Consider the following 72,089-nt stretch of genomic DNA (forward strand, 5'->3'; position numbering starts at 1 on the left):
AATCATGAGCAGATATACCGGTATCAGATAAAATAGATTTAAATGCAAAGATGTTTGGAGAGTCAAGGAAAGAAACTATATATTAATAAAAGGGATAATCCACCCAGAAGAAATAACAATCATAAATGTCTATGCACCCAATCATGGTGCCCCAAAGTACATGAGGCAAACACTGGAAAAACTGAAGGGAGCAATAGATGTGTCTACATGAATCATGGAATCTTCCTCACACCACTCTCCTCAATAGCTGGAACAACTAGAAAAAGGATCAACAAGTAGATAGAAAATCTAAATAATATGATAAATAAATTAGACCTGACAGACATATATAGATCCCTGTACCCCAGAAAACAAGGATATATGTTCTTGTCAAGTGCATATGGAGCAGTCTGCAGAAACCATCACACACTGGGACACAAAACAGGTATTAATAAATTTTAAAAGTCTTTAATTATTCAAAGAATATTCTCCAATCACAATGGAATGAAATCAATAATCACTAAAGAACCAGAACTTTCACAAGCATATGGAGGTTGAACAACACATTCTGAAACAATCAGTGGGTCAAAGAAGACATGAATATGTGGTATACAGTAAAGGTGGTGCTGAGAGGGAACATTAGAGTTTAACCACTTATTGTAAAATGAAACATACAGCTAAAACCAAAGGCCAACTGGCCAACTGAACAAACTACAGAAAGTGCAGGAAACTAGTCCTAAAGCAAGTAGAAGAAAAGAAATAGCCCGCCATGCAGAATATCTGGGTTCAATTTCCTGTCCATGCACTTCCCCGCTGAAGAAAACAAACAAGCAAAACCAGACAAAAGCCAGTCAAAAATTCAACAAATGGCACTACAGTACCGGGATACTCATATGGAAAAATAATGAAATGTGGCATACAGCATACAAAAAAGAAATAAAGATTAAAGAGGAAATACATGAATTAGAGAAGCAAAACACAATACAGAGAATCAATAAAAGCAAAAATTCGTTCTTTGAAAGATCATGAAGGCTGACTAACCATTAGGTACACAGACAAAGTAAACAAGAGAAGTTGCAAATTAAAAAAATCAGAACTAAGAGGTGGATCACTACTATATATCCCAAAGAAATAAAATATATCATAAGAGGATTCTATGTACAATTGTATGCCAACAACCTAGACAAAGTAGATGAAATGGAAAATTTCTTGGAAACACAAAAACATCCTATACTGACACAAGAAGAAATAGTAGACCTCAACAAATGAATACCAAGTAAAGAGATTCAATCAGTGATCAAAAAATCTCCTTACAAAGCAAAGCACAGAGCCAGATGGTTTAACAAGGAAACTTTATCAAACATTCTAAGAAGAATTAGAACAATTTCTGCTCAAAATGTTGCAAAAATTTGAAGAAAAGAGAACACTACTTAAGTCATTTTGCAAAGCTAATATCACTCTAATATCAAAACCTAATAAAGATATTACAAGAAAGGAAAATTCTTGGCAAGCCTCCCTAATGAACATAGTGGCAAGAATTCTCAACAAAATACTTTCAAATGTTATCTGATGGCACAATAAAATAATTATACACATAACCAAGTGGGTTTTTTATTCCAGGCTTGCAGGGGTGATTCCACACAAGAAAATCAGTGTAATTTACTGAATTAACAAATCAAAAGGGAAAAATTAAATGATCATCTTGATTCATGCTAGAAATGCAATCAACAAGATTCAGAATTGTTTCTTGATAAAAACATTTCGAGAAGTAAGAATCAGAGAAAATTTCCTCAATATGATAAAAGGCATATGTGAAAAACCCACAGCCAGCATCCTACTCAATTGGGAGAGACTAAACGCCTTCCCCTGGAGATCAGGAATGAGAAAAGCTTGCCCACTGTCACCAGTGTTATTTAACATTGTGTGTAATGTTGCAGTGAGACCTATTAGGCAAGAAAAAGAACTAATACATCCAAATCAGAAAGGAAGAAGAGAGACAGTAATTACTTGCAGATGACAGGATACTATATTTGGAATACCCCAAGACATCTATAACAAAGTACTTGAGCTAATAAACAAATTCAGCAATGTGGTGGGATAGGTCAATGTGCAAAAATTAGTAGTGTTTCTGTACCCTAGAATGAGATAACCAAGGAGACAATTAAGAAACACTCTCCATACACAATATAAATTACAAGAATCATATAGGAATAAACAGCTTGTACTAAGAAAATTACGAAAAATTCCTTAAAGAAATCAAAGAAGACCTAAACAAATGGAAAGACATCCCATATTCATGGATAGGAAAGCTAAATGACATTAAGATGTCAATTCTACCCAAATTGATCTTTGGATTCAATGCAGTACCAATCAAAATTCCAAAAACCTACTCTTCAGAGTTGGAAAAGTTAGTTATCAAATTTATTTGGTAGGGAAAGTGTTCATGAGTAGCCAAAAGTATCCTGAAAAAGAAGAATGAATTGGAAGGTGTTACACTTCCTGATGTTAAAGCTTATTATTAAGCCACAGTGGTCAAAACAGCATGGTACTGACATATTAATCAATGAAATTAAATTTACAGTTTAGAAATAGATCCACAGATCTATGGAAATTTGATTTTGACAAGGCCCCCAAATCCATTGAACTAGAACAGAATAGTTTCTTCAATAAATTGTTCTGGGGAGAACAGGATATCCATTTCAAAAAGAATGAAAGAAGATCCCTATCTCTCACACTATACAAAAATTAACTCAAACTGGGTCAAATTCTAAATGTAAGATCCAGTGCCATAAAACTTCTAGAAGAAAATGTAGGGAAACTTCTTTAATATTTTGTGATATGAGGTAGCTTTGTAGCTACAAAGACAAGCTACAAAGAGAAAGAGTAGAATGGATACATGGGAAATCCTCAGGATTTGATACATCTGTGTTTTAAAGGATTTTCTCAAAAGGGTGAAAAGGCAGCCAACTCAGTGGAAGAGAATATTTGATAACCATATATCAGATAAGGGTTTAATATCCAATATAAATATTGGATTCCTACAACTCAACAATAAAATGACAAACCCACTTTAAAAATGGGCAAAATATATGAATAGCTATTTCTTCAAAGAGGACATACAAATGCCTAAAAAGTCACATGAAAAGACATCCATTTTCATTAGTAATTAAGGAAATGTGAGTGGAAATCAAAATGAGATAGCATCTCAAACCTATAAAAATGACCACTATTAAACAAATAAGAAATACATGTGTTGGAGAGGATGTGGAGAAATCAGAACACTTATTCACTGCTGGTAGGAGTGTAAAATGTTACAGCCACTGTGAGGCACTTAAGCAGTTCTTCAGAAAACTAAATATTGAGTTACCATATCAACCACAAATTCTCCTACTTGGTATATACCCAGAAGATCTGAAAGCAGGGACATGAACAGACATTTGCACACTGATGTTCACAGTTGCATTGTTCACAATTGCCAAAAGATGAAAATAACACAAAAGCCCATCAAAAGATGGATGGATAAACAAAATGCTGTATATAGATATGATGGAATATTATGCAATAGTTAGAGAAAATGAAACCCTGAAGGATGTGATTACATAAACAAACCTTGATGTTATGCTGGGTGAAATAAGTCAGACACAATAGGACAGATACTGTATGATTTTGCTAGTATGAACTTACTAGAAACTGTAAACTCAAAGTCTTAAAAAATAAAATATAGAATACCTAGAAAAATAAAAGGGAGTGGTAAGCTAATATATTCATAATGTATCAGAAGTTTGAACTTAAAGTGTTTGGAACTAGATATGGGGTGAGGGTAACCCCTTAGTGGGATTATAAGGAATAGTGCTGCATTTTAGGTGATTTTGTTTGAAAGGGGTTGTTTAGAGTCATGTATGTCACTGATTATTGCTGCAGATGTAAATAAGTACTGGCATGAGCTGGTACAAATGTACGACACTTGTACCAATTGTTAATAATAGAGTGGCATGTGGGGGAACAGTGCCTATGGCTGTGGGCTGCCATGAACAGTAATAGCTTGAAGTTTTTCCACTGTGGCTGGCATACCACACCAATACTGGGGGTCAGTAAAAGGGAATATGGGAGATATGGAGTGTCTGGGGTTTTCTTATTGTGTGTCTGATAATTTTCTTTTTGGAGTAATAAAATGGTCTAAAAGTAAGTGTGATGGTAACTGTACAACTAAGTGGTGATATTGTGAGAGATATTCTGCATAATTTGGATGGAGTATATGATAATTGAATATATCTTGATAAAACCTGAATAAATAATAATGGGGAGATAAGGGGTATGGGAGGATGTGGGTTTCCTTTTTTATTCTTATTTCTTCATTCGAATAATGAAAATTTTCTAAAACTGATCATGGAGTTGTATGCACAACTATGTGATGATACTGTGAACCAATGATTGCAAACTTTGGATGGTTTGTATGGTGTGTGAATATATTTCATAAAACTTCATTAAAAATTACATTTTAATAAAAAATTAATGATAAAAATGAAAAATCCAATTAGAAAATGAACAAAAGACATAAACAGATGTTTCACCTAAGAAGATATACAAATGGCAAATAAATATATGAAACTATGTTCCACATTATTAGCCATCAGAGAAAAACAAATTTAAACCACAGTGGAATATCATAACATCTTTTAAAGTGGCTACAATTTAAATTAAATTATTACAAACAGCAAGGATCAAAGCAGTGGCGCAGAGAAGGAAAAACTGGAACATTCATATGTTGTTGTTGGGAATGTAAAACGCCATAACCACTCTAAAAAATGAGTACAGCAGTTTCTTGTGAAACTAAACACAAAGTTACCACACAGCCCAACAGTATCACTCCTAGGCATTTACCCTGGAGAAACGAAGACTTGTTTCCAACAAAACTTATATGTGGATGTTCATAGCAGCTTTTTCCACAACAGTAAAAAAAAAAAACAAACAAAACTGGAAATATACTAGATACCCTTCAGCAGGTGAATGGTTAAACAAACTGTGATACTTATAACTTGGTGTGTTATTCAGAATAAAAAGTAGCACAATGCAAACACACAAAACTGTTTACATGAATTTCAAGGGAATTGTGCTGAAAACAAAAGGTGATCCCAGAAGGTTATATATTTTGTGATAAAGTCATATATCATTTTAAAATTACAAAATTTTAAAAATTACAAAATTTTAAAAATGGAGAAATTCCTTAGCTGCCAGGCATTAGTGACAGGTACTTAGAAGGTGGTCATTGTTGTCATAAAAGAGCAATACAAAGAGTCTTTTTAGTGATTCAGCCATTCATATCTTAGTTGAAATGGTGAGTACACAAATCTGTGCACATGGCAAAACTGTGTAGAACTCAAATTGTTCATTCTAAATTATTTATAAATTAAATAGAATAGTATAAAAATTCCAATGAGCTTTTCTGTTGAACTAGATAAATGATCCTAAATTTCACGTGGATATAAAAACACATAAGATTAGCTAGGAAAACACAAAATAGGATGAGTTTTGAGAGAGGACTTTCTCTAATAAACGTTGAAAATACTACTAAGACCATATTGAACCTGTGAGGTATTGGTGCATCATTGAGAGGAGAAATGAATGGTAATAAAGGGAAGGGAAGGAAAAGGAAGAGAAGGGAAAACAGAACATAAATCTAGAAATAAATCCCATTACAATTAAAAATCAGGTATATGATAAAGGTGGTAATGTAAATCACTAGTACAAAATATTATTTAAATAAATGGCATTTGTTTTAGTTAGGGTTCTCTAGAGAAACAGAATCAACAGGGAACACTTGCAAATATAAAATTTATAAGTGTCTCACGTGGCCGCAGGAATGCAGATCCAAAATCCGCAGGGCAGGCTGTGAAGCCGATGATTCCAATGGAGGGTCTGGACAAACTCCACAAGAGAGGCTTGCTAGCTGAAGCAGGAATAGAGCCTGTATCTTCTGAATCCTCCTTAAAAGGCTTCCCATGATTAGATTAAGAATCACTCATTGCAGAAGACACTCCCCTTTGGCTGATTACAAATGGAATCAGCTGTGGATGCAGCTGACATGATCATGATCTAATTCTATGAAACGCCATCATTGCACTTGTCCAACCAGACAAATAGGTACCACAACTTGGCCAAGTTGACACATGAACCATGACAGTCCACCCCTTGTCAACTTGGCAGCTATATGTATCACCTTAAACCATACCCAATTTCTAAATAAAAACAATAAAACACGCATTTTTTCTTTTACCTAACAATACTCAACTGTCCTGCATTTAACTGGAAACACATTAAATCTCTCCAGGATAGGGCACAAATCCTTGGGAAATATCCATTCTTAAACTAACTTAAATAGTTTAACATGAACAAAACAGCATCACAGTCCTTGTTTCTGTAACTGATCACGTGGTCGTAGTTCATATTTATCACTACCTTCTTCCACTACCCATTCCATGTTCCCTTTACCCTCAGCAAGCACTTCAGCTGGCTGTGGATCTTTGCCTGATGTGGTGACCCAAACCTTCATTCCTGAAGTTTCAGAGCCATTGGTAGTACTGCCTGGATTCGGTTGTTGCAGTTTTCCATTGATTTTAATCACAGGGCATGGTAGTACTAAAAGACGCCCTAGGGGATCTCCTGTATTCCAAGAAAATTCTTCTTTACCTCCATTATGTAGTTGTAGTCCTACTTCCCCTGATAGTCAGGGCCAATCACCCCAGACAATAATGTAATCCCCTTCTTGGCTTGTTGATCCAGGGGCATAAGTAGCCCAAAGTGACCAGGTGGCAGTCTTAACTTCCAGTTCAGTGGAATCATTGTTGTTTCTCCTGGAGGAAGCACTCCCTATTTTGGAACTAAAACCTGTAGACCAGCAGAGCTCATGGTCGCAGGGACAGGAAGCAAAAATTTTCCTAGTGGATCACTAGGGGTAATAGTGAGTGGCACCACTCCCATTTCCACCCGTTGGTTCCTGGACCCATGAATCCTGGCTATGGGAGAAACAGCACCATACAGCGGACGCTGATTCAGAGCAAATACAGCTTCTTAGAGAACATTACTCCAGCCTTTCAAGGTATTACCACCTAGTTGGCACCGTAATTGAGTTTTCAAAAGGCCATTCCACCGTTCTATCAATCCAGCTGCTTCTGGATGATGGGGAACATGGTAAGACCAGAGAATTCCATGAGCATGTGCCCATCCCCACACTTCATTTGCTGTGAAGTGTGTTCCTTGATCTGAAGCAATGCTATGTGGAATACCATGACTATGGGTAAGGCATTCTGTAAGCCCACGGATGGTAGTTTTGACAGAAGCATTGCATGCAGGGAAAGCAAACCCATACCCAGAGGATGTGTCTATTCCAGTTAGAACAAATCACTGCCCCTTCCATGAAGGGAGTGGTCCAATATAATCAACCTGCCACCATGTAGCTGGCTGGTCACCTCGGGGAATGGTGCCATATTGGGGGCTGAGTGTGAGTCTCTGCTGCTGGCAGATTGGGCACTCAGCAGTGGATGTAGCCAGGTCAGCCTTGGTGAGTGGAAGTCCATGTTGCTGAGCCCATGCATAACCTCCATCCCTACCACCATGACCACTTTGTTCATGAGCCCATTGGGCAATGACAGGAGTTGCTGGGGAAAGAGGCTGACTGGTATCCACAGAATGGGTCATCTTATCCACTTGATTATTAAAGCATTCCTCTGCTGAAGTCACCCTCTGGTGTGCATTCACATGGGACACAAATATCTTCACGTTTTTAGCCCACTCAGACAGGTCTGCCCACATATTTCTTCCCCACACCTCTTTGTCACCAATTTTCCAATTATGGTCTTTCCAAGTCCCTGACCATCCAGCCAAACCATTAGCAACAGCCCATGAGTCAGTATACAAATGCACCTCTGGACAGTTTCCTTCCAAGCAAAATGAACAACCAGGTGCACTGCTCGAAGTTCTGCCCACTGGGAGGATTTCCCCTCACTACTGTCCTTCAAGGACACCCTAGAAATGGGTTATAATGCTGCAGCTGTTCACTTTCGAGTGGTACCTGCATATCATGCTGAACCATCTGTAAACCAGGCCCGAGTTTTCTCTTCCTCAGTCAATTCACTGTAAGGAACTCCCCAAGAGGCCATAGCTCTGGTCTGGGAAAGAGAAGGTAATGGGCAGGAGTGGTGACCATGGGCATTTGGGCCACTTCTTCATGTAACTTACTTGTGCCTTCAGGATCTGCTCTGGCTCTATTTCGTATATGCCATTTCCATTTTACAATACAGTGCTGCTACACATGCCCAACTTTATGTCTTGGTGTGTCAGGCAACACCCAGCTCATGATAGGCAACTCAGGTCTCATAGTAACTTGGTGGCCCAAGGTTAAGCGTTCAGTCTCTACAAAGGCCCAGTGGCAGGCCAAAAGCTGTTTCTCAAAAGGAGAGTAGTTATCTGCAGCAGATGGTAAGGCTCTGCTCCAAAATCCTAAGGGTCTGCATTGTGATTCTCCTATAGGAGCCTGCCAAAGGCTCCAGGCAGCATTTCTATTTGCTACTGACACTTCCAGAACCATTGGATCTGCTGGATCATATGGCCCAAGTGGCAGAGCAGCTTGTACAGCAGCCTGGACCTGTCACAGAGCCTCTTCTTGTTTAGGTCCCCACTTGAAACTAGTAGATTTCTGGTCACTCAATAAATGGGCCAGAGCAGCACACCCAAATGAGGAATATGTTGTTGCCATAATCCCAAAAGATCAACTAGGCATTGTGCCTTTTTTTTGGTTGTGGGAGGGGCCAGATGCAGCAACTTATCCTTCACCTTAGAAGGGATATCTCGACATGCCCCACACCACTGGACACCTAGAAATTTCACTGAGGTGGAAGGCCCCTGTATTTTTGTTGGATTTATCTCCCATCCTCTGACATGCAAATGCCTTACCAGTAAATCTAGAGTAGTTGCTACTTCTTGCTCACTAGATCCAATCAACATGATATCATCAATATAATGGACCAGTGTGATGTCTTGTGGGAGGGAGAAACGATCAAGGTCTCTGCAGACAAGATTTTGACATAGGGCTAAAGAGTTGATATACCCCTGAGGTAGGACAGTGAAAGTGTATTGCTGACCTTGCCAGCTGAAAACGAACTGTTTCTTGTGGCCCTTACTAATTGCTATTGAGAAAAAAGCATTTTCCAGATCAATAGCTGCATACCAGGTACCAGGGGATGTATTGATTTGCTCAAGCAATGATACCACATCTGGAACAGCAGCTGCAATTGGAGTTACCACCTGGTTGAGTTTATGATAATCCACTGTCATCCTCCAAGACCCATCTGTTTTCTGCACAGGCCAAATAGGAGAGTTGAATGGGGATGTGGTGGGAATCACCACCCCTGCATCCTTCAAGACCTTAAGAGCGGCAGTAATCTCTACAATCCCTCCAGGAATACGGTATTGCTTTTCATTTACTATTTTGCTTGGTAGGGGCAGTTCTAGTGGCTTCCACTTGGCCTTTCCCACCATAATAGCCCTCACTGCACGAGTTAGAGAGCCAACGTGGGGATTCTGCCAGTTGCTTAGTTTATCTATAACAATTATACATTCTGGAACTGGGGAAATAACTACAGGATGGGTCCGGGGGCCCACCGGACTCGCTGTGAGATGGACCTGAGCTAAAACTCCATTGATCACCTGACCTCCATAAGCCCCCACTCTGACTGGTGCACCAGAGTGATGTTTTGGGTTCCCTGGGATTAATGTCACTTCTGAACCAGTGTCTAATAATCCCTGAAATATGCGATCATTTCCTTTTCCCCAATCCACAGTTACCCTGGTAAAAGGCCATCAGTCTCCTTGGGGAAGGCTTGGAGGAAGATTAACAGTATAAATTTGTGGCAGTGTAACAGGATTCTCCCCTAAAGGGGCCTGGCCTCCCCTTCATTCAAGGAGCTCTGGGGCTGTAAATGGTTTCAAGTCTGGAAATTGATTAAGGAGCTGTGACTCCGTGTTTTTGTAATTCAGGTTAGACTTCTGTTCACTTGACCTAGAATTCTTTAGTTTATACAGCTCAAACAAGAGTTTAGTAGACTGCCCTTCTATTCATGATTTACTAGCCAATGCCTCAAATCTCCCCATGTCATATAATTTTGATGTCTGCTTTGAGTTTACTCTCTATTATGATAGCCACATCTAACCTGTCTTTGGCAATTAAGTGCTGCCACCTGGCTTCTGCCAACTCAGGAGCCCATCATCCTCATTGTGTTTAAGGATTCCAGCTCTGTGACAGCAGTTCCTATGGTAATATCTGACCTACAGAGAAGTGCAACCACAGAGCTCTTTAGGGATGATGGTGCTAGTCTCACAAATTCATTTCTCACTGTTCTGGTAAAAGATGCATCCTCTGGACATTCCTGGATTGTAAGAGCAGGTTTTGAATGAAAAATCCACTCTAACATTCCAATCTCTCTAAGCCCCTGGATCCCCTCATCTACATTATACCAGGGCAGTTCTGACATTTCAACCTCAGGTAATGTTGGCCACCTTTTGAACCATGTTTCAACCAACCATCCAAACACACTGTTAATACCTTTTCTAACCCCTCGAGCTATAACATTGAATGCAGAATCTCTGCTTATGGATAAATTCAGCCTGATCCAGCCTTATATTCCTCCAACCATTATCCCACACCCTTAAAATCCATTGCCACACATATTCCCCTGATTTCTGTCTATGTAAATAAGAAAACTCACACAGTTCTTTTGAAGAATAATGTACCCCTTCATGTGTGATACTTTGTACCTCACCTTTAGGGGCCTGTTGGGACTTTAATCTAGTTACATATCTGGAAGAAATGAGGGGTGGTGGGGGTCATGAAAAGAATTAGAAATATCTTCTAAGCCATTTGCTCCAGGGTCTTCATTTGCAGTTTCATCTGTGAAACAGGATTAATCACTCTAGGGCTAATCCCTTCAGGAGGAGGCTGGGTGGCCAACTCCTCAAGGCAGGCTGGAGGTGGGGTGGTTATTTTCTCAGGGCAAACTATTATAGCGTTATCTAGAGAAGACTCAGCATGATCTAGGGTTTCAACCTCATCCCTGACATCATTATCAATCCATATGTCACCATCCCATTTTTCAGGGTCCGACTCCTTTGCAATCAATGCCCTCATTTTAACAGCAGACACCATGCAAGATTGAGATTTCAGTTTACATTGTAAAGTTGCTACTCTAACAATAAGATTCTGAGTCTGATTTTCAGAGATCTCAACTCTACAGCTACAGGAAATAAGATTTTCCTTCAGGATACTCATAGAAACATCTACATCTGTCATATGGTACTTAAGCTTCTCATTTGAAGCCCTAAGCCCATCCCTTTCTCTCCTTAATGTAGCCAGTGTATCTAACAACAACCAACCAACATCTCTATACCCCTTATTTCTACAAAACTCTGTAAAGATGTCAAAAACATTATCTCACAGAGCCTGGCTTCATACAAACAAAGCATTAGTAGAATTGAATGGTGATATATTGACTATCTCTTTTGCCAACACACTCCATGGATTAGGAGTGTCATTCTGATTATGGGAATCCTTAATCCTAAGGACTCTTAATCCTAAGAGTCCTTAGTGTCTTTGAGTCCAGTCAGAGTAGAAAACCATTCATAAAAACCCATTTTTAAGATTCTGTTTCTTAAGACCCCACTCCTGGTACCAAAATGTTTTAGTTAGTGTTCTCTAGAGAAACAGAATCAACAGAGAACACTTGCAAATATAAAATTTATAAAAGTGTCTCATGTGACCGCGGGAATGCAGTTCAAAAATCCGCAGGGCAGGCTGTGAAGCCAATGATTCCAATGCAGGGTCTGGAAGAACTCCACAGGAGAGGCTCACCAGCTGAAGTAGGAATAGACCCTGTATCTTCTGAATCCTCCTTTAAAGGGTTCCCATGATTAGATTAAGCATCACTCATTGCAGAAGACACTCCCTTTTCGCTGATTACAAATGGAATCAGCTGTGGATGCAGCTGACGTGATCATGATCTAATTCTATGAAATTCCATCGTTGCAACAGATAAGCCAGCACTTGCCCAACCAGACAAACAGGTACCACAACTTGGCCAAGTTGACACATGAACCTGAGCATGCCACCATCTGAGTGATCTGCTAGATGACAAAGATTCTATGTCTTATCAGACCAATATACTTATTTATATATATATGCTGACCATCTCCTTCCTTATGGTTTTAGGCAATGCCTCCTCACTTTAAAAAAAAAAGCCTTTTTAAAATCATGTTAACTCCTGTATTTATTTTCAAACTTTTATGACACTTTGATTAAATAAATAACCAAAAAAGTAAAATTAAAAAGAAACATCTTTACAGTAATAACTTTGAATGTTAACAGACTAAACATAATAATTAAAAGATTTAGAGTTCTGACAAATAAAATCTGACAAATAAAAATCCTAATCAAGGAACACCAAAGTACATGAGGCAAAAATTGGCAAAACTAAAGGGAGCAATAGATATTTCAACAATAACAGTAGGAGACTTCAATGCACCACTCTCTTCTATAAATAGAGCAGCCAGACAGGAACAACAAGGAAACAGAAAATTTAAACAATTTTATAAGTGAATTAGACCTAACAAACATATATAGGTCATTACATCCCAAAACACCAGGTTATACATTCTTCTCCAGTGCTCATGGAACATTCTCCAGTATGGATCATATGCTGGGGCACAAAACAGGTCTTTATAAATTTAATAAGGTTGAAGTTATTCAAAGTATTTTCTCTGATCAAAATGGAATGAAGCTGGAAATCAACAACTACAAAAGAAACAGAACTTTTCCACAAATATATGGAGATTAAATAACACACTCTTAAATAAGCAGTCAGTTAAAGAAGAAATTCCAAGAGAAATTGGTAACCATCTGGAGATGAGTGAAAATGTGAATATGACATATCAGAAATTATGGGATGTGTCAAAAGGAGTGCTGAGAGGGAAATTTATTGCCCTAAATGCCTACACTATAAAAGAAGAATGAGCAAAATTTGAGGGCTTAGCTGCTCACTTGGAGGAACTAGAGGAAGAACAACAAACTGACCCAAAAGCAAATAGAAGAAAAGAAATAACAAAGATTAAAGCAGAGTTAAATGAATGAGAGAACAAAAGAACAATAGAAAGAACCAATGAAACCAAAAGTTGTTTTTTTAAGAAAATCAATGAAATCGATGGTGCACTAGCAAGTCTGTCAAAAAAAAAGAGGATGCAAATAAAATCAGAAATGAAGGGGGTCATTACCATGGACTCTGAAGAAATAAAAAAATCATAAGAGGATACTGTGAAAAACTATATGTCAACAAACTAGATTTTTTAGCTTAGATGAAACGAACGAATTTCCAGAACTCGTGAACAAGCTATACTGACCCAAGAAGAAATAGAAGTCTCAACAAATCAATCACAAGTAAAGAGATTCAACCAGTCATCAAAAGCCTTCCTATAAAGAAAAGCCCAGGGTTAGATGGCTTCACAGGGGAGTTTTATCAAACATTCCAAAAAGAGCTAAAATCAATTCTGCTCAAACTTTTCAAAAAAATTGAGGAAAAAGGAACACTACCTAACTCATTTTGTGAAGCTAACATCACTCTAATACCAAAACCAGGTAAAGATGCTCTAAGAAAGGAAAACTATAGGCCAACCTCCTTAATGAACTTAGATGGAAAAATTCTCAACAAAATGCTAGCAAATTAAGTCCAATGACAAATTAAAAGTATTATCACCATGACCAAGTGGGGTTTATACCAGAAATGGAAGGATGTGTCAACACAGGAAAATCAATTAATGTACTACAGTACATTAACAAATCAAAAGGGAAAAATCACATAATTATCTCAATTGATGCTGAAAAAGCATTCAACAAAATGCAACATCCTTTCTTGATTGAAAAAAAACACTTCAAAAGGTAGGAATCAAAGGTAAGTTCCTCAATATGATAAAGGATATATATAAAAAACCCAAAGGCAGCATCATACTCAATGTTTGCCCCTAAAATTGGGAATGGGACAAGGAAAAGTTTTGTCATCACTATTATTCAACTCTGTACTAGAAGTTTTAGCTAGAGTAATCAGGCAGGAAAAAGAAATGAAAAGCATCCAAATTGGAAAAGAAGAAGTAAAATTGTCATTATATGCAGATGACATGATACCATACTTGGAAAATCCTTACGAATTTACAACAAAGTGACTTGAGCTAATAAGCTAATAAGCAAATTCAGCAAGTTGGCAGAATGTAAAATCAATGTGCAAAAATCAGTAATATTTCTATACACATATGTCATAGTTATGTACATGTGTCAACGTGGCCAGGTGATGATGGTCAGTTGTTCTCTTGCTGTGGACTTAAATCATTCGCATGTGAAATTCATCTATGGATGAGATTACATTGCAGTCAAGGGAAGTGGCTTCAGCAATGAATAACATTTAATTTCATTAGCTGGAGGATTAAAAGAGAGAGATCAGAAGGGAGCTCAGCATCTCAGCATACCTCATCCCAGCACTCATAGCTCAACCAGGATGTTTCCATGGGAAAAGCTGTTGGAATCAGAAATCAGAAGAGAAGGCCAGCAATCATCACCATGTACCTTCACAGATGTCAGAGAAACTCAGATGAAAACTAGCTGCCTTTCCTCCAAAGAACTATAAAGTTGTAAATAGATAAATAAATCCACAATTATAAATTTGTAGCTAAACAAATATCCTTGCTAAAAGCCAATCCATCTCTGATGTGTTGCATTCTGGCAAGTTTAACAAACTAAGATGTATCTCTTGTGTGTTATATTCTGGGAGTTGCAGCAAACTAAAACAACAAGCAGTGACCTAACTGAGCAGTCAATTAAGGAAAAATTTTCATTCAAAATAGCAACTAAAAGAATCAAGTATCTAGGAATGAACTTAACTAGGGATATAAAGGACTTGTACACAGAAAAAAAATTCATAAAAGAAATTTTAAAAATCTAAATAAGTGGAAAGGCATTCCCTGCCCATGGATAGGAAAGTTAAATGTTGTTAAGATGTCCATTCTACCCAAATTGATCTACAAAGTCAATGCAGTACCAATGAAAACTACAATAACCTACTTTGAAAACTTGGAAAAGTTTGTTACCAAACCCGTTTGGATAAGGAGACCCTGAAGAGCTAAAAACTATCCTAAAAAAAAAAAAAGAACAAAGTGGAGAACTAAGGTTTCCTGATTTTAAAGCTTAATATAAAGCCACAGTGGTCAAATAAACATGGTATAGGCATAAAGATAGAATTATTTACAATGGAATCAATTCAAGAGTGTAGAAATAGACCAACAAATCTATAGTCAACTGATCTTCTATAAGGCCCCCAAATCTACTGAACTGGGATGAAATAGCATTTTCAAAAAATGCACATAGGAAACTTGGTTTTCAATAGCCAAAAATGATGCTCTATATGCTCTATACAAAAACTAACTCAAAGTGGATCAAACACCTAAATAAAAGAACTCCTAGAAGAAACTGTAGGGAAACATCTTCAAGACCTAGTAATAGGAGGTAGCTTTCTAAAGTTTACACTCAAAGCACAAGCAATGAAAGAAAAAATAAATGGGGACTCCTCAAAATCAAATGCTTTTGTGCCTCAAAATGCTTCATCAAAAAGGTGAAGAGCTCTGGGATGTGTCCTGTAACTACTTGATAAAAAGTGCTTTGAAAACTATTGCTTTTTTCTTTCTTTGCTCTGTATGTATGTTATAGTATACAATAAAAATTTTTAAAAGTGGTGAAGAGGCAGCCAACTCAAAGTAGAAAGTATCTGGAAATCACATATCAGATAGTTTGCTATCCTGTACACATAAATAAATCACACAGCTCAACAACAAAAGAACAAACAACCCAATTATAAAATGGACTAAAGATACAAATAGGTATTTTTCTGAAGAGCAAATACATATGGTTAAAAAGCATATGAAGAGATGCTCTTTTTCATTAGCTATAAGGGAAATCAGATAAAGACCACAGTGATATACCATTTCACATCTATAAGAATTACTGCTATTAAACAAATAGGAAACTACAAATGTTGGAAAGGCAGTGGAGAAATTGTAACAGTTATCCATTGCTGGTGGGAATGTAATGCTGTACAGCTGTTATAGAAAACAGTCTGGCAGTTCCCCAGAAAACCAAATTTTAAATTGCTCTATGACCTAGTAATACCACTACTCAGTGTACATGGAAGAGCTGAAAGCAGTGACACAAACAGACATTTGAACTGACTCTCATAGCAGCATTATTCACTATCGTGAGAAGATGGAAACAATCCAAATGCCCATCAACAGATGAGTGGATTAACAAAATGTGGTATACACAGACCATGAAATATTATGCAGCAGTAAGATATAATGATGGATGAACACTGAGGACATAACACTGAGTGAAATAAAACAGACACAAAAGGATAGATATTGTATAATTTTGCTTTTATGATCATGGTAATGTTAAAATCAGAGGTTTATAATACAGAATGTGTGGGGCCTAGAGATATATGGAAGCTAGAGAATGGTGAATGGTTGTCTAATAAAGTTGAACTTAAATGTAAGAGAATAGATAGAACTGAAAGCAGTTCATTAGAGGGTCCACAAGTAATCTTACCAGTTGAAAGTGAACATGATCAAAATGGGGTATATAGACCCATATGCCCCACCAACTAACACTACAAATATTAATAAGTCCTGTCATGAACTGCTGCAAAGGTATGAATCTTGTACAAAGAGTGTATAATCTTGGGATATATGGAGAAAACTTCTATTGCATGCTATAGGCAATGTTTAACAGGTAAATATCAACAGTATTACAGCAATACTAGGGGTAAATAATGGGAGGAAGGACAAGATTTAAGGGGAGCCTTGGCTTTCAATTTAGTGAGGGTGTGTTTATTGGTTATTTTTCTAGAGGGAACAATGAAATTGTCTAAAATTGAGAGTGTAGATGGACTGTTGACTTTGGACACTATAGGTGATGCCCAATAGATGGAGTTGACTGAAGGACACATTGACTGAGAAGTGTAATGGTGAATGACAGTGCATACATACGATGAATATTGTACAGCTACAGAAACAAAGTCGAGAGGCATGCAGTATTCTGAATGAATCTGTGGGACATTTTGTGAAGCAAAATAAAACAGAAACAAAAGAGCAAGTATTTTATGGTCTCATTGAGAAAATACTTATAAGAAAATTGGGACCTAGATTATAGGCACTTATAGCAGTCACATGTAATCTGGAGCAGTAATTGTCATTTCCAGATTTTGAGAGGCTTTGTATATTTGTACAACCTGGTATTTAGAGATAAGAATGAAGTCTCTCAGGTCAGGGTTAAGGTAATTCAGAATACAGAGGTAAAGAAGACACTGTCTGTATTTCAGAACTTCTCCTACTTTATGAGACCAAAGAAAGTTCTATGTTGTTCAGAACCTAAATTTCCTGTAGCACATAATCTAACTCAACATGTCTGTATAGATCATTTAGACAACCCACACACAGGGAGCCCTGAATGAGAATGAGGGCTGTAATTCTGTATATCTTAATGCAATGCCTGCATACATTCCAAAGTATGTTAAGCAGATAATCAAAAAATATTGGCAAAGTCCCTTGAGAGATTAAATTTTTTAACTTGACCACCAGGAAAACCTCTGATATTCTCTCAAACATTAGGAACTCCCAAGTCAATAGTCCAGGCCCTTGATCTTGAGGTGAAGCTTATTTCTGTAGCAGAGAAGCTTAGCCTCCCCATAGGTATGCCTAAAAGTTACTTCCAGAGGACCTCTTTTGTGGCTCACATGTGACTTCTCTCTTTCTAAGCCCAACTCTGCAAGTGAAATCATTACTTTCCCCCCTACATGAGACATGACATCCAGGGGTGAAAGTCTCCCTGGTAATGTGTGACATGACTTGCAGGGATGAGCCTGGCCCTGGCACCATTGGATTAACAATGCCATCCTGACCAAAAGGTGGAGAAGAAGTGTAACAAATAAGATGTCAGTAACTGAGAGAGTTCCAATAGAGTTGAGAAGCTATTCTGGAGGCTACTCTTATGTAAGCTTCAACTAGACACTGTTACCTATCATAGTTTGGCAAATCCCAATCAAAACCATTCCTGCCAAACTTAAAGAACACCAAAGGCTCTATATAAGATTCTACAATGATTCCATGCACTAGGATTACTTTCTAGAAGCCTACTACCTCCAGATAGGTTCCTTGGCCAAATAAGTCCTGAAACAAAAAGTGGCCAGTTTCTCCAGAACATCAACTAGTTCTGTCCCCCATCCCATATTATCAACAGCCCTTTCCAACATGAAAAATTTAGAATGAGCATAGCCCAACCCTACAGAGTGGGAGAAAGATCAAAGTGATGGTGAAGTTACACAGAGAAGATAGGGTTTAACAAATGAATATGGTTACTGCATTATTATATTGATATTTCTTTTAGACTCCAGTGTCTTGGTGTAGCTAGTTGCAAAAACCAAAAATCGGGGAATGGTAACCCATACATATCAAACTCTGAAAACTGTTCTACAACTAATTGTTGTAATGTGTTTTGAAATTTATTGCTTTTTTGCATATATTTTATTTTTCACATAAAAGAAAAAAATTGATTGTGATGATGAATGCACAGATACATGATGACATCCTGAACCACTGATTTTACACTTTGGATCATTACATGATATGTGAATATATAATGTATATCAATAAAATTGCATTTGAAAAAGCTATCATTTGGGCAGGTAATGATAGCTCAATGGCAGAGTTCTAATTTGCCATGCTGGAGACCCGGTTTGACTCCCAGAGCCTGCTTATGAAAAAAAAAAAGCTATCATTCATAGCACATATGGGACAGTTAAGCAAACACCGTTTTTTAAAAATTTACTTATACATTTTTTCCTTCTCCTGGATTAAAGAAGATTTGTTGTTGTTCTTGGATATTTGTAATAGGCACCTCTGTACAGAGATGGAAACAATTTATAAGAGATCTGTTATATTAGAGGTGGTTTTTTCCTCTTCCATTTCTTTAACAGTTTGTCTTACATCCTTGTTATAGAGGGTATAGATAAAGGGGTTCAGAACTGAAATCACCCACAGTGTTGAAGATTCCAGCTGCTTTGGTATGGCCTAAGGAGCCTTTGATTGATGTATGGATATGATTGAACATCATGGATCCATAGCAGATGAGCACCACAATCAGATGAGAGGTGCACACAGAGAAGGCTTTGCTCCTGCAGCTGGCAGAAGGGATCTTAAGGGTGGCACTGTTGATGTAGAATCAGAAGGCCAGGGTGATGAACATGAGCTCAGGGTAGCCAGAAAGCAATCGCAAAAGCCACAAGTTCTACCACCTGCATGATGGTGCAGGCCAGGGCAATTCAGGGGTCAGGTCACAGAAGAAATGATGGATGGCATGGGGGCCATAGGAAAAGATGCCACTGATGAGAACTGTGGGCATTGCAATGGCCACAAACCACAGATCCAGGAAACGAGGGCCAGCTGTGCTGAAAGCAGACTGCTTATGTTAGTCACATGGCACAGGGGATAGCAGATGGCTAGACAGTGGCCATAGGCCCTGTTCATCAGTATGAAGTATTCAGTGCAGCCTAGTGAGAAAGCAAGGTCCATCTGCAACGGGTGGCCAATAAATGATATGGTCTGGCTTTTCCCCAGTAGGATGGCCAGAATCTTGAGGATGGCAGCTGTGGTATAACAAATTTCCAGGAAAGAGAGTTGTTCAAAAAGAAATATGTGGAGCAGCTGGTGGATATACTCACCGAACTCAAAATAGTAAGGTTACCATTGACAGTGAGGATGTACTTCACCAGAAATAAAATGAAGAGAGATAGAGCTGGATGGCCTGGGACTCTGGAAATCCTAAAAGGAGAAATTCTTGTAGCAGAGTCTGGTTGTCTGTGCCCACTGTTTTTCTGAAGTAAAACAGGAAATATAGGCCAACAACTAAAAGCAATCACACATTCCTAGAAAGATAAAGAGGTATGGATAGATGAGAGTGTAAATAACTAAATGCAGCTATTCAGAGAGGGACTAATGTTCATTCAGTATGTCCTCTAGGTCCTAGAGTTGTAAGGGTAAGCCAAATCAAAAAAGAAAAAAAGAAATACCCACAATTGGGTGGGTCACATCTCCATGGATAATCAAAAAACTCTCACTCACCAATACTGAATGAGGATTAAAGGACATGACTTTTCTGGGATATACAAGAAATTCAAGCCAGCATAACTAGGTTGACCAAAGGGGGGGGATTCAAATAAATAAAATCAGAAATGGAAAAGGAGACATACCACTGAACCTGCAGAAATAAGGGAGGTAATGAGAAGATACTATGAGAAACTGTATGCTAATAAACTAGAAAACATAGATGAAATAGACAACTTCCTAGAAAAGCATGAACAACCAACATTGACTCGAGAAGAAATAGATGATCTCAACAAACCAATAACAAACAAAGAGATTGAATCAGTCATCAAGAAGCTCCCCAAAAAGTAAAGTCCAGTACCAGATGGCTTCACGTGTGATTCTACCAAACATTCAAGAAAGAATTAGTACAAATACTGCTCAAACTATTCAAAAAAAATTGAAGAGGATGGAAAGCTACCTAACTAATCCTATGAAGCCAACATGGCCCTAATACCAAAGCCAGATAAAGATACCACAAGAAAAAAAAACTACAGACAAATCTCTGTAATGAAAATAGATGCAAAAATTCTCAACAAAATACTTGCAATTTAGGCCTAAGAGTCACCCCCAAGAGAGCCTCTTTTGTTGCTCAGATGTGGCCTCCCTCTCCAGCCAACACAACGAGCAGTCTCACCACCCTACCCCTCTCTACATGGGACACGACTCCCAGGGGTGTGGACCTTCCTGGTAACGTGGGACAGAGATCTTGGAATGAGTGGTGACTCAGCATCAAGGGATTGAGAAAAACCCTAGAATGAGCTGAGACTTAGCATCAAGGGATTGAGAAAACCTTCAAGACCAAAAGGGGGAAGAGGGAAATGAGACAAAGAGTCAATGGCTGAAAGATTCCAAACGGAGTTGAGAGGTTATCCTGGAGGTTATTCTTATGCATCAAGTAGATATCATCTTGTTATTCAAGATGTAATGGAGAGGCTGGAAGGAACTGCCTGAAAATGTAGAGCTGTGTTCCAGTAGCCATGTTTCTTGAGGATGATTGAATAATGATACAGCTGTCACATTGTGACTGTGTGATTGTAAAAAACTTGTGTCTGATGCTCCTTTTATCTACCTTGTCAAAAAAGGAGTAGAACATATGGAATAAAAATAAATAATAGGGGGAACAAATGCTAAAATAAATTTAGTTTGAAATGCTAGTGATCAGTGAAAGCTAGGAGTAAGAGGTATGATGAGTATAATCTTTTTTTTTCTTTCCTGTGTTCGTTTTGTTTCTTTTTCTATTGTCTTTTTATTTCTTTTTCTGAATTAATGCAAATGTTCTAAGAAATGATGAATATGCAACTAAGTGATGATATTATGAATTATTGATTATGTATGTTGTTTTATTTTGTTTACTTTTTAATTAATAAATAAATTTTTTAAAAAAAGAAAAAAAAACTTACAAATCAAGTCCAGCAGCACATTGATATAATCATGCACCATCACCAAATGGGCTTTATTCCACAGATGCAAGGATGCCTCAATATAATAAAATCAATTAACATAATACACCATATCAACAAATCAAAGCAGAAGAACCAAATGATCATCTCAACTGATGCAGAAATGGCACTTGACAAAATTTAACATCTTTTCTTGATAAAAACACTTCAAAGGATAGAAATAGAAGGGAAACCCACAGCTAACATCATCCTCAATGCAGAATAACTGAAAGCTTTCTCTCTAAGATCAGGAACAAGACAAGGATGTCCACCATAACCATTGTTATTCAACATTATGCTGGAAGTTCTAGCCAAAGCAATTAGACAAGAAAACAAAGTAAAAAGCATCCAAATTGAAAGTAAGAAGTAAAATTCTCACTGCTTGCAGATGACATAATACAATTGGTAAAAAAATCATGAAAAATATACAGCAGCACTACTAAAGCTAATAAATGAGTACAGCAAAGTTGCAGGGTACAACAGCAACACCCCAAAATCAGTAGTGTTTCTATGCACTAGTAATGAGCAATCTGAGGAGGAAATAATAAAAAATTCTGTTTACAATAGAAACTAAAAGAATCAAATATTTATGAATAAATTTAAGGATGCAGAAGACCTATACACAGAAAACTACAAGAAATTCCTAAAGGGAATAATGAAAGCCCTAAATAAATGGAAAGACAACCCATGCTTATGGATTGGAAGACTAAATATAGTCAAGATGTCAATTATACTAAAACTGATTTACAGATTCAATGCAATACCAATTAAAATCCCAACAACTTACTTTGCAGAAATAGAAAAACCAATAACCAAATTTATTTCAAAGGCAGGGAGCTCTGAATAGCTAAAAAAAATATCTTGAGAAAGAAAAATGAAGTGATACCTAACTTTAAAGCATATTCCAAAGCTATAGTGGCATAAAGTGGCATATCTAATTGGCATAAAAATAGTTATGCTGACCAAAGAAATTGAACAGTGTGTTCAGAAACAGACCCTTTCATCTATGGACAATTGATCTTTGATAAGGCAATCAAGCTAATCCACCTAAGGCGGAGCAGCCTTTTCAATACATGGTGCTAGGGGAACAGGATATCCATATGCAAAAGAATGAAATAAGATCCATATCTCATACCCTATGCAAAAATTAACTCAAAATCCTAAACACTAGAGCTGATACTATAAACCATTTAGAAGAAAATGTAGGGAAATGTCTTTTAACTTTTAATAGGAAGTGGGAAAACACAATTGGCTAAAAGGCACATGAAAAGATGTTCAACCTCACTGGCTATTAGTGAAATGCAAATCAAAACAATGAGATTTGACCCCCACTAGAACGGTCATGATCAAAAAATCAGAAAATGACATGTTCTGGAGAAGATATGGAGAAAGATTCACACTTATCCACTGTTGGTGGGAATTTAAAATGGAACAACTGCTCTGGAAGGCAGCTTGGCAGTTCCTCAGAAAACTATAGAATTGCCATATGACCCAGCCATCACATTACTATGTACATATTCAGAGTACCTGAAGGCAAGGACATAAATGGAAATTTGAACACCAATATTTATAGCTGCATTATTTATGACTGTCAAGAGATGGAAACAGCCCAAATGTCCATCAACAGAAGAGTGGGTAAACAAGCTGTGGTATAAACATATGATCGAATATTATGTGACTATAAGACAGAAAAAAGTCATGAAGCATGTAACAATGAGGATGAACCTTGAGAACATTATGCTGAGTGAAATTAGCCAGAAACAAAAAGACAAATAGTGTATGGTCTCCCTAATATGAACTAACATTCATGAGTGAATGTTGAGAATTGAAGTTAAGAACATAGGTTATCAGGAGATAGAAATGAAGTGGAGATTGGGCAATTGGTGCTGAAGGAACAGAGATTGTGAACAGGACTGACTATAAAGATTCAGAAACAAATAGCACAATACTTCCTGATTTTAGCACAAAAACATACGTACACTGAACTAAGCTGAATGTGACCATGATTGAGGGAGAAGGGCTGGGGGCACATATGAAACCAAAAGGAAAAATGAAGTCTGAGACAATACACTTTATAAATGCCTAGAGTGGACAATGATGGTGATTAAGTGTTCAAAATTTTCTTCTAGCTCTGGACCTGTAAAACTCAGAATGAGTTATTTGCTGCCAATATACAAAGGAAGACAGTCACAGGATACATATTCCCACTTTCAGGGAGAAATTGGAAGGAACAAACAGTACTGGAACAGTTCTGGAAACCTGCAGGGAAAACTCCATTGGATTTCAAAGGCTGAGAATCATTTATTTAGGGGGCTTTAGAAAGTGGCAGTCCCACCCTTTCCAAGGGCCTATGCAGTGGCCTCCCTCTCTCTAAACATTGGAAAAACCACCTTCTCAGCTCCACCCTCTTTAAGCATCAGACCACTCCTGGGCTGTCTGCCATCTCCAGGGCACATACTCATCCCCTCCATGTGGTGCCAGCCAGGCTCTCCCTAATACCCAAGGAATGTGCTCTACCCTCTCCAAAGCCTGAGGTGGCACAACATTTCCACTGCATTGAGGTGGAAGGCCCACCTTTGCAAACCCAAAGTTGCCTTTGGGGCAAACTCATCCTCTCCAAATACTTGGATGGGTCCACTCTCCTGGCCCAAGTTTTCTTGACTTTAGACTTTAGCGTCCATAGTTCCACCTCTGAAGTTATTTTACCTTCATTGTACCTTTTCTGAGCCCCCCCAGTCAAAACTGGCAGCAGTTCCTTTTACACTTCTGAACCCTTATAAAAAACATAAATATGCAAATCAAAGAAACTCAAGGAACTCCAAATAGAAATAAATCTAAGTATGCCTATTCCAAAACACATATTAATCATTCTGTCAAATACTGAAGAGAAACAGAAAATACTGAAAGTGGCAAGAGAAAAACAATCTACTACATACAAAGGAAGCCATGTAAGACTGAGTTTGATGATCTACTGGCACTATGGAGGTGAGAAGGCAGTGGTATGATATATTTAAGATACTGAATGAGAAAGACACCCACCCAAGAACTCCATACCCCACTAAATCCTCCTTCAAAAGTGAGGAACAGGTTAAAATTTTCATAGAAAAACAAATTCTTAGAGAATTTGTCAACAGGAGACTGGCCTTACAAGAAATACTAAAGGGAGTTCTGCCAGCTGAAAAAAATTAGACAGGAGAGGGAGGTCTGGATGAGGGGACAGAATTGAAGAGCACCAGTAAAGGTAATTTAAAAGGTAAAAAGCGAAAGAGGGAAAAAACATATAGCAATCTGACAAATAAAATCCAAATTTTAAGATGGTGGATTCTAGAATTGCTTTTACAGTGATAATTTTAAATGGTAATGGATTAAACTTCCCAATTAAAAGATACAGAATGGCAGAATGAATTATGAAATATAATACAGCTATATGCTGCTTACAAGAGACTCATCTTAGACCCAACGATACAAATAGATTGAAAGTGAAAAAATGGGAAAAGATGACCCATGCAAGCTGTAAACAAAAGAAAGCAGGAGTAGCTATACTAATATCAGACAAAGTATAATTTAAATGTATAAGCATCCAAAAGAGACAAAGAAGGACTCTATGCATTAATAAAAGAGGCAATGCACCAAGAAGGAATAACAATCATAAATGTTTATGCTCCCAATCAAGGAGCTCCAAAGTACATGAGACAAACATTGGCAAAACTGAAGGGAATGATAGATAATTGAACAATGATAGCAGGAGACTTTAATAAACCACTCTCCTCTATAGATAGAACAACCAGAAAGAGGACCCACAAGGAAATAGAGAACTTAATTTGATAAATGAATTTGACCTAAAAGACATATATAGGTCATTGCACCTGAAAACACCAGGTTATAAATTCTTCTCTAGAGCTCATGAAGCATTTTCCAGGATAGATCATATGCTAGAACTCAAAACAGGATTTTATAAATTTGAAAATAATGAAATTATTCAAAGCACTTTCTTTGATCAAAATGAAATGAAGCTGAAATCAATAACAACTAAAGAACAAGAACTTTCACAAATATATGAAGATTAAATAACACACTCTTGAAAAACAAGTCTGTCAAAGAAGAAATTGCTAGCTATATGGAGAGGAATGAAAATGAGAATACAACATATCAGAACAAATAGGATGCAGCAAATGCTGCTCTGAGAGGTAAGTTTATTGTGCAAAAAGCCTACATTAAAAGCAAGAAAAAGCAAGAATTGAGAGCTTCCCTGCTCACCTGCAGGAACTAGAGAAAGAACAGCAAACTCACCCCAAACCAAAAAGAAGAGGAATAACAAAAATAAAAGCAGAGTTAAATGAATGGGAGAACAAAAGAACAATAGAAAGAATCAATACAAGCAAAAGCTGATTTTTTTAGAAAATCAATAAAATCAATGGATCACAAGCAAGGCTGACAAATTAAAAATGAGAGAGGATGAAAAACAAAACAGAATCAGAAATGAAAGTGGGTTTGTAACCACAGACCCTGAAGAAAAAAAAATCATAAGAGGATACTATTGACAACTGTACATCAACAAACTAGAAAATTTTAGACGAAACTGACAAATTTTTGGAAACATGAACAAGCTACCCTGACTCAGGAAGAGATAGAAGATATCAACAAGCCACCCACAAGTAAAGAGATTCAATGAACCATCAAAAATCTTCCTACAAAAACAGCCTCAGGTTGGATGGCCTCACAGGAGAATTTTATCAAACATTCTAAAAGAACTAACACCAATCCTTCTTAAGTTTTTCCAAAAAAATGAGGAAAAAGGAACACTACATAACTTGTTTTATGAAGCTAAACATCACTCTAATGCCAAAACCAAGTAAAGATGCTATAAGAAAGGAAAACTACAAGCCAATCTCCCTAATGAACTTAAACACAAAACTTCTCATCAGAATACTAGCAAATACACCATGACTAAGTGGCGTGTATACCAGGAATGGAAGGACGGTTCAACACAAAAAAATCTATTAATGTAAAATAGCACATTAACAAATTGAAAGGGAAAAATCACATGATTATCTTGATTGATGCTGAAAAACCATTCAACAAAATTCAGCATCCTTTTCTGATAAAAACACTTCAAAAAGTAAGAATAGAAGATAATTTGAAACTTTACCTCAATATGAAAAAGGGCATCTATGAAAAACCCATAGCCAGCATCGTACTCAATGGTGATAAACTGAAAACTTTCTCCTTATGATCAGTAAAAAGGCAAGGATCTGTTCTCACACCACTATGAATCATCATTGTTCTAGAAGTTCTAGTTTGAACAAAGAAATAAAAGGCATCTAAAATGGAAAGGAAGAAGTAAAACTTTCATTGCCTGCAGACAACATGATACTATACTTGGAAAATCCTGAGAAATCTACAACAAAGTTACTTGAGCTAATAGACAAATTCAGCAAGGTGATGGGATATTAAATTAAAGTGCAAAAGTCAGTAATGTTTCTATACACAAGCAATGACCTAAGTGGGTAGTCAATTGAGGAAAAAAAATCCTTTCAAAATAGCAACAAAAAGACCCAAGTATTTAGGAAAGAACTTAATTAAGGATTTAAAGGAGTTGCACACAGAAAACTACATAACATTGCTAAAAGAAGTCAAGAAATATCTAAAGAAGTGGAAAGACATACTCTGCTCATGGATAGAAAGGCTAAATGTAGTTCAGATGTCAAATCTATCCAAATTGATCTACAGATTCAATGCAGTGCCAATCAAAACTCCAACAATCTACTTTGAAGACATGGAAAAGTTAGTTACCAAATGCATTTGGAAGGAAAAGAGACCCCAGGTATCAGAAAATATCCTTTAAAAAGAAAAATGAGGATGGAGGATTAACAATTTTACATTTCAAAACATATTACAAAGCCAAAATTGTCAAAACAGCATGGTACTGGCACAAAGATAGAAGTATTGGCCAATGGAATTGAATCAAGAGTGCAGAAATAGACCACCAAATAAATCTATGGTCAACTGATCTTTAACAAGTCCCCCAAATCCACTGAACTGGGACAAAACAGTCTTTACAATAATTGGGCATAGGAGAACTGGAAATTAGTAGCCAAAAAGAATGAAAGAGAAACCTTACCTTACACCCTATACACAAACTAACTCAAATTGGATCAAACAGCTAAATATAAGGACCAGTACCATAAATTCCTAAAGGAAAATGTACAAAACATCTTCAATACCTATTAATAGGAGGTAGCTTCCTAAACTTTATACCCAAAATATAAGCAACAAAAGAAAAAATAGATAAGCAGGAACTCCTCAAAATCAAATACTTTTATGCATCAAATGACTTTGTCAAAACAGTGAAGAGGCAGGCAATACAATGTGAGAAAATATTTGGAAATCACACATCTGACAAAGCTTTGATATCCTGGATATCTGGTATAAATAAGAAATCGAACAACTCAACAACAGAAGAATGAACAACCCGTTTCAGTTTGAAAGGATTTATGCACCCTAGAAGAGCCATGTTTTAATCCTAATACAATCTTGTGGGGGCAGCCATCTCTTTTAAACCTTATTCAGTACAATATATTGGAAACTTGGTTAGATTGTGTCCACAGAGATGTGACTCCACCCATTCTGGGTGGGTCTTGATTAGTTTACTGGAATCCTTTAAAATAGGAAGCATTTTGGAGAAAGTTTCAGAATGATGAGATAGCCACAAGAACTACCAGAGCCCATGCAGCCAGAGACCTTTGGAGATGAAGAAAGAATACATCCCCAGGGGAGCTTCATGAAACAAGAAACCTACAGAGAAAGCCAGCAGACATCATCATGTTCGCTATGTGCCTTTCCAGTTAAGAGAGAAGCCCTGAACTTCATCAGCCTTTCTTGAGTAAAAGTAACCTCTTGTTACTTTAATCTGAATACTTTTATAGATTTGCTTAAACTGTGACATTTTCTTGGCCTTAGAACTGTAGATTTGCAACTTAATAAATTCCCCCCTTTTAAAAGCCATTCTGTTTCTGGTATATTGCATTCTGGAAGATAACAAACTAGAACACAACTCAATTATAAAATGTGCTAAAGGCATGAATAGGCATTTTTCTGAAGATAAATGCATATGCCTAAAAAGCACAGGAAAGATGATCATTTTCATTAGCGATAAGGGAAATGCAGATCAAAACCACAATAAGGCAACAGCACACTTACATGAATGGTTGCTATGAAAAAAAACAGAAAACAACAAATGTTGGAAAGGAAGTTGAGAAATTTGGACACTGCTAGTGGGAATGTATGATGAGTATAATGGTACACCTGCTATGGAAGATATGCTGGCAGTTCCTCAGAAAACTAAATATCGAGTTGCCCTATGACCCAGCAATACCACTACTCACTATACACCCAGAAGAGCTGAAAGCAGTGACACACATTTGCACACAGATGTTCATAGTAGCATTTTTCACAACTGCAAAAAGATGGAAACAATCCAAGTGCCCATCAACAGATGAATGGATTAACAAAAAAGTGGAATACACATAGAATGGAATATTATAAACAGTAAGATGTAATGATTTCATGAAGCACATGACAAGATAGACAAGACTTGGTGAAATAATGCTGAGTGAAATAAGCCAGACAGCAAGGGACAGATAAAGTATGATTCCACTTTTATGACCAAGCTACAGTTAATATCAGAGGCTTATAATACAGAATATCTAGGACCTAGAGATATATGGAAGCTAGAGATGGGTGAATGGTTAGCTAATGAGGTTGAACTTAAATGTAAGAGAGGATTTACAGGGAGGTTTGGATTTTCTTTTGATGAGGATGTATTATAGATTATCTTTGTGTTCAGAACAACAAAATTATCTAAAATTGAAAGTGTTGCTGGACTGTTGACTTTGGACACTATGTACAATGCCAAATGAATGGAGGTGGGTGAAGGATGCACTGACTGAGGAGTAGATCGGTGAATGATGGTACATACATATGATTGAATATTGTCTGCTACAAAAAGGAATGAAATTATGAGGCATACAACATTGTTAATTATTGTGTGAGACATTTGACAAGGCAAAATAGGCCAGAAACCAAAGAGCAAATATTGCATGGTGTCATTTGGAAAATACTTATTTAAAAAACTGGCCCATGCACTTCCCAAAAACAATAATAACAATGACAAAATTCAAGTGTTACTGCAATAATGGAATAGTCACATTGAAAAAGTAATGAAATGTGACCCCCATCTTGTAAGCTTTTATAACAGTCACATTTAGTCTGGAGTTGTTATTTATGAGTTTTGAGAGGATTTGCTATATAAGTAAAACATGGTATTTAGACATAAGAATGAAGTTGATCAGGTTAGGATTAAGGTAATTCAGAATACAGGGATTAGGAAGACATTGTCTGTATTTTAGAACTTCATCTACACTTTGAGACCAAAGGAAGGTTTATTTTGTCCAGAACCTACATTTTCAGCAGCACATAATTTTACACAACCTGTCTAGACAGACCATTTAAACACTCCAGACCAAGAAGCCCAGAATAAGAGTGAAAGCCTTTAATACTTATAGCTTAATATAATGCCTGGCTACATCCAGAGAATATTAATCAGATAATCAAAAAGTATTGACTAGGTCCCTTGAGGGATGGCAGAAAAAAATATGGAACTATTAAACTTTACCACTGGGGAAATGCCTGATACTGTGTCAAGCTTTAGGGACATCCAAATCACTAGGCCAAGTCCATAATTTTGAGGCTTGCTCTTGTGAATCTTATGTATGTAACAGAGAAGCTTAGCCTATCTGTATGTATACCTAAGAACTACTTACAGATGACCTCTTTTGTTATTGAAATGTGGCCTCTCTCTCTAAGCCCAACTCTGAAAGTGAAATCATTGCCCTGCCCCCTACGTGGGATATGATCCAGAGATGAAAGTCTCCCTGGTGGCCTGGGACATGACACCCTGGGATGAGCCTGGCCTGGTACCATCATCATCACTGCCATCATGATCAAAAAGGGAAAAGGGAGTGTAACAAATAAGGTATCAGTAGCTGAGAGAGTTCAAATAGTGTCAAGAGTCTACTCATGAGGTCACTCTTATGCAAGCTTCAGTTAAACATTGTTACCAACCATAGCTGGCCAAACCTCAACCAAAATCATTCCTGCCAATCCTAAAGAACACCTATGGTGTTAGATAAGATTCTACAAAGGGTCCATGCACTACAGTAACTTTCCAGAAACCTACAGCCTCCAGATGGTTCCCTGGACCAGAGAAGTCCTGAAATGTAGAGGCTCAAGCCTCTCCAGAACATCAGCTAGTTCCATCCTCCTATTCTGCATTACCAACAGCTGCTTCCAACAAGAAAATGTTGGAATGGGCATAGCCCAAATACCACTATAGAGTGGAAGAAAGCTCAAAGTTTATAGTGGAGTCATACAGAGAAGATAGTGTTTAACCAAAGAGTATGATCACTGAATCATTATATTGTCATTTCTTTTAGTCACCAGTATCTTAAATCTGCTAGAAGTAAAAACTTGAAATTGTGGAATTATAACCCATACAAAACTCTGAAATGTGCTCTACAAGTACTTGTGATATGCTTTGAAATGTATTGCTTTTTTGTATATATTCTATTTCTCACAATAAAAAAATAAAAATGTCAATTGATGATCAATGCACAGCTGTATGAAGACATTGTAACCATTCTGGATGATTGTGCGGTATGTAAATAAATAATATATATCAATAAAAGTGAAAAAAAAACTGAAAAAGCCGAATAGGCTTTTTGCCAGTTTTCCAACATAAGAATGTCGTTTTCCAAAGACCTAGGATCCATCTCTCCGAAATGTAAACATTAAAGGAAGTTATTACCCTCATTTCCCGATTTCCCTTAGAGTTTAACTTAAGTGTTTGCCTCTTAATTGTAACTACCTATGTACAGCAAAGGTATGAGAAGTTTTAATAATAAAACCTGGTAAGAGACAATTGACAATCACAAAGACCACCGCAGCCACAGATGAACTTAAGGTGTGCTACACACAGTATCATTCCTTATACCCCAAATTATTTCGTTTTTAGCAGTAAACACACTGCTTTATACTTCTAGGACATGATGACTTTTTCAACTTTTGTTCCTTCACCTTAGTGTTAAATTATGGAAGAATGTTCCTTTTTCCATCCTCATGATTCTCATGCTTATACTCATCAAGTATCATCTCCTAAATAAATCTCATAGTTTTTACTACATGCATCCAAGTTGAGTATATTTAGAATACAAAATAAGTGTACAAATAAATGACTCTATATTCTGGGTAAAATTTACTAATGGCAGAAAAGTCCTTTAAAGTCATCTACAGAGTGATTCTCAAGCATCAATCAGCATGGCAATATAAAATTAGAATGGCAAATAGCTTTACTGATCATCTTCAAATGCTTAAACTTTCATTTTTACTCAGGATACTATGAAAAAGAAACAAAAAGTAGCTGAGAGGGGGTGATACCAACAATCTTTTGCAGTGCTAATTAAGACCCCTGCCTTCACTGGAAAGGAAGAACCATGATAAGCAAGTCAGGCTAACACAAGCAGCCTGTTTATCTTCCCCAGATAGGCCCTCTCCTACACAAACTTTCTGCCTGAGCATTTTTTGCAGATTTATAGCATGCAAGGTTGCCCTGCCCCAGACAGCTCACATAGTGCATGACCTCCTTGCCCCACCTTCCCCATTCCTTTGCACCCTTTCTTTGTTCTAAGCAGATATATAAACTGTTTCCCTGCCACCTTTCTTTGAGCAGTAACTGTATTTTAATTTTTCCCCCACATATGTCACTTAGTTCAATAAACATATTCTGGGCCTTAGTTTTCAAAGTCTGTTTTAAAATGAACAGTCTCGTGTCAGAAGTGGGATTTGAAGGCAGAAAACAGAAGGATGCCATTTGGGGAAAAACATGATACCAACAGCAATTCTTTCTGTTCTATCTTCTCTGGGTTCAATACAAGGCTCACTTAGCTAATCACTCTCAGATCTTTGAACTCTTGCTATGTTGTGGTTGAGGTAAAATCTGATTGGGTTATATCATTGTGGTAGATGCACCTTATTTGATTTCAGATGCAATCAGCCAAAGATGTAATCAACTGACTGATGATTTAATCAACCAGCCATAAAATATCCTTCCAGCAATGGTCAGGCTAATGCTTTCCTGAACAGACAACTGGGCATAAGCATTTGGCAAAGTTGACACCAGTACCTAACCATCACAGTTCACCAGTTTTCAATTTGACATCTGTACACATCACTTTGTAATAGGCTTAATTTCCAAGTAGAACACAAGAACAGATATATATTTTGCTTAACAGTACTCAACAGTCTTGCATACAACCAGAAATACACTACATCTCTCCAGAATAGGGTACAAGTCCTTAGGTAGCATTCATTCTTAAACTTTATATCTTAACACTTAAATACTACAACATGAACAATAAAACTTATGCCATATAAGAGGAAAACAAGATATTTGCTTATGGAAAAAATGCCAACATATTCATAACAATACAGGGAAGAAATACTCATATAATCACAGCCTTGTTTCTATAACTGGTCTCTTGGTCATGTTAATATTTATCACTACTTTCTACTACCCATTTTATGTTCTCTCTACCCTCAGTGAGCTCTTCAGCTGGCCGTGGTTCCTCGCCAGGTGGGTGACCCAGACCTTCATTCCTGAATTTTCTGGGCCATTGGCAGTCCTGCCTGGATTGGGCTGTTGCAGCTTTTTAAATTTTTTTTTAATTGACTTTTATCATAGTGCATGGTAGGACTAAGAAATGCCCTAGGGGATCTTCTGTATTCCAGGAAAACTTCTTTACCACTATTGTGAACTTGTAGTTCTATTTCCCCTTGATAGTCAGGATCAATCACCCCAGACAGAACTGTAATCCCCTTTCATGCCTGTTGATTCAGTGGCATGAGAAGCCCAAAGTGGCCAGCTAGTAGTCTTAGTTTCCAGTTCAATAGATCATTGTTCTGTTTCATGGAAAGAGCACTCCTCCTTTTAGAACTAAGACCTGTAGAACAGCAGAGTTTAATGTTTCAGGGGCAGGGAGGAAAAATTTTCTAGTGGATCACAAGAGGCAATAGTAAGAGATGCCAGTCCCATTTCCATCCCTTGATTCCTGGACCCATCAGTCCTGGCCATGGGAGAAACAGCACCATACAGTGGACGTAGATTCAGAGCATACACAGACTCCTGGAGAACATTGTTCCTGCCCTGCAAGGTATTGCCACGTAGGCCACTCCACAGTTCTATTAACCCAGCTGATTCTGGCTGATGAGGAACATAGTAAGACCAGAGAATTCCATGAGCATGTGCTCATTCCTGCATTTCATTTGCTGTGAAGTGGATTCCTTGATCAGAAGCAATGCTATGTGGAATGGATAAGGCATTCTGTAAGTCCAGGAATAGTAGTTTTTGCAGAAGCATAGCATGCAGGGAATGCAAACCCATATCCAGAGAATGTGTCTATTCCAGTTAGAACAAATCACTGCCCCTTCCATCTTGGAAGCAGTCCAATGTAATTAACCTGCCACCATTACCAGATTGATCACTTTGGGAAATGGTACCATATCAGAGACTGAGTGTGAGTCTCTGCTGCTGGCAGATTGGGCACTCAACAGTGGTCATAGCCAGGTCAGCCTTGGTGAGTGGAAGTCCATGTTGCCAAGCCCATGAATGACCTCCATCCCTACCACCATTCCTACTTATTTCATGAGCCCATTGGACAATGACATGAGTGGCTGAAAAAAGAGAATGACTTGGATTCACAGGATGGGCCATCTTATCCACTTGATTATTAAAACCTTCCTCTACTGAAGTCACCCTCTGGTGAGCATTTACATAGATTGTTTGCCAACTCAGAACGGTATATGCACATACCTCTTCCCGCGACCTCTTTGTCATGAATTTTTCAATAATGCTCCATCCAAGTCCCTGACCATCCAGCCAAACCATTAGCAACAGCCCATGAGTCAGAATACAAATGCACCTCTGACCAGTTCTCCTTTCAAGCAAACTGAACAACCAGGTACACTCCTCAAAGTTTCACCTACAGGGAGAATTTCTCCTCACTGCTGTCTTTTAAGGATCTCCTAGGATGGGGTTGTAGTACTGCAGCTTTCCACTTCTGGGTGGTCTGTGCATATCATGCAGAATCATCTGTAAACCAAGTCCAAGTATTCTCTTCTTCAGCCAACTGACTGTAAGAGGCCATAGCTCTTTTCTGGGAAAAAAAGGGTAATGTACCAGGAATGGCGGCCATGGGTATTTAGGCCACCTACTCATGTAACTTACTTGAGCCTTCAGGACCTGCTCGAGACCTATCTCTAATATACAATTTCCATTTTATGATGGAGTGCTGCTGTGCACACCCAACTTTATGGTTTGGTGGTCCAAACAACACCTATCTCAGGATAGGCAATTCAGGTCTCATGGACACATGGTAGCCCATGGTTAAGCATTTAGTCTCTACTAAAGCCCAGTAGCAGGCTAAAAGCTGTTTTCAAAGGAAGTGTAGTTATGTGCAGTGGTGTGTTAGTTAGATTCAGTTGTCAACTTGGCCAGGTTAGCATACCTAGTCTTGTTGCTGCGGACATAAGCCAATGGTACGTGAACCTCATTTGTTGCTAATTACATCTGCAGTCGGCTAGGAGGTGTGTCTGCTGCAATGAGTGACATTTGACTTAATTGGCTGGTGCTTAAATGAGAGAACGCAACGTAGCACAGCCTAAGGAGCTCGGCATTCCTCATCTCAGCACTAGCAGCTCAGCCCAGGCCTTTGGAGATGCAGAAAGAAGTCACCCCTGGGAAAGTTGTTGGAACCCAGGGGCCTGGAGAGAAGACCAGCAGAGACCATCTTGTGCCTTCCACGTAAGAAAGAACCTCAGTGGAAAGTTAGCTGCCTTTCCTCTGAAGAACCAACAAAATAAATCCCCTTTTATTAAAAGCCAATCCATCTCTGGTGTGTTGCATTCCGGCAGCTAGCAAACTAGAACAAGTGGATAGTAAGGCTTTGCTCCAAAATCCTAAGCATCAGCATTGTGATTCCCCTATAGGGGCCTGACAAAGGCTCCTGGCAGTATTCCTCTTTGCAAGTGACACTTCCAGCACCATTGGATCTATTGTATCCTGTGGCCCAAGTGGCAGAGCAGCCTGGGCCTGTCTCACAGCCTCTTGTTGTTCCAGTCCCCACTTAAAACTGACAACTATTCTTGTTACTCAGTAAATGGGCTGGGAGGGCACGCTCAAATGAGGAATATTTTGTCTCCAAAATCCAGAGGCCAACTAGGCATTTTCCCTCCTTTTTGATTATAGTAGGGGGCAGATGCAACAGCTTATCCTTCACCTTAGAAGGGATTTCTCAACATACCCCATACCACTTGACACCTAGAAATTTCTGTGAGGCACAAGGCCCTGGTAATTTTGTTGCATTTATCTACCATCTCCTGACCCACAAATGCCTTACCAATATGTCTACAGCTGCTGATACTTCTTACTCACTAGGTTAATCAGCATGATATCATCGATATAATGGACCAGTGTGCTGTCTGTTGGGAGGGAGAAAAATTCAAGGTCCCTGTGGACATGATTGTGATATGGGACTGGAGAATTGATATACCCCTGAGCCAAGACTGTGAAGGTATACTACTGTTCTTTCCAGGTGAAGGCAAACTTTTTCTGGTGGTCCTTACTGACAGCTATTGAGGAAAAATCATTTGCCAGGTCAAGAGCTGCATACCAGGTACCTGGCAATGTGTTGATTTGCTCAAGCAATGAAATCACATCCGGAATTGCAGCTGCAATTGGAGTTACCACCTGGTTAAGTTTACAATAATCCACTGGCATCCTCTAAGTCCCATCTGCTTTCTGAACAGGCTATATAGGAGAGTTGAATGAGGATGTGGTGGAAATCGCCATCCTTGAATTCTTCAAGTCCTAAAGAGTGAAACTAATTTCTGCAATAGATCCAGGAATGCATTATTGCCTCTGATTCACTATTTTGCTACATAAGGGCAGTTCTAGTGGCTCCCACTTGACCTTTTCTACCATAAGATCCCTCACTCCATGAGTCAGATATCCAATGTGGGTATTCTGCCAGTTACCAAGTATGTCAATTCCATTTATGCATACCCGAACTGGGTAAATGACCACAGAATATGTGCAGGGACCCACTGGACATACTGTGAGTTGGGCTTGAGCTAAAACTTCATCAATCACCTGATCTCCATAACCCCCTACTCTGACTGTCAGATCAGAGTGATGCTTTCAATCTCCTGGAATAAGTATCACTTCTGAGCCGGTGTCTAATAATTTGTTTAATATCTGATCATTTCCTTTTCCACAGTGCACAGTCACCCTTAGTAAAAGACCATAAGTCTCCTTAGAGAAACCTGGGAGAAAGGTTAATAGTGTGAATATTGGGCAGTGCAAATGGGTCCTTCCCCAAATATACCCTGCCCTCCCCATATTTGAGGGGCTCTGGGCCTGTAAACTGTCTCAATTTGGGAATTAATTAAGGTGTCGTGACTCTATGTTTTTGTAACTCAAGTTAGACTTCTCTTCATTCGACCTAAAATTATTCTGCTTATACAGCTCAAAGAAGAATTTGGTAGACTGCCCATCTATTTTACTTCTAGGTACCTGATGGTCTACTAGCCAATGCCACAAGTCTCTGTAAGTCAGATTATTTTGACTGCTGCTTTGAGCCAGCTTTCCATTATGGTGGAAATGTCCACCTTGTCTATGATGATTAACTGTCACCACATGGCTTATGCCAACTTGGAATCCAATCATCCCTATTGTGTTTAAAGATTCCAGATCAGTGACAGCAGTTCTCACAGTAATATCTGACCTACAGAGAAGGGCAACTACATAGCTCTTCAAGGATGATGGAGCTAGTCTCACAAATTTAATCCTCAAGGTTTTAATGAAAAATGTGTCCTTTGGACATTTCTGGGGTGTGTGAGCAGGTCTTCCATGATGAATCCTCTCTAGCCTTCCCATCTCTCTAAGCCTCTGGATCCCCTCATCTACATTATACCAGGGCAGTTCAGACATTTCAACCTCTGGTAGTGTCAGCCACCTTTGAATCCATGTTTCAGCCAACCATCCAACCAAACTGTTAATGAGCTTTCTAACCCCTCAAGCTACAATATTGGACACAGAATCTCTGCTTCGTGGGCCCATGTCAATAAATTCAGCTTGATCCAACTTTGTATTCCTTCCACCATTATACCATACCCTTAATATCCATTCCCACACATATTCCCATTATCTCTGTCTGTATAAGTTGGAAAACTCACGCAGATCTTTTGGAGTATAGCATACCTTGTCATGTGTCACACTTTGCACCTCACCTTTCAGGGCCTGTTAGGACTTTAATCTAGTTTTAGGTGTTGAAGATAAGAGGGGTGGTGGGGTGTGTCATGAAAAGAAATAGAAGTGCCTTTCAAGCCAATTAACTCAGAGCATTCCATCGCAGTTTCATATGGTGAAACAGGATTAGTTGCTTCAGACAGAGAAGTGAGGGCTGTTTCCTCAGGGGAGGTGGTAACAGGGTTAGCAATCAGTGAATGGGTTGATCTCATTAGGTAGCAGTTGGATGGCAGACTCCTCTCGGGAGACTGGAGGCCAGTAAGCTGTTTCCTCAAGGCAGGCTGGAGGTCAGAAAGCTCTTTCCTCAGGGCAGTCCATTATGGATCTATCCAGCAAAAGCTCAGAAGATTTCAGGGATCCCATCTCCCCATCACCATCATTAACAAGATGTATATCACCATCACACATTTTAGGATCCCATTCTATTCCAATCAAAGCCCTTACTTTCACAGCAGACATCCTGCAAGGTTGAGATTTAGTTTATGTTATAAATCTGCTACTTGCACAATGAGGCTTTGTGTCTTGTTTTCAGAGATCTCAAGTCTATGACCAGAGAAACTAAGATTTCCTTTCAAGGCACACATGAAAACTTCTACATCATTCATATGGCACTGAAGATTCAAATTTGCAGCATTCAGTGCTTCCCTTTCCTTCATCACTGTATCAAATGTATCAAACAATAACCAGACAGCATCATTGCACCTCTTAAATCAACAAAACTCCATAAAAGCTTCAAAAACATTATCACCCAGAGCCTTTCCTCATATTAGCATACAATGAGCACACTCTAGTGGTGATATTTTTAGTACCCTTTTTCCAAATTACCCCATGGACTCTTAGTGCCATCTTGATTATTGGAAACTGAGTCATTAGTGCCTCTGAGCTTTGTGAGAGTAGAATATCAGTGATAAAAAAACAGTTTTAAGATTGTTTCTCAAGAACCACTCCTGGTACCAAGCAGTGTTAGTCAAGACTCTCTAGAGTAACAGAGCCAACAGGATAGATCTGTAAATATTGTATTTATAAAGGTGTCTCACACAAATCTCTTAATGGAAGAGTCCAGAATCCACAGGGCAGGATGTGAAACTGATGGCTCTGATGAAAGGTCTTGATGAATTTCACAGAAAAGTCTCACCAGCTGAAGAAGCACTGAGAGTCTCTTTTCTTCCTTAAAAGCCTTCAGGTGATTAGATTATCTCATTGTCAGGGGCATGCTTTAGTTGATTGCAGATGTAATCAGCCACAATTGCAATCAACTGGCTGATGATTTAATCAACGAGCCATGAAGTGTTAATAGCCAGGCCAGTGCCTGACTGACCAGGCATATTCACTTGGCCAAGTTGACACCAGAACCTAACCACCACAAATCAAAATTAAAGAGCATGACTTTTCTGGGGTAAACAGCAGTTTCAAACTGATATACCTACTAAAGCCTTTACAGATTCATTAATGAACCACTGAGTAAGAACTCTCTGTTTTAGTGACTGTTTTTTATTACAAATGACCACATATTATATGTATAAAAATCCTAACATCAACATTTGCAACTATCCTGGTAAATGAGCTAAATTAACCTCTGATGAACCTAAATTTCATATGGCTACATTGCACCTGTTTTGATTAGGCTTGACCTAATTTTCTCAAGGTAAAACTCAAGAGCCCCAAATTTAAAATTAAATTTGATAAATGGGATGCTTTTAACAAATGGCTCCTAGGAATTACTGAAAGGAAACAATGAAGAACCTTAGAAAATGTAAACCCATAATCTAGTTCAGTAGGCTAAAAGTAAGATTTGTGCTTCACTTTCTTCATCACTGAAACGACACTCTCAAATCTGGGCCCATCGCTTGGTACAACCAATAAAAGTCTCACCAGCCAGTGCTGAAGAGGAATAACGTTTATTTAAACCAGCAGGAGGATTGGGGAGATTTCCTGAATCAGCCTTCCCAAAGCGATTTTTCCATTGGCTTTTGCACCCATCAGACACAAAGAGAGATAATTACCTTAGTTCACATGTAACAGAGGTCTGGAGAACTTCGGTAGTTTATCATACTTCCTTCAAGATGTACATCTTCATTGTCACCTGGGAGGGCGTCTCCCAGTCTAGGGAGACAGATGAAAGGCTTATCCAGGTGCAGACGTACATTTACATACTGCTGCAGACGTTATATTTACATATTGTTCCTTTGTGACAGGAAAAGCTTTCCCTACAGCCTGCTTCAAGCTCTGAGGTTTACATTTAAAGGCTGCTACTACAATTTCCAGTTAGCTTACAGTTTTAAGATGACATGTAAAAGTTACTTTTAAACCTGCTACAGTGTTAGCTGCACCTCCTCTCTCTCCCTCTTTCTCTCACATACACAGTACTACTAAAACCCCTTCTCCTCTTCTCTTCCCCTCCCTAAACCTGACCTCCTGCACAGTCCCTGTAAAGCCCTTTAAATCTGACCCATGTGTGCCAGTTTGATAGTATTATGTACCTTAGAAAAGCCATGTTTTAATCCTGATTCAATCTTGTGGAAGCAGCCATTTCCTTTCATCCTGATTCAATACTGTAGACTGGAAACTTTTGATCAGGTTATTTCCATGGAGATGCGACACAATTGTGGGTGTGAAATCTGACTAGATGGAGATTCCACTCTAGCCATTCCAGGTGGGTCTTGATTAGTTTACTGGAATCCTTTAAAAGAGAAAACATGGTGGAGAAACTTCAGAAACCTCAGAGCTGACAGAGCTGACAGATGTAGATGCTTGGAGAACAGTTGCTTCAGAGAACAGGAACATGGGTAATTTGAGATGCTTGAAGCCCAGCAGAAATCACCATGAGATGGTAAGCAAGCCACAATCTAGAGAGAGCCAAGGGAAGCTAAGAGAATAAAGCCAGCCCCAGAGAAACAAAGTGAGGAGCCCCCACAGGAACAGAGGCTGAAAGCAATGGAGCCCAAGAGCAAGGGACCAGCAGATGCCAGCCCTGTGATTTCCTTGCTGATAGATGTTCTTGACACATTGGCCTTTTTGAGTAAGGTAACCTCTTGTTGGCGCCTTAATTTGGACATTTTCACCAGCTTATAATTGCAAACTTATAACTTAATTCCCCTTTTTAAAATCCAGCCCAGTTCTGATATATTGCACTTTGGCAGCTTTCAGACTAACACAGATTTTGGTACCAGAGAAGTGGGGTGCTGCTGTGGTTTGCAAATACCAAACCAGTTAGAATAGCTTTTAGAATGGAAAAGGGGAAGATTCTGGTGGAGTTGTGAGAAGCTTGATAGAGAAGGCCTAAAATGCTTTGAAGAGACAGTTTGTAGAAATGTGAACTCTAAAAATACCTCTGACAAGGCTTTAGGCAGAAATTAAGAATGTGCCTAACCAGAAGGAAGGCAACCTTTGTTCTAAAGTCACACAGAATCTCGTAAAATTGTTTCCTGCTGTTGGATGAAATTTAGAATTTAAAGGCAACCACCCAGGATACTTAACTGAGGAGATTTCCAAATCAAAAGTGGGAAGTACAGCCTGGTTTCTCCTTGCAGCTTATAGTGAAATACATAAAACAGGAAAGAGTTAAGGTGAGAAATGAAATATTGGTTACAAAGAAACCAGAAATTGATGGTCTGGAAAATTCTGGGCTTCCAGAAAGTGAGACCCCAGAGAACAGTGCCCCATGTGAGGATTTAACCAAACATGGAAACAGTCATTTCAGAAAAAGCCAGCAATGGAGATGGAGTTATCAAGGAAGGAGCTGTGGAAAGTCCTTTCATGTGATGGGCATGATCCCAGAATATTGAGAAAACCAACAAGAGTGTTGTGAGATCTGTATAAACAGAACCACTACTAGTATGAACTAAAAGGGAAAGAAAAGGGACAAAGTGAGAGAAAAATATCTTCAGAGGGAGAAACATGTAGGCTAAGGTCTGGAGCCAGGAAACCGTGGGCCAGGAGAACATGTTGATCTGTATACATGGAAAGGGTGAGATTTCCCTGTGTGCACAGTGTGTGCCTTCTGCTTCATTGTTCAGGTAGAGTTATGTTTCCTCAGGCCTTGGAGAGGTTGGTGTGCATAAGTGGGGTCTTGTGGGAAGTCTGGCTGCCACCCCATTTTTCTGGAGGGATTAATCATGTGCCCCAGAGATGGCAGAGATCCTGGGTGATGCCCTGATGAATGAAGAGCATGGAGCCAAGAAAAATGTGGTCCATCCCAAAGAGTCCCAGTGTTGCAACTCACCCCTGAATTTGGAGAGAGAAGAAGGACACTGTATATGTCCTAGGAAAGGGTTGGACTGCTGTTTTCAAAACCCTGAGGATAAATGATTCAGATTTTGAAATCCAGTGGAGTTTTCCCTGCAGGTTTTAGGAACTGTATGGGTCCAGTGACCCTGTGTTCCTTCCAATTTCTCTATATGGAAGTGGAAACATGTAGCCCATGACTGTCTCTCCTTTGTATATTGGCAGTAGATAACTTGTACTGAGTTTTACAGGTCCAGAGTGGGAAGAAAATTTAGAACAGACAATGTCCATAACAGACTTTGATGAGAATTTTTTACTGTATTGTATTGTATTGTATTTATATTGTTACTGAAATGGTTTCAGGCTTTTGTAATTTTGTACTGGAGGTAATGTATTTTATACGTGGAAAAATATGTCTTATTATACACTTCCCTGAGCATATCTACATATTCTCTAGAAAGCAAGGATCACATTTAATTTGAGCATATTGACTTGATATTAAATGTAACAAATATAATTTGCAATTACTGCAATATGTCTTTTGGGGGGCTCAGAGGGTGGAATGTGCTGGTTTGAATGTATTATGTACCCCTAGAAAGTCATGGTTTAATCCTGATTCAATCTTATGGGGGCAGTCATTTCTTTTAATTCTGATTCAATACTGTAGGCTGGAAATTTTGATCAGATCATCTCCACAGAGGTATAACACACCCAATTGTGGGCATGATCTCTGACTAGATGGAGATGTGACTCCACCAATTCCAGGGGGATCTCGATTAGTTTACTGGAACCCTTTAAAAGAGGAAACATTTTGGAAACATCAGAAATATCAGAAGCCTTAGTTGATTAACTGAGACATTTTCTCGGCCTTAGAACTGTAAACTTGCAACTTAATAAATTCTCCCTTTTAAAAGCCATTCTGTTTCTGGTATATTGCATTATGGCAGCTAGCAAACTAGAACAGTGCCTTTCTCTGGATGCCTTAGTTTGAACATTTTTTATAGTCTTAGAACTGTAAACTTGCAACTTACTGAACTTCCTTTTTAAAAGCTGTTCCATTTCTGATATATTGCATTCTGGCAGTTTTAGCAAAGCAAAACAGATGGTTGGCTTCTGGTGTCAACTTGGCCAGGTGATAATGCCAGTTACCTGGTCAGGCAAGCACTGGCTTAACTGTTACTGCAAGGATATTTTAAGGATGGTTGATAAAGCAGAAGGCTTGTTTATTACATCATCAGTCAGTTGATTGCCATCTGTGGCTGATTACCTCAATGATCAACTAAGGGCATGTCTCCTGCAAAAGAGATAATAGAATTGGTTGGATTTGACCCAATCAGTTGAAGATTTTAAGGTAGAAGAGAGAATTTTCATTTCTTCTTTAGCCAGTGACCTTTTCCTGTGAAGTGTGTCAAGACCCACCATCAAAGTTGCCAGCTTCCCAGCCTGCCCTACAGAATTTGGACTCTTGTGTTCCCACAGTTGTGTGAAACACTAATAAATCTCATATTTTACAGATATCTCCTGTTGGCTCTGTTGCTCTTGAGAAGCTTGACTAATGCAGCTGCCTTTTGGGGATTAAAAATTTCAAAATTTGTAATCCCCAAAAGATTACAAATTTCAAGAGGAAACTCAAGAATTAGTTCCAAGAGGAAGTAAGGAACAGCTTGCTGCTTTCACTCAGGGGGCTCTTTGGGGGCTTTCTCTATATAATGTTATTATTTTGTTCTCTTTTAATCAAGGATTCCATCTCATCCGTTTTCTGCCATAAATTTGACTTTCTGAAGAGTTCAAGTCAGTCTATTGTAAAAATTCCATATTCTGGATTGGTACAGTGGTTTTTCATTGCATTTTAAACTTATTCCACAATCCTGTTTTTATGCCAATTGGGAGATAGATCTGTGGCTTAATTTGACTCCAGTTAAACATTTCTGAAAAGAGCACTTCAAAGATGATGTGTTCTACTAATTCCAGCACATCAGAAAGACAACTATGATTGATACTAATTTTAATCACTTGGTTAGGGAGACAATCATCAATTCTCTTAATTTTAAACATAGAGAATGTAATTCATGGTTGTAATCATGTTACTATGTGAATATTTCATTGCACTACAAAACCTCCCTTAATGGTTTTAACACCCATTGCTGATTCTTGCTTGAATCAATTATAGCATAAGTGATTAAAAATTATAACTTTTCAAATTATGCCATTCCATTTTTATTTACTGGCTGCTAACCTTCTGCAGGGGAAAAAACACATTATTTTCAGTGATTACCCATGTAAAAACATATTATAGGCAATGAGGCTTAGGCAACTCCATAGGGACTTCCCATAAGGGATGTATTTTGTAAATTTAATAGAGACAGGCTGAAAATCTGTTGTGTTTTAGCAACTCTTCCCATGTAACTCAGCAATATGTGCACAACAAACAAATTTAATTATGTTTAACAGCTCTCTTTCATAAGGGCAAACAACAAATAATTTTGTGAATTTACATGGGCGCTCTGGAAAGTCATAAAGATATATTCTGAAAGTTTTTAATTTATTTTTATTTTACGTTCTGATTTTGGAATGGTAAAGATCAAAGTTCTCAGAGGATGTTAAGGTAGATGATTAAGACAGATTGTATGTGACTACGAAACAATATCTGCTTGTCTATTTAATCCAAGTGACAATAGAATATTGGTGACATGGTTAAAAAAGAAAATGTTAATGAGGAAAAATATGTTCACGGACTGACATAAGTCCTCTCAACTTTAAGATTTACTATAAAACTACTGTGATCAAAATGAGATGGTACTGGTGAAAAAATAGAGAAATAGCTCTTCCCAGAAATGGATTCACATAAGTATGGTAAGCATATCTTTAATAAAGGAAAAAAAAAGCACTTCAATGGAGAAAAGGTATTATCTGCAGCTAACAAATGGTGTTGGAACAAATAGACATCAAACAAAAAGAAATTATTCTAGACAAAGACCCTCTATCTTTCACAAAAATTAGCTCCAAATGGACCACAGATCTAAATGTAAAATGCAAAGTATAGAACTGCTAGATGATAACATAGGAGAAAATCTAAGTGTCCATCTTTTTGATGATTAATTTTTAGATTTAGCACCAAAATATAATTGATGAAAGAAAAAATTGATAAGTTGTACTAAATAAAAATTTTAAGACATCTACTCTGTGAAAGTCACAGTTAATATAATGAAAAAAGCCATAGCTGAAGAAAATATTTGCAGAACACATATGTGATAAAGTTCTTCTATCGAAAATATATGGGGAACTCCGAAAATTCAACAATAAGGAAACAAACAAGCCATTTACAAAATGGGCAAAAGGTCTGAGCAGCTACCTCACCAAAGAACATATACAGATGGAAAATGAGCATATGAAAATATGTTGAATATCATATATTAATAGGAGCTGCAAATTAAACCAACAATATAATATCATCATACGCCTGCTAGAATGGCTAAAATCCAAAACACTGTGAACACCAAATGCTGGTGTGGATGTGGACTGATAGAAACATTGTTTCATAGCTGATGGTGCAGCGGCAAAGCTCAACATAGGTAAGCCATACAATCTAGGAATTGTGCTCCTAGGTATTTACTCAAATGACATAAGAGCTTATGTCCATGCAAAAATAAGTGCATGGATATTTATAGCAACTTTATTAATAATTGCCTAAATTTGTAAACAATCAATATGTTCTTCAATAGGTGAATACAAAAATACATGTGGTTGATACAATGGTGGAGTTTTCAGCAATAAAAAGAATTGAGCTATCAAAGTACAAAAAGACATGAAAAATGTAAAGTTTTATTGCTTTGTGAAAAAAACCAGTCTGAAAAATCTCACATACTGTTTGATTCCACTACACTATGTTCTGTAAAAGACAAAACTATGGAGACATTTATAACTTCAGTAGGGCAAAAAAATTCAGAGGCACTGTAGGAAGGATGAATTAGTGGAGCACAGGACATTTTTAGGGCAGTGAAACTATTCTATATGATAATTCAATGGCTAATAAATAGCATATTACATTTGTCAAAACCCATGGAATTATATAATGTAAAAAGGGAACCCTAATGTAAACTATGGAATTAGCTAATAGAAATAATATATCAATATTGCTTCATAAATTATAAAAATACACAATACCTATGCTGGATATTAATAAAAAGAGAAACTATGTAGGAGACAAGGTGATATATGGAAACTATGTACTTTCTGCATAAATTTTCTGTAAACTTAAAACTGATATAAAAAAGTCTACTACAAAAAACAACACTACAAAAAAAGACCCACAGGGATTTTTTTTAATATAATTAAGGATGCAACAAAGTCAACATAAAACAAAGCAAATAATTTTGGTAAGACACAGAATCTTTAGATAGATTACATAGAAAATAAAGGATAAATTTTCACATTGTGTTAGTGAGTAGATGAAAGAAGAAAATCCATTAAAATTGTGCACCTTCTGCTACAATGTCAACCCATTTCCTAGTTTCTTTTCAGACTCAATTAATAATATAACAAAATAATATTAACTGTACACAAGGAGAAATGAGGCTTTTCAGGTCAGTAGACACAGAGACACACAGCTCTTATAGTTTCAGATCTCAGCCTGGTATCTTCTGGGAAGTTCTACTTACCTATGTGAACACTTTCTGTCTTTGAGAACTTGCCTTGATGCAAATTCCTCCATGACTTTATCTCTGTTCTAAGTTTCTCTCTTGAGATTTTTATGGACCTTGGCACATTGATAGAGTGACCAATAGACTGCTGCACTATAGTTGTTTGTTTTTTTCTATATTTTATTATCGGACAGTCAAGACCTTCAGGAAATACACACATGATCTCACTTTGGTAGCTTAAATTGTTTTCATGGTACTATACCCTTTTTTTCATGGTACTATACCCATATTCATGAAATGATTCATCCATTCATGATCTATGAGTAATATAGGTAAAATGAATTTATTAAAATATAAAAAAATGAAACCACCTTGGAAACAAAACCATTGCTTTCAGAGGGCAAGAGATAATTACATACTATCTAAAAATTATGTATCGTATAATGAACATATCTGAACTTTGCAGCAGTCACATGAGCATATGAGTGTTTATGTGCTTTATAGCAAAAACAACAAACATAAGCCCACTGTTTTTCTTTCTGGGTCTCTCCAAAGGTAAAGGTAAGGTAATTTATGAAAACATTATTTGTGATCTGTCAGGCACTGTGTCGCTGGATGACTCTTGGATGTGCTGAATGTAATGAGCCTCCTGAATACGTGTTTCTGACAGCAAACTCATCAGAGCCTGTTTTATGTCCTTGTTCCTCAGGCTGTAGACCAAAGGGTTGAGGATTGAAGGTATCACAGTGTAGAGGACAGAAAGCAGCTTGTTAATAACTGATGGTGTATATGAAGATGGCTTGAGATAAACAAAACAAGCCGTTATGATAAAAACAGTAAAAACTGTGAGATGGGGGAGGCATGTAGAGAAAGCTTTTGACTGACCTGTTGTGGTGGGAATCTTCAGCACAGTGGAGAAAATATGAATATAAGAAATCACAATACAGATGAGGCAAGACACACCTAAACACATACCAATCCAAATACTTGCATGAACTACCACTAATGTTTCAGAGCAGGAAATCCTTAATAATGAGGGAATGTCACAGAAAAACTGTGGGATCATATTGAAGCCACAGAAGGGCATGGAAAATGTGCCAGCCGTGTACACCGTTCCAAATAATCCTCCAGTAGCCCAGGAAGCGCATGCCATCAATACACAAGTGCCACTGCTCATGATGGCATGATAGTGCAAAGGATAGCAGATGGCTAGGTAGCGGTCATAAGACATGGCTGTGAGGATAAATATCTCACCTGCTGAGAAAGAAGTCATTAAAAGTAGCTGTAATGCACACCCTAAAGTGGAAATGGAATAATTATGAGTTAGGCTGTTGACAATGAATTTGGGAATTGGGACTGACACAAAGAAGACATCCAACAAGGATAAGTTCTTCAGGAAGAAGTACATGGGTGTATGGAGTTGTAGATCTAGGGTGATGAGAACGATGATGATGAGGTTACTCATTACAGCTGCCAGGTAAATCAGTAGGAAGAGCACACCACTGAAAGTCTGCAGCTCTGGGACATCAGAAAATCCTACCAGGAGGAATCCTGAAAACAAGGTGACATTACCCATCCCGATAGATTCTCTCTTCACTTCCTGGCAAGTCAAGGAGATATGCAAAAGATGAAATTAATCTACACCATTATCTGGAATGATACTGATAGAAACATTACCTTGAAAAAGAGCCATGAAATTGTCTCTTAAGTTTAGTTACTTCTTCATAGTTACCCACAAAAGTCATTGTTCATTTTTTACGTAAAGGGATTTTATAAGTAGTGTAGGAAATCAAATGGCATTTATAAGAGTTTTACCTAATGCCATAGCCTCAAACCAACTTACTATGAGATAGATATAACTTGATTAAATGAAGCAGTAGTCTCTAATCACAAGGACATTTGCATCAAACTATTATTGTAACAGTCATCATGATAAATCCTTTTATCTTTTGGAAAAAAATATTGGAAGTTGTATTTCTTTAAAGCATCTTGGTATCCCTAACACTCAACACAGGAAAAAGATTACCAATTATCATACCTTGTACAATCATGAACTCACAGTTGTATTAAATAATCTAATAATATTAAATAATCTAATCAAATAATGTCCTTATGGATAAAGGCAAGAGACAATAAAGATTCTGTGACCAATGTTTGCGTTTTCTTGAGGCCACGCAAATCAAATATCTTGCACATCTCATTTAGTATGGGAAAGAAATAATTGAACTATCTAGGAAATTTCCATGTCCACTCAATGCATGCGTGTACATTACAACCACATTATCATGGGGACTGTCCAGAGTTGAATTTGTTTATAAAAGACACTTAAGAATTTGCCATGGTGAAATATATTCTCCATCTTAACTGAATACTTTTTCTTCATCTTGTTTTTTTCCAGAGTTCATTCTTTTATACTATTGAATATATTTTTTCAGTGTTCAAAATATTTATCTTAGATTTTTTAGTTATTGATCCAGAATTACTTCTTAAATATTTAATGAAAAATTGAAGTGTTGCATATGTATCAAACAATGAGCTAGATGGTGGAGTTAAACATTAAAGATTATTTTCTGGAAGGCTGCATTTCGTGGTGAGCAGACAATGAAGAATAAGTAAGCCAACCAAAAAGCAAAACCTCAGGTAGAAACAGGTGCTATTCAGATAATAAGATAAGGTATTATTTTAAAGATTAACTGGGTACCTGTTTGAGATTGGCGTGGGGAGTGCTCTTTCTGGGGGTGATTTTAAATCTGAAATATAGATGACACAAAATGAACCTACAGGGCAAGGAACTGAGGAGAGAATGCATTAAGAAACGCAACAACACTGACAGCTCAGAAAATTTAACATGGAGCAGATGTGAAAAGAGAATTCTGTGGCTGTTTTCAACCATTTGCAAATTGCTCAGTTTGGGTAAATACACAAAGAATCAACAGGAGAAAGAAGAGTAGATAAATGGGCAGTTAAGCTTCATTGCTTTTGGTCTCTGCCCTAAATTTCCTAAATACCTATGAGATGTTTTTTTTTTATTTATAATTATCTAGAAACAGATAACATTTTAAGATTTTGCTAAAACAAATTTCAAATTCTTATATTAAAGTAATTCAAATTCTTCATCCACCTGACAAATGATAACTTACCAGATGTACTTAAGGAGATAGTCCCAACATTTTCACTGGAGGGTGAAAATTTTTCTCCCAAAAGGAAGAATTTATTTACCATTTCATGGCCCGAAAAATAAAACAGAACACCTAGAATCCTTTGAAACTTTTCTGTCATTATAACTTATAGTTTGGGTTTCTGCATTTCTAAAAAAGGACAAGCTTCTCTGTCAAGCTGTGAAAGTTTTCTCTTATTGAGCAATATATGCTACAGTGATATGGAAACAGCCATTTGCCTTCCTTTTATTTCAAATTTGATATCAATCAGAATGTTCTATAGTAAAAATAACTACAGCAAATTATTTTTAAGACACTTGTCTAATCCCTTGGTATTCCCAAAGAGGTTAAGTCTTAGAAGTTTTCTTAATAGTCTTATTAACTAGTTAACTCTCAAGACATAAGCATCATAATCACTGGCCCACAAATGCTCAGGCCCCAGAAAACCTTCTGGAATTCACCATGAAGAAAATGACTCAGACTTCTACCACAATAATAATGGAGGCCAGAAATATTCCCCTAATTTCATTTATCATAGATTTGCAGACTTTAGGTTAGTGGTTAGGAAACTTTCATATGGGAAATAATCACTTGAGCATTTTGCTAAAATGAAGATTCCCTTCAAATGTGAGTTTGACTCAGTGTGACCCATAGATTCTGATTCATTTCATGCTTTGAGAAAACATGCATAGAGCTGGAATCATCTGTTTGAAAGGCAAAATAAATCTCATTTGTCATCTAGTAAAACTCCTCATTGTAGAATGTTGAAACAAATGATTTTAAAAAATATAACTGTAAGAATTTGGAAGTGCTTTGTAATTTCATCTATTATTGCATAAACACCTTTTGCTAGATTCTTGCAACATAATTTTGGTTACTGTGGATATGGTAGAAAATTGCCATAGATCCAAGAAAATATTTTAATTAAAACTTGATCAGTTTTCCATGGAGAGAAAATGGTATGAATTGTAGGTAGAGAATTCAATAAGATTTTTAGTGGTCATTCATACAAGTTGCAATAACATTATAATCTATTATTACTCTTTTCTCATGAATTTTTATGAATATGAGTTAAATTGAAAATTGATCAACAAGATCTCAAAATTTGAATCAAAATGTAAGTGCTGACAAAAGCAGATAACAGCCCCTCATTTACAACTGGTTCATTTAGCTTATTTCCATTCCTTCCCTTGTTACTATAGCTATTATTTTATGATACCTGAGGGATTCATTTACAGTTCCTAGTTTACAGCCAGTTTGTGCTTATACCAGCTAACTTTTATCTGTTTTCAAGGGCTTCTCAGGCCAGTTCTTGAACATTCCCTATTAACTGTAACTGAAAATAACCAATTAATATGTGCCAACTTAATGTCACAATCTCTACTTCCCTTTGTTTGAATCCCATAAAAATCTTATGATTTTTTTTTTTTTTTTTTTTTTTTTTTTGCACAAGCAGGCACTGGGAATCAAACCCATGTCTCCGGCATGACAGGCAAGAACTTTGCCACTGAGCCCCCGTGGCCCGCCCCCTTAAGCTCTTTTGACTCATGGTGCCAGGTTAGATCCCTTCTCCTGTCTCCTGTCTCTCTTATGATGAAATTCCTTCTTTTCTCAAAATCCTGGTGTCACTGTACAGGCTTCTGTATGCATCAGCAATGAGCTCTTGCTTGGTAACAAAAATATTACTTATTTCATTGTGAGGAAAAATGCGATAATTCATTTAAAAATATTTACAAGAGTTTAAGAAAAAGGAATTAAATTGAGAAAAAATCAGGTAGATTTCAGAAAAATATCTGCAATAAATATAATTTTTGTTTACTTTTATACACAAAATGATTATCTGTAGTCATATTGCAGGGCTGTAGCAGCAATTCATGCTAGTTGAGTTCCTCAAATATATCAGACTTTGCACCTAACTTATGAGTGTTAAGAACAGTCACTTTCTTGACCCTGAACCTATATATATATTTAGATACTCCTGGAAACGTAGAAAATTCCTTCAATTAACACTATCTATGTCTCTAGGTCAGGATTCAAAATCAACCATTGAAACTTCAACGCCAATCCTATCCAACAGAATAGTCACATTTCAAAAATGTGTCACCACCCAAGAGTCAAAATAATACCCATTATCTAAATTTCATCACCAAATATTTATCTATCAAACCTCCAGTGATCAAAGCAAAGTACCTATATGAGGAGTGAAGGCAAAGTTTAGGGACAAGGAATTCTATAGTTTGTTACATAAAAAAATCATTCTGAGGACATCACTTTTGCATGTTGATATGCTGCAACATTATCCTAGGTTCCCTGAATTGAAGATGAGAGAAATATATTTGACATATTACTAGAGTTTCATCATTTCAGCCATTCAAGTTTAATGTATTCATTTATTATAATAGATTTGCCAAGGGAGTCTGATCGATTATCCACTTCCCTGAGCATATCTACATATTCTCTAGAAAGTACGGATCACATTTAATTTTGAGCATATTGACTTGATATTAACTGTAACAAATATAATTTGCAATTACTGCATAACATGATTGCTTTATCTCTAGTATTTTGTTTTCCACTATTATACCTCATTTCTAAACATTCTGATGTAATTTCTAATTTACAGAAAAGTTACAAGTATATTAAAAATAACTCTCAATGAACCTTTACCTAAATCCTTCAATTTTAATATTTTGTCACAGTTTAGGCATCACAATCAGTGAATTGAATATTGATAAAATTACTTCATCTACATTAAATCCATGTTCCATTTTCTTTTATTAGCACCAGTAATGCCCATTACAGCATTCTCCACGTCAAGTACAGGATGGTGGGGCAGGGGCAGGTATTGCCTTTAGGTATGTACTCCTTTAGTCTCTCCTAAACAGTTGTCCAGTCTTTCTTTGAGTTAAATGACACTCACATTTTTGAAGATCATAGGACAGTTATTTGAGAGATTTGTATTGTTTCTTCGTGATTACATTTAGGTTAGCATAATTGGGCAGAATAATACATAAAGAATCACACTCAGAGGCACTCAATTATCAATTGGTCTCTGTTTTGTACAATGAAATATAACCATTACTCTTTTTATCTATTTTGGTGCCAGTTTGGAGCAGCACTGCAAAATGTTTCTGGGGAACTAACATCTATGAATAAAAAAGGAGAAGCTAGCATAATTAGTGTTTAGCAAATAAAATATGAGCTCTAGATTTACTCATTGCTCCAGGAATTTCATTTATTCTAGATTATTTTACTAATATATAGGGTAATTTTATACCTATGACCTCTGATTCTGACAACTCCATTAAGTTCTCCACACCTTCCATTTTCCCATTGTTCCATATAGGGAATTCGATCCCAACAATATGAAAAAGTTTACTAATTTGCACAACCCTCAAAAACACATAGTATAATTTTAGAATTGTATAGCCATACCACCATCAAAAGAGACCTACTTAAAACCGTTGAAGATTTATTTGCAGTTCTATTCTTTCCCCTAGACTGAGGAGGCATATTGAAATTACTCTTCTCAAAAGATGGTTGCAAAGTTTTTTGTTCTTTTTAAACATGGCTATTTATTTGAAATATAGATATTTCCACAGATTCATCTTGCATTCAATTTTTAGGGGTTTCTCACTTCTTCCTTTCTTAATTTTACTTTGTTAATATTTAGAAAATAAACAAGCTTCTAATATTCTTCTGTACTGGTTTGAAACCATCGTGCACCCTAGAAAAGCCATGTTCTTTGATCCCCATTCAATCCAGCTGGGTGGGATTCCATGGAGGTGTGCCCCATGTGGGTGGTAGCTTTTGATTAGATGGATTCCATGGAGATATATGTCCACTCATTCAAGGTGGGGTTGCTTACTGGAGCTCTTTAAGATGGAACCATTTTGGAAAAAGCTCCCATGCAGACAGAACCCATGCAGCCAGAGATCTTGGGGTATGCAGAAAGAAAACACCCCTAGGGAAGCTTTATGAAATGAGAAGAGAGTGCTAACAGTCATTGCCATAGTGACTTTCCAGCTGAAAGAGGTGTCCAGAAGCCATAGACCCCAACGTCCACCAGCCATGTGCCTTTCCAGGATGCATAGGTGTTCCAGATTGTAACAGCCTTTCTTTGGTGAAGGTATCCTCTTGTTGGTATCCTAATTCTGATAATTTCATGGCCTTGTAAACTTGCAATTTAGTACATCTCATTTTTAAAAGCCACTCTGTTACTGGTAATTGCATTCTGGCAGCTTTAACAAACTAAAACACCCTCCAAATATACCCTCCCCTCAAAAAAAAAAAATCTATGCTTAGTAAAGTGTCACTCCCTTTCTTTCCTTTCTACCCTGTTACTAAAAGCCTTGTTGCAAACCAAATTTAGGGTTCACTAGTATATCTTTTCCATAGCTGATTTTGCAAAAAGAAGCAGATTCCTTATTACATTGCATACTACACACAATCTCCTGTAGTTTTCTTACTCATTTATCAATATTTGCTGGAAATCACTATATATCAGCCATAAAAATTTTAATTATTAATTAGTTTTTTTATTAGAAAAGTCACAGGTTTACAGAAAAATCATGCAGAAAATATAAAAGTCCAATGCACTACCCCCATTGTTAAATTTTAGCATCAGTGTACTAGTTTTGTTACAACTGTTGAAAGGATATTTATTATTTCTTGTAGCTGAAGGGTACACCATTGAGTAAGCATGCGATAGTTTAATCAACTAATACTTTATGTTTTATAATTCAAATGTTTTCTAAAATTTTTCTATAACAAATAATGTGCAACAAAAATAAATTCTGAAAATATTATGAATTATAGTTGTTACATTTTCAGGGTCAATTCCTAAGCTATGGTGTTGCTATGTTCATACTTAATGGTGCTAAGTGGTTATTTTAGGTGTAGGAAGTTCATCCTTCATGGAATTTATTTTGTTGTCTATTGTTTTACTTTTTTTTTTTTTTTTTTTTAAAGGAAAGACAGAGAGAAGGAAGGAAGGATAGAAGGAAGGAAGGAAGGAAGAAAGGGAAACATCTTTAAACATTTTCTTGTTTTATTGTATTCTGTTTCTCCGTTTTTGTTACATGGGCTGGGGCCGGGAATCGAACCGAGGTCCTCCGGCATAGCAGGCAAGCACTTTGCCCGCTGAGCCACCGCGGCCCGCCCTGTTTTACTTTTTATTAGTGAAATTTTAGGTTTACAGAAAAGGCAAACCAGAAATTACAAAATCCCCCTATAGCACCCTCAAACATGCAATTTTCTCTATTATTAAAATTTTGCATTGGTGTTGTCTCTTTGTTTTAATGGATGAAACAATATTACTTTATCATTAACTATAGTCCATAGTTTATATTAAGGTTCACTATTTTTGCTATACAGTTCTGTGTTTTTTCTTTATATATTTTATTCTAGAAACATATCTAAAACCTCAAATTTCTCACTTCAAATGCTTTTAGATTTACAATTCAGTGGTATGAATTACATCCACAATATTGTGCCACCATTATGTTCATCCATTACCAAAACTTTTTGATCACCCCAAACAGAAACTCTTTGAAATATTAACTCCTGATCCCAAAGTCGACGCCTATACCTGGTAACCTGTATTCTAATTTATCTATGAATTTGGATATTCTAATATTTCATATAAGTTCATACAATATTTATCTTTTGTCTCTGGTGCCCACTGAGAAATAACAAACCGAGGTGTAAAGTAACAGAGTGATGTATTTGGGGTCAGTGAATCGAGATTTCAGACTCAAGTAGCAACACAAGTTGTATCCCACGTTGGGGGGGCCTTCAGGCGAGGGTTTTAAAAGGTAGAAAGGAGAAGAAAGAATAGAGAAGTTGGTTATGTGAAGGCCATAGAAACAGGTATTGTTTTTCTTCAGAAAGGGAGTGGATTTGTAACTGCCCTTCTGCCAATCATGCCAGCTGAGTCTGGATGCGGGTTCGGGGGTCTGCTGGTAAAGGAGTTTAGAAAAGCAGCTGCAGCAGTATGAATAAGTAGTAAAGTTGATTAAAGAGAAAGAAAGAGAGTACAAGTTAAAGAGTTTAACATGGACATGCCCAAGGGAGAGACACACTGAGTGGGTTGGGTTTAACTCACTTTATAGGAAGTCTTTTGGAAGCAGGTTTCCATAGTGACCTTAGAGCACCAGGTATCTTCTCTGTGCAGGTCCCAACGGTGGACTTCGCATGCCAAGTGTCATCTTTTTTCTAGGAGGAGAAAGCTAGTGAAATTCACGGTTTGTCACAAACCTAAATTTTTCTTTGGGCAGATTGTTAACTAACAATCTTTATGACCCTATGCTTCCCGTCTTTCACTAATCATGTGCTTTGGGCCCAGGATTTTACAAGCTTCTATGGTTTGGGGAGATTCAGTGGCTTTGGGAGCTTTAGGGAAATGTTTGTTCCAGGAAGTTTGCAGCTGAAGCTCACAACTCTATATTAACTCTTCTGAAGCTGAATAGAAGACCAGAGACTGCAGCCTTGATGCCCTATTGCATCCAGCCTTAATTCTGTAGGTTGTCTAGGTTTCAATCATAACTGCCGGTTTCAGGGGTTTTGGGGGTGAGGCAGTGTAAGGGTCTTGCTGTATGCAAAATTGTCTGAGTAGTTTTTAAGTCTCTTAGTCTAAGTTACTCTGTTTTACCTTCACATTTCCACCTTTTGATCAAGATCTTTCTTTGAAACCAAAGAAAAGTCGACCACAACTTAGTTTTTTGTTATCCCTCAGTGTGAGGGAGACTCACTCCTGAGTGTCATAAATTATAGATTTTGAAGGATGGAGGCTTAGAAATTGCCACCTTAGAAAGATCAGAGAGCTGACAGGCAGAAAGCTTCTTAGGCATTAGTAAGTCTGGTGGTTTGGAACTGGATGCTTCCCAGAAAAAGGTATTCTTAAAGTTAAAATCCATTCCTGTGGGTGGGAACCCTTCATAAATAGGAACTTCTGATGAGGTTCCTTCAGTTAAGGTGTGGCCCCCTCATTCAGGATGGGTCTCAGTCCTATCACTGAAGTCCTTTACGAGCAGGATGAAATTTGGAGAGAGAAAAAACCACAGGCAGAGCGGCCAGAGGTTCAACATGAGTGGAACCTGTGAGAGATGGGAGAGAGTAAGAGACATGAAAATTTGTTTAGCCGTGTGAAAACTCAGGGTGAAGGATTGCTGGCAGACAGCCCCATAACACTACAGCCTTCAGGCAAAAAACATTGCCTTGATGACGCCTAGATTTGCACTTTCTTTTAGCCTCAAAACCCTAAGTTAATAAATTCCCATCGTTTATGTCAACCACTTTTATTGTATTTGTTGTAGCAGCCTAAGAAAATGAAATGGTAAGTTGTGGAGTTATAGTATAAAAGGAAAGCAAAGCAGATTTTTTATAATAAAAAATACACATTAAATATCAGCATATTTCTAAATCTATAATCATTTTTCATTAATTCATTCAGTCCTAAGTTATTAATTATTGTTCCACTCAATCTTGTGCTAGCAATTTTCTGTCTATCAGTTTCTCATTACATTTCTGGAAATCCTGAGTGAGTCCTAAGCTACGGTCTCAATATTCTTTGAGCAGGGTCATTAGAAGCTGGTGCTCCAGGCTACCTGGCATAGACTTTCCATAGGTCTTTGAGGCAGTAATTTTTGTTGAAGATGATGCATAGCTGGCCAATAGCTGAGTGTAAGTGCTTTAAGAAAAATATTAGAATAAAACACACACACAAAAATTATTGGTGGATTACAAAGGACTTAAAACACCAAAACAAAGAATGGCTGTTTTATAAAGTAAAAGAAAAAATGAGGCTTTATCATAAAATAAGTGAAAAGGAAGCTTGATTGTTTATATGGCATGTAACATACTTTCAAGAATAACTGAAATTATACCTGATAGCATTATACTGTTGTCTAATAATAGGCAGTTTAGAACGAGAGTATCTTATGAACAGTGAAGGAATAGACACTTTTTTTAGATTAATATAATTTCTGGTATGTATATATATTAATAACATTTAGTTTGTATAAATATAATCTACAGAAGGTTAGAAAATCCCTTTTAATTTAATGATATTTTCAGTGCCATTTATATTATATGGAATAAATCTATTTTTATTAATTTTCTTTTCACAAGGTGAAATAATAGAAGTTTTTTTCATTTTCCAGGGACCCCCTGGAAAATTTCAAAGACAATTAGAAATAAATAACCATATTATTTAGAATTTGGTATGGGAAGATAAAATGTCAAATGTCATCAGGAGGTTTGAAGATTTGGTTAGATAGGACCACAGATCACTTTAAAATAAAACTTGGATTTTTCTTTAATCAAAGTGACAACAAAAGATTTTAAAAATCAACATAGTCCATACACTTTCAAAAAAAAACAAGCAAACAGACAAAAGTTCAACAAATGGTGCTGCAATAATGGGATACTCACATGGAAAACTAATGAAATGTGACTGTGCCTAACAGCACACCAAAAAAAGGGGGGGAAAGTCAATATAGGAGATAAATGTTTTTTAAACAATTAAATACACAACAGGTTTAGCATAAAGTATAAAAAGTCTGATAAAATATAGACTCTCTGACTTTTACATTTATTATTCAGAAAAAACTTCTACAAATTCTTACCAAGAGAAGATTGATAATCTGAGAAAATTCTGTAATTTTAATAGAGACAAAAACTTTGGGTTCTTCGTCTCTCATTCATCACTGAAAGTCTTTCATGTTTCATCACTGATTTCAGGGGCTAGCTGATGTTTGAGATTTCCTCATTTCATCCATACTGGTTTTGTATTTTCAGTTGTATAATTTTGTAAATTTAGTGGCTGCATCGTAACATTTAAGGGTACAGATTTCTGACAATAATTGATGGATACTACGAATATGATTGAGAGGATAACAACTGTCTCTATTCAGGCATCTCTGAGCTAAGGTTCCCATGACCCTAAAAGCCAACCAAGAAAAAGAGGCTAAAATCCATAAGATTCGGGTGTGTAAGTTGATTTGGCTGCTTCTCTAGCATGGGCTTCTGCTGCCAATAGCCCTTAGCAGACATTACCTTGACTGTCATTTAAAAATACACAGCACTAGGCCCCCACTATTGTACACACCTCCTTGGGAAGCCAGAATATAGTCTAATGCTAATCCATTTTGTGGTATGCCAATGCTTTGTCAGCAAGCAATCTTATCACCTGCTCCAGTTTAGAGATAGATTTCTCTAATTCTAAACCTACCTTTTCTAATACAATCTGTAACCATATGGCGCATCCTCCAACACAGGAGATACCTGCCCCAATGACAACAGTTCCAAAAATAGAACATGCCATGAGTTTAGCCTCTGTTATGAGTTTTATCATGATTCATTTAGAAAAAATTCCAGTCTGGAAGTACACTCTTCATGAGATTTACAGTACAGTGTTTTACTTTGCTACTACCAGAATGCAATATACCAGAAATGGGTTGGCTTTCTCAATGGGGTTTTATTAGGTCTACAGTTCTAAGGCCATGAAAATGTCCAAATGAAGGCATGAAAAAGAAAAAAACCTCTATAAGGAAGGGCTGTTGGCATTTGGGTTCCTCTGTCCCATGGGAAAGCGCATGGCAAAGTCTGCTGGTTCTCGTTTCAATGGCTGTCTCCAGATGTCTCTGGGTGTTTCTCTCTCAGCCTCTCTGAGCTCTCTAAGTTTCTTCTGTCTTTTATCCTCCCATAAAGTACTCCAGCAAGGGGATTAAGACCCATGTTGAATGGGCTGGGTCACATCTCTATGGAAACAACCAAATCAAAAGTTCCCACCCAGCCATAGGTCTGACCCCACAGGGATGGATTAAGAGAACACAACCTTCTCTGAGGTACGTAACAGCTTCAAACCAGCACATATCTGAAGAAATCATAAAAGCGCTTGTGTTTCTGATTTTCCCTTTTGAAAGCACCTTTTTTAGGTAGTATTTTGTGTGCCTTTTGCCTACCTACAAAATAAATTCCCTGAAGAATTTATTTCTATGGGTACCTATTGCCTTTCAAGAAAGGGAATTGGAATTAGGTGCTAACTGGGAGTAAACTCCAAAAGAGAGCCATACCCATCATCATCTTCATTATTAACTATCTTAATCTCATTTAACCAACAATTTACTTAGCTTGGCTCCTCAGCCCACCAGTAATTTGTGTCTTGAGTGGAATAAGTTCTCATGACTTTAAATTCTTGGTGTGCTAGGAAGAAAAAATGAATTAAATTTAAAATAAAATGCATAGGGCACAAATACGGTGAAGAGGAGAAGAAAGAAAATCATGCTGAAGGTAGGGTATTATTGGGGGTGGGGACTTGGCATTGTAAGAAGTATAGAATGAATAAGAGAATGTTCAGAGAGATGGTGAAAATGAAGTATAGTGAATAAGATAAAGAATTCAGGCATGTCTTGATCCATGGCCTTGGGTATCTCCTTATGTTGATATCTAGGGCAGAAGCTGTTTTCATCAGATATCATCTGCTGGTGGAATCCTCATTTCAATTTCAGCTTGGATTCATAATGGGAATAACCTTTCAATGGTTTGGAGAATACATCCATTGTGACAGATGGATCCAGGGGTCAATCCATGTAATTTTACTGGCATGGTGGTGATCAATAAGACTTGATAAGGTCCTTTCCATCTGGATTCCAAAGCATTCTTTTGTTGATGTATTTTCCTTTATATCAAATCTCCAGGTTGAAGGTCGTGTAGAATCTGCTGTAGGGGAATCTCAAGAAATGCAGCCTAGATCTGTGGAAGGTGCAACTGGGAATATTCAATTAGTTTCTTACAATAATTATCAATTACACAGTGTAATAAGTTGGAGTATGGTAAAGTAGGAGGAAAAACAAGCCTCATGGGTCTTCCCATTATGATTGCATAGGGGGTTAGATGATATTTTCTTGATGGATTAAAGCTAAAGAAGAACCCTATGTCAAGGTAGAGGGAAAGGAATTTCTTCCTTTCCCAACAGTTGAGAGCAGTAAAAACTTTTGGTTGATGGGTAAGACCTTGCAACGTTTCTTGATTAAAATTTTAGTAGATTGGGCTCCTTTTTGACTTGAGAGAACAGCAAGAATTTCCCGGGTGGGAAGAATGAAGTCTAATAGATTTTAGCTTCTGTGATGGCGGTAGCCTTGTGACAAGGAAAAACCTCTATCTATCCAGAAATTAAACATACAGTAACAAGGACATACTCATATACATATTCTTGGAAAGGGATAGCTTCATACTATCCATTTAAAGATGCCCAAAAGGGCCCAGTTGGTTGAGGTATTTGACTCTGCCCCACCTTTTACCAGTTTTATGTTCATTGACAGGTAGAACAAAATGTGTATACTCGTGTTGCTTCTTATTTTAAGTCCATTTTGTGTGCCACAGATGAAGCTTTTACCTGGTGCTGACTGCAAGCACTGACACGGAATTAACAGAATATACCAATGTAACTGACAGGGAAATGTGGTTGTTTCATGGCATGTGGCTCTTTTTTTTAAGAATAACTAAAATTATGACCAATGACACTCCACTGTTGTCTAACATCGTGCAGATCAGTATTAGAACATATCATGGACAGTGAGAACATTGCCAAGTCACAGAAATTTTATATGATTAAAAAAAATTCATATGGATACCATTTTACCCTTACAAATTTGGCAAACAGAAGGTTAAAAAATCAAATCTTGGAATTCCCCCCTTTTTAAGGTGCCTCTTAACTGCCCATTTTGTTGTTATAAAGTTTCTCAGAGTGGTCACTGCAAACACACATCATTCTTCATCAGACCCACCCATGAACAGAACATCACAGATCTGGAATGTAAGTATATTTAAGATGAAGGAGTTTTAATAAAAGCAAGAGAGGAAGATTTAGAGCAGAAGACCCCTTTATGGTATGGTCAGATAAAATGTCTCTTAGTCCCCAGACCTTTCAGCTTAGCCACTGAGATACTGCTTTGAATTTAGCAGAATCCTCCAGTGAGTAGAAGTTCGAGACAGGTCTCTGGACCTGAATGCAGGCAGCAAAATGGGTAGAAAAGAAGGTGCATTGCACAGGAGCAGAGGACTTGCAATCCGTCTGCTACAATTCCCAGGCTGGGATTTAGCTTAATGGGCCTCATGTATTTCCAAACACAATATCTCTAAGAAATGCAGAAAATTAGAAAGATTAAAGGAAAATAAAATGAAACTAAATGGAAGGTTTGACAATAGAACAAAATCCAAAACCAAACCAAATGTACCTAAACCAAAATCCTAAGAGAAGGCAATGCAAATTGTATAGATCAAATATAAAAAGGGGTTCCTGGGTGATGTGGAGTCTAGGCAATCAGACAGCAGACACAGAAGGATCTTTTCTTCATGGGTGTCTCACCTGGTCAGTAGTCAGAACCCACAGTCACAGAGTATACCTTCTGTATCTCAGCGGGACCTCTAAATGTGTGAAAGACAAATCATAGGCAAATTTTCAGACTGTAGCATTTTTTTCAGACACCAACATTTTGCTGCAGCAAAGGAAGTCGTAATGGAAAAGGTATAGTGCCATAATGCATCACGGACTCCAGAGTCACATCAATGGTTTGCTTCAGATCCCACTTTTGAACAGATATGTCAACTGAGAAATAAACTGAGCAGTAAAAGAACAAAGTAGGCATATGGGGTCTCAGAATCGCAATTCAGGGAGCACAGATTCAAGTAGCAAGTTAAATTGCATCCCAAATTGGGCTGTCAGTCAAAGGCTTTTTTTTTCCTCATGGGCAGGTGCTGGGATTCTAACTTGGGTCTCTGGTATAGCAGGTGAGAACTCTGCCTGCTGAGCCACCGTGGCCTACCCTGATTCTTTTTTATCAATACAAATTCTAGGTTTTGTTAAATGACTTTTCTGTGTAAATTGAGATGATTGTGTACTTCATTTTGTTCCCCTCCTTTGTTCTACTAATGTGGTATATTACATTGTACCATTTTGAAAATATTAGGTACCCCAGAAAGGACATGTTTAAATCCTGATCTAATCTTGTGGGAGTAACCATTTCTTTATTCCTGATTCAATACAGTGTGTTAGAAATGTTTGATTAGATTACATCCACGGAGATTTGACACACCCAGTTATGGGTGTGAACTTTTGATTTGATGGAGATGTGACTCCACCCACTCCAAGTGGTTCTTGATTAGTTTACTGGGATTCTTTAAAAAAGGAAACATTTTGAAGAGAGTCAGAAATAACAGAACCAACAAAAATTTCAGAGCAGAGCTGACAGGCAGAGAACAGAGCCGCAGATGTTTGAAGATGCTTGAAGCCCAGTAGGTGTCACCATGAGATGTTAAGCAACCAGAGCCTGGACAGAGCCAGGGAAGCCAAGAGATGAAAGCCAGCCCTGGAGAAGCAAAGCGAGGGACCCCCACAGGAACAGAGGCTGAAAGCAATGAGGTCCAGGAGCAAAGGACCAGCAGATGCCAGCCAGGCGACTACCCAGATGACAGAGGTGTTCCTGACACATTGGCCTTTTTTGAGTGAAGGTAGCCTCTTGTAGGTGCCTTAATTTGGACATTTCCATAAGTTTAGGGCTGTAATCTTATAATTTATTGAATTCCCATTTTGAAAAGCTATTTCAGTTCTGGTATATCACATTCCGGCAGCTTACAAATTAAAATATATATTTATAGATTGTATTATGTTGAACCACCCTTGAATCTCTGAGATGAATTCATGTGATCATGTTGAATAATTCATTTTTGTTTTCTTGGATAAGATTTGCTAGCATTTGTTGAGAATTTTTGTATCCATATTCATGAAGTATATTAGAATGTAATTTTCTTTTTGTGATTTATTTACCTGGATTAGTGTTATGGTAATGCTGGCTTAATAGAATGATTAAGGAAGTATTCCATCTGCTTCAAATTTTTGGAAGAGTTTGAGCAAGATTGGTGTTAATTCTTCCTGGAAAGTGTGCAAAATTTTCCAGAGAAGTCATATATTATTAAACTTTTCTTCATTGGGTGATTTTTCAATACTAAGTCAATCTCTTTATTTGTTCTTTGTCTTTTGAGGTTTTCCATTTCTTTTTGAGTCAGTAAAGGTAGTTTGTGTGTCTCTAGGAATTACTACATTTCATATAGGTTATCTACTTCATTGGCTTAAAATTGTTCATAATATTGTTACACTAGAATCTGCAGTATACTTTACTTGAGTTCTTAATTTTGAGTTTGTTGTATATTTGAACATGAATAAGGCACTGTTAAAGAGTGATTCTTAAATTTAAACATTTTATGTACACTTTTCCCTTACAAAGAACCAGTGCGGCATTAAAACTCAAAGTCTTAAGTTTGGAAGACTAGAGTTTAAAACAACATTATATATAGTATAATGCATGATATCTATAATGTTTAATACTGTATAATATAATAGATAATCACACGGTGTGCCAGTTTGAATCTGTGGTGGACCCCAGAAAAGCCATGTCCTTTAATCCTCGTTCAATATCCCTGAGTGGGAGCTTCTGATTGTTCCCATAAGATGTGACCCACCCAATTGCAGGTAGTGACTTTTGATTAGGTGGTTTCCATGGAGGTGTGTCTCCACCCATTCAAGGTGGGGTTGCTTACTGGAGCCCTTTAATTTCTTAAAGGGAATAATTTTAGGAAAAAGCTTTAGAGCCATGAGAGCCCACACAGCCAGAGACCTTTGGAGATGAATAAGGAAAACAGCCGTGGAGGTAGCTTCATGAAACAAGAAGCCTGGAGAAGAAAGCTAGCAGACATCACCATGTCGCCATGGGCCTTTCCAGTTAAGAAGGAAACTCTGACATCTTTGGCATTCTTGAACCAAGGTATCTTTCCCTGGATGCCTTAGATTGGACATTTCAATAGCTTTCCTTTAATTTGGACTTTTCACAGCCTTGGAATGGTAAATGTGCAAGTTAATGAATTCCCCTTTTAAAATGCCATTACATTTCTGGTATATTGCATTCTGGCAGCTTGTAAACTACAGCATATGGTGTATACATTTAGCTCAGAATTTTTAAAAATTTTAATATTAGATAGAATTTCTATCTAGTTTTGTGTATGTAACCTTACTTCTGCCCCACATCACATTCAAGCTCTCTCTTCACCCACAGGCAGCAGCTATAGCTCTAGTAGGAGTTCTGTTCAAAGATCCGTATGAATCTCAGTGGTCATTTTATCCACTTTCATAACTGCTCTTATCAAGCAGCCAAGATTTATCAGTGATGGACCGGAGTGATCAACTCTCCCCTACTTTAAGCCACAGGATCTCAACAGAACAGAAGGCTGCCTACTTTGGGCCCCCTGCCTGCCTGTCTATTGTGATGGTAGTGCTTTCATATCTTTCTCTCAAAGCTTGTCTGCAGCTTCTTACCAAAGCCCACTGGATCCGATGTTCACTACTTCCTGGCTCTAGATGTATATCAGGCAATCATAAAACCAATGAGGCTGTGCTTCATGAAACTAGGATTTTGATGTCTGTATTTCATGGATATATGATAATCGTTCTAGATGTTGAGAAGGATAAGAATATAATATTAACAGAACTGATTGTTATTGTTTCATAAGATAAAAGTTGTCTTATGATTCTAGGTCTGAATGGAGCTTGACTCTTAAATTGTACAAAGTAACTCAGGATATAAAGAGAGAAAAGATGGCCCCACACATTCTCCAGATTAATATTTTAAATATGGTGACAAGATTGGAAAGCTTGTTTTTTTATAAACATGAGAGATTCAACTCCAGATAATAAAATAATATTAATAACACAAGAAGTTTAATCCCCATAGTTATATTTACTTCCAGCGAAATCCTATGCATTCCATTCTGAGTTCCTAGCATCAGTTTATAGTCAGAATCAAAGGTGGAAACATGCCATGTTCAGCACTAGAAAAAGCATTACAGTTCGTTAGCGTACTAACAGAATACGATTAGGCAAGTGAATATTATAACATAAAACATGCTGGTGATAAAACTACAATATAGTAACCTAAATGAGGTTTGCAGTATTTTTACTGGGATTCCTAGTTTGTAAAGAGTCATATTAAATCACGTCTTTTGCAACTATAAAATCATTAAGAACTTGTACTCCATGATTCTATTGTTTTGGTGGTGTGCTGGCTTGAAAGGATTTATGTACCCACAAAAAGCTATGGTTAATCCTAATCCAGTCTTGTGGAAGCAACTTTCCTTTTAATCCCTATTCAGTACTGCTGGAAACGTTATTAAATTATCTTCATGGAGATGTGACTCACCCAACTGTGGGTATTAACCTTGGATTAGAGGGAGAAGTGACTCCACCCATTCCAAGTGGGTCTTGGTCAGTTTACTGGAATCCTATTAGAGAGAGTCCCCTTCAAAGCCACAAAAACCATGAGAGCCCACACAGCCAGAGATTTTTAGCAATGAAGAAGCTTCCCTGGGGAGCTTCATGAAACAAAAAGCTGGAGGAAAAGCTAACAGACCTTGTCTTGTTTGCCACATGTCATTGCAGTTGTGAGAGAAGCTCTGAAGATCATCCTCTCTTGCAACCCTTATGACATTGCTGTCATTCTTTTTATTTATCCATAAACTGTAATCTTTCAGTACATTTTCGCTATTATTACTTAATACAAATATTCATCTTTTACATCAATTAAGAGTAATAAAATATAGTTTATTTTGCCTTTTTTTAGTTACTTCTCTGTTGTTTGTCCTTTCTCTATGTAGATGTGATTTCTACTCTATCAATTCCCATCTTTCCAAAGAAATTTTATTAATAAAAGAATTATTGAAGTGCAGATATGTTGGTGACAAATAAACTGTATTTTTATGAGAAAGTCATTATTACCTCCTCACTTTTGAACATTAATTTTTCTAGACATAAAGCTCTAATATGGTCATATTTTTCCACCTTTTAAATATTCCACTATTCTTTCTTCTTCCATCCATGTATTCTGATGAAACATATGCTGTATTTTTATCCTTTCTTCTCTGTGAGTAAAAGTTTTCTTTTTCCCTCCTCTGCCCATATTCAAGATGAAATGTGTGTACAAGTTTACAACTCTGGTGACCTCTGCTTCATCTTGGCTGTGCCCTCCTGTATTAATGTGTATCTCCAGACTTGTGTGTTTTCCACAGCATTAACAGGCTAACCTTTTTAATCACACAATTTCCTCAGTAGATTCAGAAAACACAGTTGGCAAAATTCAATACCTGTGACAGACCAAAATCAGTAATTTGGTATCAGAACAGAACTTCATAAACTCATAAGGGGCACCTGTTATATCAAAGCAAAGCAAAACGAAATACCCTACAGTCAACATCATCCTTAATGATGAAAATCTAAATAATTTCCCATAAAGATCTGAAACAAGGAAAGTTGTATTCTATCACCACTCCTATTCAACTGGGAATCCCACTAAAACTACTGTAACTAAAAGACATTAGAAATTAAGAAGCTAAAATGTTTATATTCACAAACAAAATATTTACCTAGAAAATCCTAAGGAGTCTACTACAAAGCCACCAGAACTATCAAGTTAGTTAAAAATATGGCATAATAAAAATCTCATTGTTATATAATAAGGAATGAACAATAACAAGGAAAATAAAAAGAGTATCATTTATATTAGGGTACATTAAGACCACAAAAGGAAGCAATTAACAAAGAATTTAGGAATATATGTGCATGACCTGTGCCCTGAAAACTATAAAATTCTGTTGAGAAAGTTTTTTAAGATCTTTAAAACTGGAGAAATATATCATCTTCCTTGTTCTAAAAAGTCAATATTGTTACACTGTCAATGTTCTCTACTTTGATCTGCTTTAGTCCCAATAAATATCTAGTAAACTGCAAGATTTTAAAATTAGCAAGCTGATCCTAAATTGGAACTGTAAATACAATGTTTCTAATAACCAATACTATTTTGAAAGTAAAGAACAAAGCTTGTAACCTTATATTAACTAATTTCCAGACTTACTGTAAAGCAATTCTAATCTAGACATCATGCACTCTTTTGGGGAGAAAAATATAGAAAAATGAAATGGAAAAGTGGGCCCAGATAGACTCACACATCTAATGTATGTTCAATTGATTTTGAGCAAAACTACAAGGGTAATTTAATGTGGAGAAGAAAAGTGTTTCAGCACTAAGTGCCAAGACCAGTTTGAGAGTCATGGAGAAAAAAATGAACCTTGACCCATATGTCATAATAAACATTTAACTAGAATGCATCAAAAACCTAAATGTAGGAGCTAAAATTTTGAAACAAATATTATAAAATCTAGGAGAAACTCTTCATGCCTATGAATAAATGTTTTGTGAGAGGGCATAAATATCATGAAACAATAGAAATGTCATAAATTGGAAAAAACTAAAATGCAAGCCACTGCCTGGTAGAAAAAAAGTCACAAAATAAATATGCGTGATACAAGACTTTTTTTTTTTTTTTTTTTTTTTTTTTTTTTTAAAGGAAAGACAGAGAGAAGGAAGGAAGGATAGAAGGAAGGAAGGAAGGAAGAAAGGGAAACATTTTTAAACATTTTCTTGTTTTTATTGTATTCTGTTTTTCCGTTTTTGTTACATGGGCTGGGGCCGGGAATCGAACCGAGGTCCTCCGGCATAGCAGGCAAGCACTTTGCCCGCTGAGCCACCGCGGCCCAAGACTTTTGTACAATATACACAAATGATTCTTCCCACTCAGTAATTACAAGAAAAACTATTTAAGTTTAAAAAATAGGCATAGAGGTAATGGTTGCACATCCTTGTGAATACATTAAAAATGACTGCTTTGTACACTTAAATAGGGTGAATTTTATGGCATGTGAACTATATGTCAACTTTTTAATTATATGAATAAAAAAAACTGCAAGTGGTAAGTACATTTCCCACCGAGCGAGTCAATTTGATCTCCACTAAGCTGAATGGGAGAGGGAGACTCTTCCACCAAAAACAGCAGTGTAATCCCATACACCATCACTGTTATTGTTGCCAAGCAATGGGCTCACTGACTCATTGCCACAGCAGCCAATACTGTGGCACCAGGATTTTGAGAAAAGAGCTTAATTTCAGGTCCACCAGCAAGGAGACAAGAGGTAAGCTTGAATCCATTTCATCAATCCAAGAACTAGGGGAGATTTATGGGATGGAAAAAATGGGAGGTGGGGTCAGTGACTTCTTGTTTATAGAACTCTCTATGTATGATAGAAATATGTCAGTGGGCTTAATAGTATCTCCCTCATTGAGTGACCACTCACATTTTATTCGCTTCTAACAACTCCTCAACCCCATAATTTTGGATTGTACACAGACAGACAGCTTCTTGCCTGTTAAATGACCCTTGAGAAACTAGGGACAAAAATCAACTTCCTCCAATCCAAAATTATGGGGTTGAGAAGTTGTTAGAAGCAAATAAAATGTGAGGTCTTGATTTCTATAGGAACTCCCGGTGCCGTCCAGCTTCAGCTTGGTGACATGAAGGGACAAGGGACCCAATAATCCCTCCTACAGATAAGAATATTGTTCTCTATCCTTCTCTTTCTCTCTTATCTGGCCACAGAACATACTCTCAGGCTGCTCTTTTGATGATGTCTCCCCTCCCTCTTGGAGGGTGGTGAAGGAGCAGCTCCTCACACTGTAGAGACTCAAGGGTTAAATGACACTGCTCTTTGGGGCTGGACTGGAGAAGATTTCTAGGCAGGCATTACCTGGCCCATCTTGGTGCTATGTCTGAGTCTCTCTTTACCAGTTTTGCATTCTAGGAAAATTGGTACTCTCTGAATCCTGCTGCTTAAAGCCTTGGTTTTCTAATGAGAGTAAATAAGTCTGGACATTGGAAAGAAACTGCCTCTAGAATTTCTCTAGGGCTGCAGAAGGGCTTTTTTTTGGAAAAGGGCAGTGTTCTTTTCTAATTGTCTTGGCCACTGCTTTAAGTGAATAGGATTTAAGTGAATAGGGTTAGTAGTTAGAGGTGTTAAAAGAAGGGTGTAGGAATTCTCACAGACCAGGTCTCATTCCTTCTGTCTCATCTATCCTTACCTTCAGGGTGTCTTATAATCTTGGCTCAGTATGAACGGAAAGGTTTTGGTGGAGAAGCTGGGGAAGTGTGGGTGTAGTTTAAAATTTCAAGTCAAATTACAAGGGAATTCAGTCACCTAGAAGGACCCCACTGTCACACTCATAACTCAGAGAGAGGCTCTGCTGCCTGTGATGATTACAGGACAGAATGCTTTTATTCCAGGCCATGGGTGTTGCTTAAATAACCTTTTTAATAGTTGGATTTTTTGGTGCCTCTTACTTTGCCAACAGGATCCCCAGTCTGGTCAGGAAATTAGTTTATAATTCTCATTCATATGGTATCAGATTTATACCTCTTGTGAGGCACAGTTCCTCAAAACCTTCTATACTGTCTAGCGATCTACCCAAATACCTTTCAGGATTCCCTTCAGGGATGAGTTCTCCTGCCTATGTTGAGGAATTTCCTATCTTGTGCTTGCCTAGCCTTGGCAATGGTGAATGTGTGTGGATGCCTAAAGATCACATCACCTGGTGGGTCACACGGATCTGGAATGCTAGGTCTAGGACTGGGCTCCAGGTATGAGTGGGGAAACTTCCATGAAGACTCCCTCTCACAAATATTCACACTGACAAATCCAGGGGACTCCCAGGCAAGGTGGATCTCTGAGGATGCCCAGAGACTGCATCACCTGCCTGGTCAAACTGACATGGGATGCTGGGTCTAAGACCAGGCCCAGGGCATAAGACCCTGATAGAGTTTCGATTGGGAGATTTCTGAGAAGAGTCCCACTCACAAAGCTTGAGTCTCCAGAAGAGACACAATAGGGAAACTTCTGTGAAGACTTCCTCTTCTCCTTCATACACCTTCCTTTTCTACCTTCTTTTTCTCCCCATAGGCAGAGACACAACCAGAAGAACAGCAAAACATGAGTAGTTCTCTTATCTCTATGGACTCTCCCCTTAGATGCCTTTTGAAACACTGGGGACACTTGCCAACTAGATGGCCTTAAGAAAAAAGTAATCTACAGCAATGCAGCCTAGCTCCAATATAAATTAGTCTCTATAACCAATTTAGCCCAATGTAAAAAGAACATAAGGCATTTTTCAAAAGACCAATGCAAGTTTGCCAGAGAATTTCAGTCCCTTTCACTCTTAACTTAATGGTGGACATCCATATCACATCCACCTGCTGCACCTCAGAAGAAAATCTTTATATATAGATGGGAGTCCAAACTCATGCAGATAATCTAGCAGCAGCCCAGCTAAACCAGTATCAGGTAAGAGCTACTGCAGTCCCATATAATGACCTCATTGAGAACTACTAAGAAGTCAAGCAGATTTAAGACGCTGGGACCATATGACTGCCTGTCTTGTAGCAGAAATGAAGAACAGGATTAAACAAGTAAATTATGACAAAATTAGAGGGATAATACAGAGGAAAGAAGACAGCCCTACTCTATTCCAAGTATGCTTGGTAGAAGCCTTGAAGAAGTGTACCAACATAGACCCTAACTCTAAGGAAGGGTGCGCCAGTTTGAATCTGTGGAGGACGCCAGAAAAGCCATGTCCTTTAATCCTCATTCAATGTTGCTGGGTGGGAGCATTTTGATTGTTCCCATGAAGATGTGACCCACCCAATTGTGGGTGGTAACTTTTGATTAGATGATTTCCATGGAAGTGTGTCTCCACCCAGTGAAGGTGGAGTTGCTTACTGGAATCCTTTAAAAGAGGAAACATTTTGGAGACAGTCCCTTTTTTGTAGAGCCACGAGAAAGCCAGCAGACACCACCATGTTCACCATGTACCCTTCCAGCTGAGAGAGAGATGTTGAACGTCATAAGCTTTCTTGAACCAAGGTATCTTTCCCTGGATGCCTTAAATTGGACATTTCTATAGACTTGTTGTAATTGGAACATTTTCTTGGCCTTAAAACTGTAAACTAGCAACTTATAAAATTCC

The 72,089-nt window shown here is 37.5% G+C and overlaps 1 protein-coding gene and 1 pseudogene across 1 annotated transcript; both read right to left on the reverse strand.

The window, feature by feature from the left end:
* Positions 1-19,046: 19,046 nt before the first annotated feature.
* LOC143657426 (olfactory receptor 6F1-like) lies at positions 19,047-47,050 on the reverse strand (annotated as a pseudogene).
* A 500-nt stretch (positions 47,051-47,550) lies between these two features.
* On the reverse strand, positions 47,551-48,555 carry LOC143657432 (olfactory receptor 14A2-like). The gene has a single exon (XM_077129809.1). The coding sequence runs from the start codon at positions 48,553-48,555 to the stop codon at positions 47,551-47,553; it is 1,005 nt and encodes a 334-aa protein (XP_076985924.1).
* Between the last annotated feature and the right edge of the window lie 23,534 nt (positions 48,556-72,089).

Source organism: Tamandua tetradactyla, chromosome 2 (genome assembly GCF_023851605.1).
Source record: "Tamandua tetradactyla isolate mTamTet1 chromosome 2, mTamTet1.pri, whole genome shotgun sequence".
NCBI classification, from domain to species: Eukaryota; Metazoa; Chordata; class Mammalia; order Pilosa; family Myrmecophagidae; genus Tamandua; species Tamandua tetradactyla.

Excerpts from the sequence above, each read along its gene's own strand:
- LOC143657432 (XM_077129809.1), bottom strand. The coding sequence starts at position 48,555 with ATGGGTAATGTCACCTTGTTTTCAGGATTCCTCCTGGTAGGATTTTCT.